Below are 72,089 nucleotides of genomic sequence, written 5' to 3'. Positions count from 1 at the left end.
GAAGATATGTACTTTTCTTTACAGCATTCATTAAGTCTCCTGTTTCAGACCTCACTCCATCCTTCGTGAGTTAGCGCGTGCATCTTGGCCGCCTATTTCAATTAGTGTACGTAGTGTTGGCAAGTCTGCCGACACAACAGCGAGAATGATTTCGAAGTTCGAAGCCACGGGTTGTTTAGACGATAGACCCCGTAGTGGCCGACAGAGCACAAGGCGTAATGCTGCTGAGACAGTTCAGGAAGAAATGGAGACTGTAGCGGGTTCGTCTATGCACGGGGAAGTCAGCGCTCGTGCAGTCGCACGTCGCACTGGCATTCCATACACTACTGTTTGGTTGGCACTTAGACGTACCCTCAGATGCTATTCGTACAAAATCCATCGGCATCATGAACTGTTACCTGGCGATTTAATGAAGCGGAGGGCATTTGCGGTGTGGGCGTTTCAAAAGATGGTGGAAGGTGACGATTGGTTGAGTAACGTGTTGTGGACCGACGAAGCTCATTTCACGCTCCGAGGGTCTGTCAACGCCCACAACTGCAGAATTTGGGCTATCGAAAATCCTAGAACTGTAGTGGAAACTCCATTGCACTACGAGAAAGTCACGGTATGTGTTGGATTTACCACATCTACCGTTATCGGGCCTTTTTTCTTCGAGGAAATGCGTGATTCTCGTATTGTAACTGCTACCGTGACGGGTGAGAGGTACGCCGATATGTTACAGAATCGCATCATCCCCCAGCCTGGCTGATAAACACCTGATGGAACGTACGATGTTTATGTGGGATGGCGCTCCACCCCATATTGCTAGACGTGTGAAAGATCTCTTGCGCGCGTCGTTTGGTGATGATCGTGTGCTCAGCCGCCACTTTCGTCATGCTTGGCCTCACAGGTCCCCAGACCTCAGTCCGTGCGATTATTGGCTTTGGGGCTACCTGAAGTCGCAAGTGTATCGTGATCGACCGACATCTCTAGGGACGCTGAAAGACAACATCCGACGCCAATGCCTCACCATAACTCCGAACATGCTTTACAGTGCTGTTCACAACATTATTCCTCGACTACACCTATTGTTGAGGAATGGTGGTGGACATATTGCTCATTTCCTCTAAAGAACATCATCTTTGCTTTGTCTTACTTTGTTATGCTAATTATTGCTATTCTGCTCAGATGAAGCGCCATCTGTCTGACATTTTTTGAACTTTTGTATTTTCTTGGTTCTAGTAAAACCCCATGTCATTCCAAGCATGTGTGTCAATTTGTACCTCTCTATCTACATTATTCCGTGATTTATCCAGTTTTCAAATTTATACTAACTTTTTGATCACCCGGTATTTCTCGAGATTAAGTATTGCCATTGGTTCATCTCGTAATAAAACTCTAATAAGATTTGCTTGAATTGTTGTCTAGCGATCCGAGAAGTGGATTTCCTAGACACCCCATCTCTGACAACTAGGCAGGATACAGCAGGAATGAACATGGACAGACAAGCAAATTATTACTACTTCAAAAAAATTAAATGATTTATTCAAGAGGAAGAGCTTCACAAATTGAACAAGTAAACAACGTGTGGGTCCATACCTGGTCCTTATGCAAGCAGTTCATCGGTTTAGCACTGATTGGTTGTTGGATGTCACCCTGAGGGATTTCGCGTCTTGGCTGATTTTACAGGACCAGGATATATGACATGAGGTTTGCTGTTTCTCATCGACGCGTCTCCGTGTATTCAGACGACGAATTCTGTTTCCAAGTATTTAGGTAATAAAATTCATTTTGAACATTTCTTATCAATTTTTATCCTACTATATTTGTTTTAATAATAATTTGTTAATACTATATTTGTTTGCCGTTGTACAGCAACCATTGCCTCACCTTTGCTATTTTATGACTGGGTGTACAGCCAGCTGATAGAAACATTTATCGTCTCCGAATTGCTCCTCTACTGTACGAAGTACACAGTGCTATAAATTGTGTTGAAACAGATCTTAGAATTAAATTTCCCTGAGACGTATAAGTCTCATCTTTATCTACGATAATCTTTATCTGCGATAATGATGGAAGCAGAGGAAACGAATGAAAATGTGTGACATGGCTGGAGCTCAAACCAGTGTCTTCTTGCTGAATAGGCAGAAACGCTAACCACTACGCCAGCGCCGTACTACTGTCTACATTGCTGCACAAAGTACCCAAGTCTAGTGCCCTCCCCAACAAGAACTTCATATCTTCAGCTTATTTCCCCTACAGTGTCACTATTGCCAGGGCTCTCCGTCCCGTTGGACGTAATGGGGAAGTCCTGTACTATAGCTGATCTTATAGATCTTATAACTAAATTTTCCCTGAAGCATTTGTCTCATCTTTATCTACGATAATGATGGAAGCAGAAGAAATGAATCCAAATTTGCGTCTGAATAGTGGCAATAGTGACAATGTAGCGGGAAAATAAGTTGAAGATATGAACTGAAGTTTGTGTTTGGGAGGGCACTCGAATAGTTCGTGCAGCAATGTTGACCATAGTGCTGCGATGGTGTAATGGTTAGCATTTCTGCTTAGTAAGCACCGGCATGGTTACTCAGCGTGTTCTGTCAGAGGTTAGCTGCATTCTGCAATAAAAAATCTCAGTTAATGTACCAACGTTGAACTTTAACAAGTGTCCTAAGACTTCCGTCCCGAAGAAATACAACGCTCAATTACGAACAAAATGGTTTAAAAAAAAAAAAAAAAAAAAGGAAGCAAGAAGATCCAGGTACGAGTCCCGGCCGCAGCACATTTATTGATTCATTTCTTCTGTTTCCATCATTATCACAGATGTGTTGATGTACTTAATTATTTAGCACAATAAAGGGACCACAACCGCACCGTGAAAATCCCCTCCAGTCTGTATTTCTAGCTTCTTTGTAGTTCACTGTTGGCATTACACATGATGACAGTTAACGTCCTCCAGGTGTCTACTAAACCCAAACCCACACACTGAACTGCCACATGCTATATAGCTTGATTCGTCAGTCTAAATCACTCTTTTCCAGTCATCCACTGTCCAGCGGCGCTAAGCACTGACTACCGATATGTGGGTCTTCTGAGGAGCTGCTCCATCACTGCAGCTCATTCTTTTCAACTTTCTACGCAATGTCATTTTCCTTGCTGGATCGTTGGTAACATTTTGGGACCCGGGAGTTACTCCGTCAATTGATGTCATGCGATTTTTTAGAACGTTCGTAATGCACGACAGTCAGTATCAGTCAGTAAGTGAAATCTGCTTGGTTTAGACGTGATTGTCCCTTCTCGTTCCTATTTCACAATTATACCAGAATCAGTCGCCTTGGGCAGCTTTGGTAGAGGAGAAATGTTCCTGATGGTTTTGTTACTAAAGTGACATCCAGTGACTAGGCCACATTCGTAGTTGCAGTGCTATCTTGACCGACTCTTTCTCACAGCCTCCCTACAGGTTTCACAATACTCCCCGCCTCCTTTCATGCAGGTGGGTCCACCTTTCGTGCTATGTAGTGGTCTATTCCACGGGTCTGCGATTATTTCTGATCAGGTAGCGTATGCCCTTGAAGTTCACTTTGCAGAGTTCTGATTGGCCCTCACCTCGAAGCTTCATGCGACGTTCCCTCGGCAGTGCGCGATACATTGTCACTGGTTCTTGGATCTCTGCTCTTTGAGTCCGCAGTTCATGGTCTAGCGGCTAGCGTTGCTGCCTCTAGATCACGGGGTCGAGTTTGATTCCCGACCGGGTTGAGGATTTTCTCTAAAAAATGGTTCAAATGGCTCTGAGCACTATGGGACTTAACTACTGAGGTCATCAGTCCCCTAGAACGTAGAACTACTTAAACCTAACTAACCTAAGGACATCACACACATCCATGCCCGAGGCAGGATTCGAACCTGCGACCGTAGCGGTCACGCGGTTCCAAACTGAAGCGCTTAGAACCGCACGGCCACACCGGCCGGTGAGGATTTTCTCTGCCCGGGAACTTGGTTTTTGTGTTGTCCTCATCATTCGTGAAACTGACTAGATTGGACTGAGTAAAGTTTGGGACTTTGTACGGGCGCTGATGACCGCGCATATGAACGCCCCAGCAACCAAACATAATCATCTTCTCTTTGACACTAAGTTAATAGTTGCGAAAAACATGCTATATGACAGCAGCAGTGTTTCTATGCCAGTCACTAATACATCATACCACCGAGAGTTACAGTGGTTCACAATACCATACCGAGATAGAAAATAAGGCAGTTGATTTCTGGTGTTAGTACGGAGCACACCTAGCAGAATGCAGCAAGTATGTGTTTCCCCTCCAGCTGTAAATACATAGTAACTATTTTCAACGTAAATATATTTCGACTTTTGTTGGTGACAGAGAATTTGGTCAGAACACACACACAGAGATATATATATATATATATATATATATATATATATATATATATATATATATATATATATATATATATATATATATTGACACCGGTGTGTCAGACCCACTATACTTGCTCCGGACACTGCGAGAGGGCTGTACAAGCAATGATCACACGCACGGCACAGCGGACCCACCAGGAACCGCGGTGTTGGCCGTCGAATGGCGCTAGCTGCGCAGGATTTGTGCACCGCCGCCGTCAGTGTCAGCCAGTTTGCCGTGGCATACGGAGCTCCATCGCAGTCTTTAACACTGGTAGCATGCCGCGACAGCGTGGACGTGAACCGTATGTGCAGTTGACGGACTTTGAGCGAGGGCGTATAGTGGGCATGCGGGAGGCCGGGTGGACGTACCGCCGAATTGCTCAACACGTGGGGCGTGAGGTCTCCACAGTACATCGATGTTGTCGCCAGTGGTCGGCGGAAGGTGCACGTGCCCGTCGACCTGGGACCGGACCGCAGCGACGCACGGATGCACGCCAAGACCGTAGGATCCTACGCAGTGCCGTAGGGGACCGCACCGCCACTTCCCAGCAAATTAGGGACACTGTTGCTCCTGGGGTATCGGCGAGGACCATTCGCAACCGTCTCCATGAAGCTGGGCTACGGTCCCGCACACCGTTAGGCCGTCTTCCGCTCACGCCCCAACATCGTGCAGCCCGCCTCCAGTGGTGTCGCGACAGGCGTGAATGGAGGGACGAATGGAGACGTGTCGTCTTCAGCGATGAGAGTCGCTTCTGCCTTGGTGCCAATGATGGTCGTATGCGTGTTTGGCGCCGTGCAGGTGAGCGCCACAATCAGGACTGCATACGACCGAGGCACACAGGGCCAACACCCGGCATCATGGTGTGGGGAGCGATCTCCTACACTGGCCGTACACCACTGGTGATCGTCGAGGGGACACTGAATAGTGCACGGTACATCCAAACCGTCATCGAACCCATCGTCCTACCATTCCTAGACCGGCAAGGGAACTTGCTGTTCCAACAGGACAATGCACGTCCGCATGTATCCCGTGCCACCCAACGTGCTCTAGTAAGTCAACTACCCTGGCCAGCAAGTTCTCCGGATCTGTCCCCCATTGAGCATGTTTGGGACTGGATGAAGCGTCGTCTCACGCGGTCTGCACGTCCAGCACGAACGCTGGTCCAACTGAGGCGCCAGGTGGAAATGGCATGGCAAGCCGTTCCACAGGACTACATCCAGCATCTCTACGATCGTCTCCATGGGAGAATAGCAGCCTGCATTGCTGCGAAAGGTGGATATACACTGTACTAGTGCCGACATTGTGCATGCTCTGTTGCCTGTGTCTATGTGCCTGTGGTTCTGTCAGTGTGATCATGTGATGTATCTGACCACAGGAATGTGTCAATAAAGTTTCCCCTTCCTGGGACAATGAATTCACGGTGTTCTTATTTCAATTTCCAGGAGTATATATATATATATATATATATATATATATATATATATATATATATATATATATATATATATACTGGGTGTCCCAGCTGTCTTGTCCACCCAAAATATCTCTGGAACAATAACAGCTATTGGAAAACGACTTTCACCATTATCGATGTAGGGCTGGGGCCCATGAATGTACATATTTGGAAACATTCTAAAACGAAAGTATGTGTGTTTTTTAACACAAACTTATGTTTTTTTAAATGGACCTCCTATATTTTTTCTTCAGAAATCCATAGCATGACAAAGCACATACACAATGGCGTTGATTGCATCGCAATATTCCCATTACATCCCGAGATATTGAGACGCGAAGTTGACGCTTGAAACACCCGACATGAGCTGCTAGCGCACATCCTGAGGCTCAGGCGTGAACCCCATGCTGCCCGTAATCGCGATGTGATTGACATGTGTAATCACACCTCCGTACTTATCAAGACGTCCGAAACGAATAATACGGTCTGCTGCTATCAACTCTCACAAGCACATAATGGTTTCCCTATTGCACGTTTTACGTATCTACGTACACAATATGAACCAGTACCGATCGGTGTACACCCGTCAGGTTGTCTTATTTATCCTGCACACCCAAAATAAGGTTTATATAATGCGTTATATGACCCATTGTGCCTGTCGCGCAGGGCCTGGCTCTACCTAGTCAAGTGACCAACGTAGTTCGCATGAGGCATCACCACTTCGCCTTGTTTATGATTTGCGACCCATGCAAACACCTGTACTCCACCACCCTCCGAGCATCCCATTTGTTGTTGCTTTGGCGTGCAGTACATCGCTTGCCAGTGTAGTCGTGCATCAGAGTAATCTAGTGACGGCACGGAGGTAGTACACATTGTGAATAAACGTTGTGTTGTGGAACTTATTCTGTACAGTATAATGTACACACATGAAGATGTGGTAGAAATGCTGCTGATCTATGGAGAATGTACGTTGACGGGAAATACGTTATGAGATTGATTGTTTGTTGATAGTACTGTTAGCGAACATTATGATTATTAAGTTAATATGTCTGTTTTCTACCCTACTCTACATACCTGTACTGTACCCTGTTGTAGGTGGACGAAATGCTGTTTAGGCAGAACGACTGTACAGAAGACGATTCCCTGACAAGCCATCGCCTTCGCGCCGCATGTTTGGTAGTCTCACATCTCGTCTACGTGAAACGGGAAGCTTAAATCCAAGACCTCGACAACGTCCTAGAACACGCACAGATGAACGTGCTGAAGTTGCTGCGCTCGCTACCATAGCTTTGAATCCTCAAATCAGCACACGTCAAATTGAACGTGAAGTTGGTGTGTCGAAATCAAGTGCACAGCGTATTCTTAAACGTCATAAATTTCATCCTTACCATGTTCATTTACACCAGGATCTTTATGGAAATGACTTCCGCAATAGGGTAACATTTTGTCGGTGGGCTCAGCAAAAACTTCTGACTAGTCCAAATTTTTTTTGCAGATGTTCTCTATACCGACGAGGCATCATTCTCCAACAAAGGAATTGTCAATATGAGGAATATGCATTATTGGTCCGCAGACAATCCAAAATGGCTCCGTCAGGTAGAGCATCAACGTCCGTGGAAAGTTAATGTTTGGTGTGGGATTATTGGAGATATCATTATCGGACCTTTCTTTATAAATTGCATCCAAAATGGCAGACAATACTCCAGATTTATACGACATAATCTTCCTGTTCTCTTGGACACCATACCTCTGAACCGGAGAATGGTCATGTGGTATCAGCATGACGGATGCCCTGCACATAACGCCTTACGAGCACGACGACTTCTGAACAGTAAGTTCCCTGGTAGGTGGATTGGACGAGGTGGCCCAGTTAGGTGGCCTGTCCGATCTCCGGACCTTACACCGCTGGATTATTTTCTTTGGGGAGCAGTGAAGGATGCTGTTTATCAACATGAACCAACAACACCAGAGGACATGAAGCAACGCATTATTGATGCTTGTATAGCCATCAAAGAGGAAACAGTAGCACGAAGTAGGGCATCCTTCATCCGCAGAGTGACCCTATGTATGCAAGCGAATGGGCATCACTTTGAGCATGAGATGTGAATGCTATGTTTAGTATGTAGTGCTGGTATCACAGTGGAAGTTTCTACAAAGGGCCATTTTACCCAGTGATGTTAAGAAACATTTGTTTGCAAAAATTTGTCATTTAACGCATTAGATAAACATAACATTGATAATTATGTGATAATAAAACTAACTGGTTAAACATGTTTACATTCATCTTCTATGTCCTACCTGAACGTCCCAAATCAAAACATTTTTACCTAAACAACGGTAAAACTTTTAGTCGACTTGCTCGTTTCACTAAAAGCATCAACATGAATTTTACTATTACGAGTAAATGATTAACTGTCACTTGCGATAGATCTAAAGAAAAGTTTTAACGTTGAACGGCATTACTTTATTAGTAACGGATTAACTATAAGCGAAGTTAACTTTGTGACTAACGTTGCGGTACACATATATGTTACAGAACCGCATCACCCCTAGCCTATGGGATAAATACCTGCTGGAATGTACGACGTTAATGCAGGATGGCAGCAGACCGTATTATTCGTTTCGGACCTCTTGATAAGTATGGAAGTGTGATTACGCACGTCAATCACATCGCGATTACGGGCAGCATGGGGTTCACGCCTGAGCCTCAGGACGTGTGCTAGCAGCGCATGTCGGGTGTTTCAAGCGTCAACTTCGCGTCTTAATATCTCGGCATGTAATGAGAATATTGCGATGCAATCAACGCCATTGTGTATGTGCTTTGTCATGCTATGGATTTCTGAAGAAAAAATACAGGAGATCCATTTAAAAAAACATAAGTTTGTGTTAAAAAACACATATGCTTTCGTTTTAGAATGTTTCCAAATATGTACATTCATGGGCCCCAGCCCTACATTGATACCGGTGAAAGTCGTTTTCCAATAGCTGTTATTGTTCCAGAGATATTTTGGGTGGACAAGATAGCTGGGACACCCTGTATATATATGGTCTGTTGCTGTAAAACGGGGCCTGCCCTCTTCACTGATGTAGCTGACTAATTTTCCACTGAAGATGCGGTGTGAACACCTGAAACACATACAGGCATAATAAATAAGTGACTGCGCACAAAACTGGTTTTTCCTTTTTTTGTGAGGAATGCACATGTATTCAGTGATGTCAAACTTCTGAAGCTTCAGTTGAACTTACGAATGTTTTCTCAATTTCGAAACCACATAAGATGAATAACTCGTTTCTCGTCTGAAAATGGAATAATAAGAGGCGAACTAAATCCGGATTTGGATAGTCATATCAACGATTGTTTAAGTGTTCAATGTAGGAAGTTTTAAAATTCTAAATTGAGGAATAGGTACAATAATGAAGAACTAAGTATTCACAATCTTCAAAAGCAGAAGTATTATCAATAAAACAAATCGTGGCACACATCTTGTTGCTTACACTTTATTGTAATATTTAGTACATGAGTGCAGCCAATAAAACTCAACAACAATAAGAGAAAAATAACAAACAGTTTTTTATCATTAATTATGTTTCTCCGTTGCACCGTTACGTGCAGACTAGCTTCGGATAACAGTATCAGTCGAATATTGCATTCTGAGTATGCAGCGCCTTATCACAACACGTGAGCAGGCGTTTAAGTACATATTTCAAAATTTAGTTGACGGGAAAACGTATGAAATTATGTTAACGTAATATGCTTCACTACTAGTACGGTATGAGATTTGGGATATGTGTGGAAGGTGATGAAATTTTATCATTCTCGACGAAACATGTTTCTCAAGTTCACACCAAAAAGCTCTACAAGGAAATGGTGTATATACGATTTAGATCTCTACAACAATTATCATAAACTTGAAATATTTCAATAACTATCTAGTACAATAGAAAACAAGTGGGGTTCGCACTGAAAAAGAAATAATATTCAAATACCAGCTAGTTTGCAGTCTTCATTTTATATCTTTTCATCAATTTCTTATTATAAATGTCTCTTTCGATGTTCAAAACATTCTAGTACTTACTAATCCCGTTACAATATAAAGCAACAACAATTTTTCTGATCGAATGGAATGAATACAGAAGGAAGTGCGTAACAATCGGTTTCACATATGACAACAACATGGAATTGCAATGTTTAGAAAGTGACATGAAATTTACTATTTCGACAAATAGTAAGGTTAGGGCTGTACATAAATAAAATTCGTTGCTTATTTCATCATTTTCTGGGCCTGTCTTTCAGCGTCACCAACAGATTGTTCACAGTTCGTCGCATGAACTGGCTGTGCCGAAGCTATTGCTGTTCTCACACTGAACACCAGTATCCACGTATATTATTTATTGCACCCACATAATAGACTTCAGCCATTAACGGCACACTTGAGTCTTTGTGTTCATGTGTAAAGCAACAACGGCCACATGTATGACTATTTTCATTCCCACGTGTATATGACGTTTTTGAAGAGTCACTTACATCTTACGGTTGTCGGTTTTTTACGTGTATTTCACTGTTCTCCAAAAAGACAATTACTTACTTAGCAATCATTAAATGAGTTAATGAACTTGCGGTATAGTTCACAGCTTGCATAAAAAATCCGTAACTCACTGGAGCGAAATAAAATCGTCGATATTGTTCAACTGATCGCTCGAAACTCAAGCTTCAGATATGTTTGTGTTGAGTTGATCGCTAGTTGTGTTGTCTCTTACGACACCGAGTACACCACACGTGATGGTAGGAATTTCTCTTGCTTTAAGAACGCAGACATGACTTAACACAACCGAATGCTGATGCAATTGCTGGCAGCAGTATTAATTGGAGCAACGTAGTGAACAGACAGCTGGACTGTAAAATACCAATGCCAATACAGTCTGGCATGGCATACAGTGCAGTGGTCACCTGTGACGTGTGAAAACTTTACCTCATGAGACGACGAATCCCGAGATCTGCGAAGCGGTCTTCCACCTGTGAGCACCAAATATTGGTCGCCAATAGAAAAGTACCTCAGCTACGTAAAAAGCCCTGGGAGTCATACAATTCAGTCGACCAATCCTCGTTCAGTCATCAGTTCGGTTCGATTGCAAGTGGAGGGAACGTGACTAGCTGTTTTCTCCGCGATTTTTGAAGCTATACTCTCAAATTCTCCTTCAGGCATCTCCTCTTTTTGAATAAAATCGTTTTGTGTGTAGGAGTGCGTCATCATAAAACATAAAACATCAGTGTAGCCGCCCTGAGAAGAACCGCTTCAAGAAGGGTTGAAACGTCTTCTGTAGTTGTTTCGCGTTTCAGCAGTAACCCTCTCAGACCTCCCACCGAATTTTTAAAGAATCGAACTGCCTTGTATAAAACAGCTTCAAGCGTCAAAGTCACAGCATCATACCGCTTGAACTATCTGTGGTACTGACATAATTTTGCAAGTACATTTCAGTAGTATATGAGGATTTTATCAGCATAAAGCGTCGAGAACAAAATCAATAGTAAGGAAATAATAAATTAAAACGTCAAGCTTGATGACGAAATTTTACTTTATGAGCGAAAAAATAGTAAGCAATAAACATTTTTTCCTTTCATTATTTTGTGGGAGGTGTCGGCGAGAAAACGTTTGTAATATGGTGTGAAGTTTGCTGGAAGTACTAAGTGCTCTTACTCTCAAATTCTGGAGCGAATATAGTCCAGGCAATTTGCACGCCATGATTTACACGGCCTAAAGACATATATGTATGTAGTTTTTAACTTTTACTCCTGAGTTATTGTATGAAACGTTTATTGAGTAGATTGTGCCAGCACCTTCAGATTTAAAATTCGATCAATTTATCTTCAATACAGAAAACCAAATTTTTGTTGCCTCTAGAAGCGACTAATATGCAACCAACAACTGGGAGTGACCGTTTTTATAATCAGTGACATGGTCTAACACCCAAAATGATAGTATTCACGTTGATGGTAATCGTGGAAGCCTACGAACCTATAATAGTAGCTCTTCTGTGCCTACAATGGTGAGCTGGTTTTGTTCTAATCAAGGAAAATTCTTGGCAATACGGCATATCGAACACGATTTCTTCACGTTGAAGTCAGTTACGTGGCTACACTACGAACACATCCCCACGTAACATCATTCAAGCTCCTGAGAGACTCTTCTGCAGCAGGTGCCAGGTTCGATTTCTGGTCCGGTAAAGCGTCTTAACTTGTCTCTTCTATTCGAAAGTGTCGAACAGTCATCAGCTTTCGAGCTACACAGGAGAAGCACAACATTTTTTTTTTATCGATAGCACGCCTTCACGACAATGAGAAGAGGCGATTCTCTGTAACAGGTATGTTTGGAATACGACAATCTTCCGAACATTTGACTAGTGTTTCAGATCGGGTTTCACTCGGAAGGCAACTTTATGCACGCTTGTGGTCTGTGATAAAATTGACGAAGAAAGCATTTATTGCGTGAGACTCGAGGAAAATGAGTGCAAGTGGTCCACGTGGAACGAGAGCTTCCCGGCAGGAGGCGGCGAGACCTCCGCGTCACGGACGGCTGTGGTTCACAGGTGCCGGCGGGCAGTGGACGTTCACCGCAGAGGCCGGCCGGCGAGCTAGAGCAGCCACGGTCTGAAGGCGTCACCGACGCCGGCCGACGCTCACAGGGAGTCCGTCTGCTGCGGCTCCAGTTTGGGGGTGGCGGTGGCGACTACGGCGGCGCTACTGTCGGCGGGGGCGGCGGCGGTGGCCGCGGGGGAGGAGGTGCGCGACCCGCCGCCTCCGGACCCGGCCGGCGCGGGGGCGGGGCCGTCGTCGCCCCCGCGGCGCCGTCCGCCGTGCTCGTGCTTCACGTAGTCGACCACCAGCTCGAGCCCGATGAGCGCGCGCAGGTCCTTGCAGGAGGCCTTGCCGCCCCCGCTGCCGCCCCCGGAGCTGGACTCCTCCGAGTCGCCGCCGGTGCTGCCGGTGTCGCCGCCGCCGCCGTCACAGCCCACCCCCGCGCCGGAGGCGGTGCAGGCCGAGGCCGACGCCGACGCCGACGTCGAAGACGACAGCGGGGAAGCGGCCTCCCGCATCGGCGACGAGCACGCCGCCGCCTGGCCGCGCACGTCCTGCAAAAGTGCGGTTCCTCTCTGAATCACGCTCCCACACGGCACACTACGATGTACCGGGTGATCAAAAAGTCAGTATAAATTTGAAAACTTAATAAACCACGGAATAATGTAGACAGAGAGGTAAAAATTGACACACATGCTTGGAATGACATGGTCTTTTACTAGAACAAAAAAAAAAACCATATTGCTAGACGCGTGAAAGATCTCTTGCGCGCGTCGTTTGGTGATGATCGTGTGCTCAGCCGCCACTTTCGTCATGCTTGGCCTCCCAGGTCCCCAGACCTCAGTCCGTGCGATTACTGGCTTCGGGGTTACCTGAAGTCGAAAGTATATTGTGATCGACCGACATCTCTAGGGATGCTGAAAGATAATGTCCGACGCCAATGGCTCACCATATCTCCGGACAGGCTTTACAGTGCTGTTCACAACATTATTCCTCGACTACAGCTATTGTTGAGTTATGATGGTGGACATATTGAGCATTTCCTCTAAAGAACATCATCTTTGCATTGTCTTACTTTGTTATGCTAATTATTGCTATTCTGATCAGATGAAGCGCCATCTGTCGGATATTTTTTGAACGTTTGTATTTTTTTGGTTCTAATAAAACCCCATGTCATTCCAAGTATGTGTGTCAATTTGTACCTCTCTATCTACATTATGCCGTGATTTATTCAGTTTTCAAATTTATACTGACTTTTTGAACACCCGCTATTTTTACTAGAATTACCCAACAACTGCAGACTTCATTTAACACTGTATTGGAGACAAGCGTTTTGCCCGCGGCTTCTCCCGCATGCGCATATGTCACCTACAGGGTATTTAACAGAAGCAAAAATGAATCAGTCAAAGGTCCAAACCTAAGACGTGCAACATTAGGTGCCGATCAACAGCCGTAAAGTGGCATCGCGGCCACAGTGTCGGACTGCGAATGGAGAGATCCGGGTTCAAATCTCCCTCGCGACCCCGCGTATATTTGCTTTTCCTCACAAAAATCTGAATTTTCCGTCCGGCCACTGACTTGTCTGTTCGCTGTATTCAAATTCGTGTCTCTGTCTGATGCAAAGTCCGTTTTCAACGACGGGGTGTAAGGAAGGAACATCCGCCCGTTCTTACCTCCTATTTGTTCTACATAAGTAACAATATTATGATATGACTCTTGCGTTCCGTTTTGGAAGTTTCGACTGTTGAATTTCTTTGTTGTAACATAGCTGACACCCGTTTATTTGTTGTTTTCATTTCTTTGAGGGGTCTATGCGGCGTCTTACCTGCTCTGAGTATTCATTACATTTACTTGCGACAATAATACACTACTGGCCATTAAAATTGCTACACCACGAAGATGGCCTGCTACAGACGCGAAATTTAACCGACAGGAAGAAGATACTGTGAGATGCAAATGATTAGCTTTTTAGAGCATTCACACAAGGTTGGCGCCGGTGACCGCACCTACAACGTGCTGACTTGAGGAAAGTTTCCAAACGATTTCTCATACACAAACAGCAGCTGATCAACATTGCCTGGTGAAACGTTGTTGTGATACCTCATGTAAGGAGGAGAAAAGCGTACCATCACGTTTCCGACTTGGATAAAGGTCGGATTGTAGCCTATCGCGATTGCGGTTTGTCGTATCGCGACATTGTTGCTCGTGCTGGTCGAGGTCCAATGACTGTTAGCAGAATATGGAATCGTAGGGTTCAGGAGGGTAATGCGGAACGCCGTGCTGGATCCCAACGGTCTCGTATCACTAGCAGTCGAGATGACAGGCATCTTATCCGCATGGCTGTAACGGATCGTGCAGCCACGTCTCGATCCCTGAGTCAACAGATGGGGACGTTTGCAAGACAACAACCATCTGCACGAACAGTTCGACGACGTTTGCAGCAGCGTGGACTATCGGCTCGGAGACCATGGCTGCCGTTACCCTTGACGCTTCATCACAGACAGGAGCGCCTGCGATGGTGTACTCAACGACGAACCTGTGTGCACCGATGGCAAAACGTCATTTTTTCGGATGAGTCCAGGTTCTTTTTACAGCATCATGATGGTCGCATCCGTGTTTGGCGACATCGCGGTGAACGCACGTTGGAAGCGTGTATTCGTCATCGCCATACTGGCGTATCACCCGGCGTGATGGTATGGGGTGCCATTGGTTACACGTATCGGTCACTTCTTGTTCTCATTGACAGCACTTTGAACAGTGAACGTTACATTTCAGATGAGTTACGACCCTTGGCTCTACCCTTCATTTGACCCCTGCGAAATCCTACATTTCAGCAGCATAGGGCGAAACGATGATTTGAACGCGGGTCTCCAGCTTTACATGTTGCAGGTCCTGTACGGGCCTTTCTGGATACAGAAAATGTTCGACTGCTGCCCTCTCACCAATTGAAAACGTCTGGTCAATGGTGGCCGAGCAACTGGCCGTCACAATACGCCAGTCATTACTCTTGATGAACTGTGGTATCGTGTTGAAGCTGCATGGGCAGCTGTAACTGTACACCATCCAAGCTCTGTTTGACTCAACGCCCAGGCGTATCAAGGCCGTTATTATGGCCAGAGGTGGTTGTTCTGGGTACTGATACTGATTTCTCAGAATCTATGCACCCAATTGGGTGAAAATGTATTCACATCTCAGTGCTAGTATAATATATTTGTCCAAAGAGTACCTGTTTATCATCTGCATTTCTTCTTGGTGTAGCAATTTTAGTGGACAGTAGTGTATATTCTTAAGACATGACTCACATTCTGTAACCTATGTACAGTATGAAAACTGCCAAGACTACAGAAAGAGAACAGAACACGTCAATGATCGGAAGGAAAGTATATAAAACTGAGGAAAAAATAGGGCGAAACGATGATTTGAACGCGGATCTCCAGCTTTACAGTACTACACCGTGACCACGCAACCACGACTCCTTCCTTCTAGCACTTTGCACAGTGTTACACATCCAGCTACGCTACAGAGACTGAAAGTTATAGGCGCCGGCGCCTGTAAATGTAGAGTGAGGTGACTAAAGTCATAGAATACCTGCTAATATCGCGTCGGACCTCCTTTAGCCCGACGTAGTGCAGCAGTAACTCGACTTATGGACTCAAACACTCGTTGGAATTCCCCTGCGGAAATACTGAGCTATGTTGCCTTCATAGCCGTCCAAAATGCAAAATTGTTGCCAGTGCAGGATTTTCTGCACGAACTGACCTCTCCATTATCTCCTAGAAATTTTCAATGGAATACATATCGGGGGATCATTAGCCAAATCATTCGCTCGAACTGTCCAGAATGTTCTTTAAACTAACGGCGAACTCTCCAAGTAGCCGAAAATAACAAGAGGACCCAGTCAATTCATTGTAAACGCAGCCCACGTCATTATGGAACCATCATCTTGTTCACAACATTGATCTGCCCCACAGTCAACTCTACCATCAGCTCTCACCGCCTGAAATCAAATGTGTTTGAATACCTAGAGAGCAAACAGCTGAGGTCATCGGTCCCTAGACTTACACACTACTTAAATCAACCTAACTTAAGCTGAGAACAACACACACACACCCATGCCCGAGGGAGGGCTCGAACCTCCGGCGGGAAGGGCAGCGCAATCCATGACATGGCGCCTTGAGCCGCACGGCCGCTCCTCTCTGCTGAGACGTAAAAGCTGGCGTTAGAGTTTCTTCGCCCACGTTAAGGGATAGGTAGAATTTGGAGAGGTCACGCACTTGCTTCGTGGACTTCGTTTGGTGTGGACAAATCGCTGACGCTGTGCAGGCTGCCCTCTGCATGTTGAATGTCGTAAAGAGTATGGACGCTTTTGTAAATGTCGCCACCTCTAATATTTTGTAATATGATCAGGTCACAGTAATAATGTAACGAGTCATACATTTGATATTCATAATTAGAAAATTATTGGTTTGATAGCCGCTTCACGGTATCCATGTAGACCTTGGCATTTGGTTGGGGAAATCCACTTCGGCCTGTAGCTCGATTTCGTACGAGAGCTTATCGTGATAATTATTTCGTACGGTAAGTTTTTCATTCTAAGTATCCACTGACGTGATTTGGTCTGTTCAAATATCAGTCGTGTTTTGTGGACTTAGCGTAATCAATTTAACGGATGGTCAGTAAGTTTTAGCCACACATATGCTAAGGAAGTAAATGTCTCCTCCCCATTCCTTAGAGAATGTAAATATATTTCATGCAGAAATCTTTTGACAGATATGTGTGATGTCATATTACCATGGTTTCCGTACTCCATGCTTGCCTCTACGTGGTCATGACTGTCAGGTTTGTCTACAGAGGCATACGCTTGAAACCTAGGGTGTAAATAGAGCCCTTTCTCCTTATAAAAGTGATAGGTAGATTTTTGATTCACATTACCTTAGGATTCCACACTTTCATTTTACTGTTGGGAAACCTCCTTATACAAATAAGCGAAATCTAAAGACACAGCAGCGTGATTTATTACAGTCGCAGACTATTACGCTGAAGCGCAGAAGAAAATGGTATAGGTATGCGTATTCAAATACAGAGATATGTAAACAGGCAGAATGCGGCGCTGCGGTCGGCAACAGGTGATACATGATGATATGCAAATATTTTGATATGTTATTCTAAACTAAAGAAAAAAGTTCATGTAAACATAGGTCCTCAAATGTTTAGTTACGGAGTTACGGCTAATAAAACATCTTGCCTGAAATTTAGCAACTTCGCTAATATGAAGCCATCGCAAAACTGTACGAGGTTAAGCTAAAGCACGATTTCCATTTATTTTGTTGTTATTGATCTGGTGAATCTAATAATACATGTCCCAGACGTGTATCTGCAGTAGGTTTCCAAAACACCCAGAGAAGCAAAGAAGTAATTCGCAAAATGTTCAATTTATCAACTACTTGACCCAATTTGTTTTTTAAATTCCAGACAACTGCACAAAGTTTTCAGCAGAAGTTGTAGAGAATTGGACTTTGGAAAAATGATGGTAATAACTTTAACTGAAACTGTACGAATGTGTCAGATAATCTGATTTTATTAATACCATAGCACACGTGAATTCATGTTAAACCGGAAAAAAAACAAAGTTCAGTGTTAAGCAAGTTGAGCAGTGTACATACAGTGTCACAATACATTCACAATAAATGTTCTAAAATGTCTCCACCGATTTCAATGCATTTAGCTGCACGTATATGAACAGTTTCACAGGGTTATTCTTAATTCTTCTATTGTATTCATAATGCGAGCAAGTAATCTCTCACGTGTATTGACTTTGTCCTCATAAACTATGTCTTTCATCCATCCCCACACACAAACATCAATTGGTGTTAAATCGAGCTATCTGGGTGGCCACAGACGCGTAGCACCATCACCAATCCATTTCTGGGGAAAATGTTCATTTAAATGTGTAGTAACGGCGTTAGTGAAATGTGGAGGCGCACCGTTATGTTGAAAACACGGCGTATATATCTAACGTGCCATTGATATGTAAACACCATTCGACAGTTTCACAGTACAGCACTAATAACAAGAATGTTTTTAACATTTCTCATTTCAAATTTTACCCCACTTTTGCGAGCCAAAGTCTCCAGTGTAGAAACACTTGTGTAACATTCCCCGATAAGGGTAAGGTGAGATTTTAAACGTTCACCCGTAACAGCTTGTAGAAGATGTGAAAAGGTAGGAACTTGGATATGAGAAATAACCGAAAACAATAATACCATAAAGAAGACGTAACACAAACTTGTACTCGGGAGGCACCAGATAATAGATTATAACGACAGACGGCACAAAAATTAACAACAGCGAAGACTTCGTTAACTTTTGTGTAGTTCAAGAAGTGAACCAGAAACACAAATCGTTGATGCTGAAAACAACGACATTCCGGATGTGCAGGTCGATGGGGTGTATAAAGCCATCCGCCACACAATGACAGAAAAGTCACCTAGATATGATGGTGTTTCAATAGAAATATTTAAAACTGTGTAAAGGGGGAATAATTAATACAACAGGAACTTCGAAAACTGTCTACAGAACATTCGTTGTGGACGACAAAATCTGGAAAAATGCTGTAACTTTTCTAGTTCGCACTAAAAGAGACAGGCAATTGAAAAGCTACAGAACCATCAATCTTCTCTCTGGAACGTACAAGACACCCATTAAAATTATTAGCAATCGCTTATCATTGGATATAAGTGAGGCAGGGGAACAAGCTGGTTTTAGAAGTGTATATAGCACAATGCACATAGTTGTGACCGGAATTTTACAATAGAGCAATGAGTATCAATTAGCGCTTTGTCGGGGATTCGTACATATTGAAAAAAATACATTTCACTCTGTTTCAAAAAAAGTTGTGCTGAAAGTCCTAAAGTCCTAGAGAGAGAAGTTATACATTCGACGTATGTGGAGAGCGAAAAACCTGTAATTCTAAGACTAACCACTCAGTGGCGCTCCACATAAAAAAACCTATTCTCGAGATCGTGATGAACATTTTCAGATCCTTGAACTGGAAAATGAATATGGTGTATGCGTTAATGGAATATATCTGCTCTACGTTTGTTAGGCTGATGGCACTGAAGCAATGCCTCTACTGCAGATCAACTACAACAAGGCTTGGAGGAATTTAGGTGCGAAAGATTGTAAGTAGTCTTGAAATGCCATTAAAAACAGTTGCGAATAATATGAAGCTGACATACTGGTAAGCAAACTGGTTGAATTTGAAGATTCATCCTGGAACGAGCTGACGACTTTACATTTTTGAGGCTGTTAAAGACATCGATTGAGTGGGCAGCGTAAGAAACGAACAGAAGACAGAAATGCACTGTTCTGTTTCTGGTAACCTACATAATATTTTAAAAACAAGCTTGCGATGCGTCTAAAAAAGTAAAGGTTGTAATCAGTGTGTACCCCCAGTTTTGGTTATGGTTATGAAAGATGGGGAATTTCAATACGAAAATAATGCGACGACCTTTACAAAAGAAATGTTTTTCAATGAGAAAGGGAGAGACGTACCGGGTGATAAAAAAGTCAGTATAAATTTGAAAACTGAATAAATCACGGAATAATGTAGATAGAGAGGTACAAATTGACACACATGCTTGGAATGACATGGGGTTTTATTAGAACCAAAAAAATACAAAAGTTCAAAAAATATCCGACAGATGGCGCTTCACCTGAGCAGAATAGCAATAATTAGTATAACAAAGTAAGACAAAGCAAAGGTGATGTTCTTTAGAGGAAATGCTCAATATGTCCACCATCATCTCTCAACAATAGCTGTAGTCGATGAATAATATTGTGAACTGCACTGTAAAGCATGTCCGGAGTTATGGTGAGGCATTGGCGTCGGATGTTGTCTTTCAGCATCCCTAGAGATGTCGGTCGATCACGATACACTTGCGACTTCAAGTAACCCCAAAGCCAATAATCGCACGGACTGAGGTCTGGGGACCTGGGAGGCCAAGCATGACGAAAGTGGTGGCTGAGCACACAATCATCACCAAACGACACGAGCAAGAGATCTTTCACGCGTCTAGCAATATGGGGGGGAGCGCCATCCTGCATAAACATCGTACGTTCCAGCAGGTGGTTATCAGCCAGGCTGGGGATGATGCGATTCTGTAACATATCGGCGTACCTCTCACCCTTCACGGTAGCTGTTTTTCTGTCCAGCGCCATCTGTCGAACATTTTGTGGACTTTGTTTTTCTTTGGTTCTAATGAAATCCCATGTCATTCCAAGAATGTGTGTCAGTGTTTACCTCTCTATCTGCATTATTCCGTGGTTTATTAAGTTTTCAAATTTATACTGACTTTTTGTTCACCCGGTATGTTAGGCATTACTAGCAGATACCAGGAATAAAGAATTGGACCAGGGATTATAATGTAATCGAAGAGACGTTCTGCAGAGCTTCGTTTCTAATTTTGTAATCTGAAATTATCGGGTTCTTTCTCTTTGTTATAGACATTCTCTCGCATCAATTCCCATTTAATGAGAGCTTCCACTCATTTTGACAAAATCTTTTTGCTTATCCCAACGGCGGTGCTCTCCCGTAGGAACGTTTCCGAACAGTCTGATAGCGCTGCTGAACCTATCTGTTAATTCTTCTCGGTATATTGATAACATTGGCGGATCTATTATGCTTGCTTGGGGCACGCATGTGAGCGGGCCCACGTGTTCCCAAGTTATTTCGACTCTTCTCCAGAAGTTTCGCTGGACAGCTCTTACACATCCTCCATACAGTCCCGAGTCCTCCCCAAGCGATTTCCATATTTTTGGTGACCTGAAGAAAGACATTCAAGGCCGTCTATTTGCTTCGGACAAAAAAGTGAACGGGGTGGATACAACAAATTTTCCGTGGGCAACAGCAAACATTTTTCCGTGACGGCATCGATTGTATTGTCTCAGTAGGTTAAATGTATTACAGTAATAGTTATGGAGATTAGTTTTGAAATAATAGTTTACTTACTTTTTTCATCTGCCTCGTTTTCATTTGACTGCCACGAATACTTTCATTTCTGTACAACATTCGCAGTCCAGTTTAGCGGTACTGGATTCTATTAGTCAAATTTTCATGGAGCCTATTTCCTGCTCATGTCGTATCCCGGTATTTTCGAAGTAAGACTGAGTACTGATAATATATTTACTGAGCCCCTAAATGATATACTGTGCTACTGCTGGAAAAACTTCCATTTCTTCAAATTCTTTAATGTCGTACTGTATATACTTCCATATGTGGAACACTGAAAAAAATTGTAGAATAAAATCAGGATAGGAATCCAGTTGAACTTTTACATAAGCATAGCAGTAAAATTTCTTACTTGCAGAAGTGAAGCGTGGGTGAGAACAAGACACTAAGAAAGAAGAACGCAGGTTCAAGAAATGAGATTTCTGCCAAAAGTAGAAATATGTAGAAGAGAAAATCGTAAAATAAATTGTGATAAAAGGGAAGATTTATGAACATATAAACCAAACAAACAATGTAAAAGAAAACATAAGAAAATGGAAGGAACATGTAGACTTTATGGGTGGCGAAAGATTTCCGGTAAAGGTGTTCAGTTACACGAGGACCATTGAATAATTGAGGACGGAAATATATGTAGAGATGAAACACTTAGTAAGAGCAGTTTGTACTTTTATGAAATTAGGTTGGCATCACTGGGATGAGCGGTGAACAGCTGACGAACAAAAACTGTTTCCTTTATAACCTCAATATTGCATTTAACCTTGTTGTGTCTACCTGAAGTTTCCACATTTGATTTAAGAAGGTGAAAAACCTGCTTCAATCTTTTCTCGAAACATTTTCCACTATGGTGAAAGTATTACGACCTGGGAAAATTTTTATAAGTTCGTACACCAGTTCAAAACCTATCGAACCTCAATGACTGATGAGCAACTTCCTAGCCGGTCGGCTATAATGTCAGCTCCGTTTGAGATCCGCACTGGCGACATTATTCGTAGAAACCAACGTATTATAGTTCAACATATAGAAAAGTAAAGCCAGCAGTGAGGGAAAAACGTCGCGGATCTCAAAGAAAAAGGGGTGATATTGATACACGACAGTCTCGCTCTCCACTGCCCAGCTGACCAAAGAAACCATTCAGAAATGGGTTGGAAGATAAGAAGATACTACCTTATCTTCCCTTCAGTCCAGACTGGGCTCATTTGAATTTTCATTTGTGTGGTCCCCTAAAGGCGGCATTCAGCAAAATAAAGTTCGGCAACTGCAAGAAAGTCAAAAAAGATGTGGAAAATGGCTTAAACAATAAGAATGACGTCTCTGCATCAGGTATACAGGTATTAAAAAAAACTAGTTGGTCCCTAGCACAAGTGCATTAATGTTGGTGGGGATTGTGTTGAGAACTACACTGGAGCCAAAGAAACTGGTACCCCTGCCTAATATCGTGTAGGATCCACGCGAACACGCAGAACTGCTGCAACACGACGTGGCATGGACTAGTATAATTCTGAAGTAGTGCTGGAGGGAAATGACACCATGAATCCTGCAGGACAGTTCATAAATCGGTACGAGCACGAGGCGGTGGAGATCTCTTCTGAACAGCACATTGCAAGACATGCCAGATATGCTCAACAATGCTCATGTCTGGGGAGTTTGGTGGCCAGCGGAAGTGTTTAAACTCAGAAGAATGTTCCTGGAGCCACCCTGTAGAAAGTCTGGACGTGTGGGGCGTCGAATTGTCCTGCTGGAATTGCCCAAGTACGTCGGAATACACAATCGATGAAAGGATGAAAGTGATCAGACAGGATGCTTACGTACGTGCCACCCGTCAGAGTCGTATTTAGACGTATCAAGGGTCTCATATCACACCAAATGCACACGCCCATTACAGAGCCCTCCACCAGCTTCAACAGTCCCCTGCCGGCTTGCAAGATCCATGGATTCATGAGGTTGTCTCCATACCCGTAAACGTCCATCCGCTCGATACAATTTGAAACGAGAGTCGTCCGACCAGGAAACATGTTTCCAGTCATCAACAGTCCAAAACGGTGTTGACGGGCGCAGGCGAGGCGTAAAACTTTCTGTCGTGCAGTCATCAAAGGTACACGAGTGGGCCTTCGACTCCGAAAGTCCATATTGATGGTATTTCGTTCAATGGTTCGCACGCTGACACTTGTTGATGGCCCATCATTGAAATCTGCAGCAATTTGCGGAAGAGTTGCATTCTGTGACGCTGTACGATTCTCCTCAGTCGTCGTTCGTCCCTTTCTTGCAGGATCTTTTTCCGGCCACAGTGATGTCAGATTTGATGTTTTGCCGGGTTCCTGATGCTCACGGTACACTCGTGAAATGGTCGTACGGGAAAATTCCCACTTCTGCTGTGTTCCATCGCACCACGTTCAGACTCACTTAAATCTTGTAGCAGCAGTGACCGATCTAATAACTGTGCCAGACACTTGTTGTCTTATATAAGCGCCGTATTCTGCCTGTTTACGTATATCTGTATCTGAATACGTATGCCTATACGAGTTTCTTTGGCGCTTCAGTGTAATCAAATTCTCAATTTGTAAAAGTGTATAGTTTATTTTTCCTACATCAGATTGTCTCGGTAATTATTAAATGTCCCTGGTAAATACACTGGAAGAAGAACGTAACACCGTAGGTGAGTTGGAGTACCGCAGCAGCTAACTAATGCTTGTAATGAAGAAGAAGAAGATTTATGAAGCCCCTTAGGCTCTCTTGGTAAAATCGATAGTAGTCGCTGTATAGAAGACAACTAGAGCATTTGCACAAAAATGGGGTAAGAAAAGCGATGATTCGGCTGCAAATCCGGAAAGCTACACTACGGGTCATTAAAATTGCTACACCACGAAGATGACGTGCTACAGACGCGAAATTTAACCGACATGAAGAAGATGCTGTGATATGCTAATGATTAGCTTTTCCAGAGCATTCACACAAGGTTGGCGCCGGTGGCGACATCTACAACGTGCTGACATGAGGAAAGTTTCCAACCGATTTCTCATACACAAACAGCAGTTGACCGGCGTTGCCTGGTGAAACGTTGTTGTGATGCCTCGTGTAAGGAGGAGAAATGCCTACCATCACGTTTCCGACTTTGATAAAGGTCGGATTGTAGCCTATCGCTATTGCGGCTTATCGTATCGCGACATTGCTGCTCGCGTTGGTCGAGATCCAATGACTGTTAGCAAAATATGGAATCGGTGGGTTCAGGAGGGTAATACGGAACGCCGTGCTGGATCCCAACGGCCTCGTATCGAGATGACAGGCATCTTATCCGCATGGCTGTAACGGATCTTGCAGCCACGTCTCGATCCCTGAGTCAACAGATGGGGACGTTTGCAAGACAACAACCATCTGCACGAACAGTTCGACGACGTTTGCAGCAGCGTGGGCTATCAGCACGGGGACCATGGCAGCGGTTACCCTTGACGCTGCATCACAGCCAGGAGCGTCTGCGATGGTGTACTCAACGCCGAACCTGAGTGCACGAATGGCAAAACGTCATTTTTTCGGACAAATCCAGGTTCTGTTTTCAGCATCATGATTGTCCCATCCGTGTTTGGCGACATAGCGGTGAACGCACATTGGAAGCGTGTATTCGTCATCGCCATACTGGCGTATCACTCGGCGTGATGGTATGGGGTGCCATTGGTTACACGTCTCGGTCATCTCTTTTTCGGATTGAGGCACTTTGAACAGTGGACGTTACATTTCAGATGTGTTACGGCCCGTGGCTCTATCCTTCATTCGATCCCTGCGAAACCCTACAATTCAACAGTATAATGCACGACCGCATGTTGCAGGTCCTATACGGGCCTTTCTGGATACAGAGAATGGTCGACTGCTGCCCTGGCCAGCATATTTTCCAGATCTCTCACCAATTTAAAACGTCTGGTCAATGGTGGCCGAGCAACTGGCTCGTCACAATACGCCAATCACTACTCTTGATGAACTGTGGTATCGTGTTGAAGCTGCATGGGCAGCTGTACTTGTACACACCATCAAAGCTCTGTTTGACAATGCCCAGGCGTATCAAGGCCGTTATTACGGCCAGAGGTGGTTGTTCTGGGTACTGATTTCTCAGGATCTATGCACCCAAATTGCGTGAAAATGTAATCACAAGTCAGTTCTAGTATAATATATTTGTCGAATGAATACCCGTTTATCATCTGCATTTCTTCTGGTGTAGCAATTTTAATGGCCGGTAGTGTATAAACCACTTGTGGAGCCAGTCGCATACCTGTGACGATACTTCACATGTTGTCAGTTTGGTTATTAGTAGAAGATGTAGTGCAGTGTCAAATGCTCTTCGCAAACCGCCTATTCAGCCAAATCTCCCGGAAAATATTGAGCGTAAATACAGCAGGCAGTGGTCTGTGACCTAGTTCGGTGCGTTACTGCAGCAAGTGTGAGCGGGGCGGCACGCACCTTGTAGATGCGCGCCAGGTTGTGCAGCAGGTAGTGCGGCCCGCGCCGCGAGTGCCTGGCGGGGCAGGGCGGCGACGCCCTCTGCAGCTGGGCCTGCGGCTGCGGCTGCGGCACGCTGAAGGCCGAGCAGTGCTTTGTGTGCTTGACCAGCCCCACGGAGGCGGGCCGCTGCTGCGCCGCCCCCAGCGCGCCGGCGCCCGGCACCGCCCCCGCCGCCGCCCCCGCGCCCGCCCCCGCCGCGGCCGACGCCACGCCCGCCGCCTTGTCGTCGCCGCCGCACAGCGCTTCCTCCTTGGCGCCGGCAGAGCCCTGGCCGCCTGCCTGCGCACCACCACCACCACCACCGTCAGCGTCCGTCTCGCAGCTGAACATACAACCAGCACCAACACAACGTTCTCTCTTACAGCTGTAAAACTACCGTAGACCGTCGTAAGTAAGAGTAGACTACGGTACATTTCCTAGTAGCTCGGTCAGTGAAGAGCGCTACTTGTACGTAAGGTGTGTTGCATACCTACTAGGCGTTATGTTATTTGGATCGCTTTTTTCGTATGGGTGAACAGTGTCTTAACTAAATCCCTGTAAATATCGGAAGCAGTGAACCTCCCAGAAAGTGAGGAAATATCAAGGGTCAAGGTACAGAACATTTTTTTTCTACATGGTTATCCTCCTGTCTCTCATTTAAAAGTTATTTATGGCAAAATTGAAATTGTTAAAATTACATTCATATTTTTTTCCAAAACTGTTAATTTGTAATGTGAAAAAGATGGACGTTGTAGTAAACATAAAAAACGATACAGATTTTAACATGTAGCGCTAGATGACGCAATTTCCTCGAGAAAAAGATAAAGTAAAAAAAATGGAAAATAGAAACATAGAATTTAGACTTTCTTGGCGGAGCTTGATGATGAAGTCTTCTTGGGTTATCAACCGAGTGAAGGCATCGTTCTGCGACAACGTTTCAACAAGTTTTGCTTGTCATCTTCAGGCGAAGAGGAAATCTTCGACTGAACACATGCAGGAAGCTTGTTGATGTGTTGCCGCATAACGACGCCTTGACTCGGCTGACAACCAGAGAAAACTTCATTATCATATAACAATACTTCAATACTTCTTCGAGCTTATATAAAACACGTTTCTGTTATTCATAAACAAATTTCGCACTATGAATAATGAGAAACAGGAAACACTTACCTTTGCTCAAAACGGAGAATGTTCTATTGAGTACAAAATAACAACAATAATTATATAGATCTAGTTATGTTTGTGAGTGAAAATCATGTAACCTACGCTCTGTTTGTGTGTCGTACTATCTGAGGGAACAATCTGAGACCAGCCCAATAATCGCTTAAACGAGGATATGATCAGGCATTTTTTACGTTATCATTATGCCTAGGATATCCTTCTTTCGTTGCAGCCGTCAGTTAACATAAGGGAAATAAGCGGCGTACGTCGTCTGTGAATCATGTAACCTATGCTCTGTTTGTGTTTCGATATGAGACCACCCCAATAATCGCTTAAAGCAGCGGTATGTGCATCATCGACACCCACCCCTGACTCTTTAAGGAATCGGACTCCTATTCATAAATGAGCATCTTACTTTACAAATGAGTTAATATTTTAAATGTAGAGGTACTGTCTGCAAAACGTGTTGCGAATGCACATGGTAGTGAAGAAGTAAAAAATTAAAAAGCCTTACCTGCTGCTGAAGTTTTACTGCATGAACAACGAAGACGTACTAAGAGAGAAACTTTTTTCTGTTATGGTTCTGTAGGGTGTATAGGCGAGAGAAAGTCTCGAAAAGGTTTGAAATTCTGTGGTTTGTTTCTCATGTATTGGATGAACGTAGCTTGGATAATGTGCTGCCTCAAGACATACACACAGTTTGTAAGTTTAATACTTGTCTTAATTTGTTAAACATTTAACGTAAGATAATAGCCCTTCTGAGTAGATTATTGCAGCATATTACATTTTTAAACTCGCTCAATTTCACGTGAAATACTGAAACTCATTTTCCTTGCCCCCGTAAAACATTAGATAGGCTACATGTTAATGGTACTGTGTGACCGTTTTATCCGTTTAGTGATACAGGTAACGAAGTAGTGTCGAAAAAAGATGGACAAATAATCTCCAAATATTGATAAGATTTCAAACTGGTGCAAAGACTGGCAACTAGCTTTGAGTGTACAGAAATATCAAATTGTGCACTTCACAAAACTAAGTGAAGCCCTATACCACACTGAGGTGAAGAAAGTCACGTGATACCTTCTAATAGCGTGTCGGATCTCCTTTTGCTAGGCGAGAGCAGCAGTTCGACATGGTATAGATTCAACAAGTCAGTATAAGTCCCCTGCAGAAATACTGAGCCACGCTGCGTCTACAGCTGTTCATAACAGCGCAAGTCTTACCGGTGCTCGATGTTGCGCACTAACCGACCTCTCGAGAATATTCCACAGATGTTACATGGGATTCAAGTTGGGCGATCTGGGTGGCCAAATCACTTCCTCGAACTGTCCAGAACGTTCTTTAAACCAAACGCTTACAACAGCGGCCCGGTGACACGGCTCCCTGTCATCCATAAAATCCCGTCTTTGTTTTGAAACATGACGTCCGTGAATGGCTGCAAATGGTCTCCAAGTAGCCGAAAATTCAGAGGAAACAGTCCATTCCATGTATACACAACCCTCGCCATTATGAAGCCACCACCAGCTTGCAAAGTGTTTGCCGGCCGGCGTGGCCGAGCGGTTCTAGGCGCTACAGTCTGGAACCGCGTGACGCTACGGTCGCAGGTTCGAATCCTGCCTCGGGAATGGATGTGTGTGATGTCCTTAGGTTAGTTAGGTTTAAGTAGTTCTAAGGGACAGATGACCTCAGATAGTCCCATAGTGCTCAGAGCCATTTGAACCTTTTTTTTTTTTTTTTTTTTTTTTGCAACGTCTTTTGTTGACAACTGAAATCGGGCTAATCTGACCAGGCTATCGTGCTGTTAATTAAAGGCATTGCCATCACTCGTCTGCTGCCATACCTCTTTAAATCCAAATTTCACCACAGTGTCCTAACGGACACGTTCGTCATACTTCCCAAGTTGAATTCCACGGTAAGTTCACGTTCTGTTATTTGTCTGTTAGCACTGACAACTCTACGCAAACGCCGCTGCTTTCGGTCATTAAGTGAAGGCTGTCGGTCACTGCCTTGTCCGTGGTGACAGGTTAACACCTGAAGTTTCTTATTCGCGACACACTCTTGGCACTATGGATCTCGTAATATTGAATTTCCCTAACGATTTCCGAAATGGAACGTCCCATGTGTATAGTTCCAACTACCATTCCGCGTTTAAAGTCTGTTAGTTCCCATCGTCCGGGCACAACCACGTCGGAAACCTTTTCACATGTGTCACCTGGGTACAAATGACAGCTGCGCCAATGCACTACCTGCTTATACAGGGTGTTTCAAAAATGACCGGTATATTTGAAACGGCAATAAAAACTAAACGAGCAGCGATAGAAATACACCGTTTGTTGCAATATGCTTGGGACAACAGTACATTTTCAGGCGGACAAACTTTCGAAATTACAGTAGTTACAATTTTCAACAACAGATGGCGCTGCAAGTGATATGAACGATATAGAAGACAACGCAGTCTGTGGGTGCGCCATTCTGTACGTCGTCTTTCTGCTGTAAGCGTGTGCTGTTCACAACGTGCAAGTGTGCTGTAGACAACATGGTTTATTCCTTAGAACAGAGGATTTTTCTGGTGTTGGAATTCCACCGCCTAGAACACAGTGTTGTTGCAACAAGACGAAGTTTTCAACGGAGGTTTAGTGTAACCAAAGGACCGAAAAGCGATACAATAAAGGATCTGTTTGAAAAATTTCAACGGACTGGGAACGTGACGGATGAACGTGCTGGAAAGGTAGGGCGACCGCGTACGGCAACCACAGAGGGCAACGCGCAGCTAGTGCAGCAGGTGATCCAACAGCGGCCTCGGGTTTCCGTTCGCCGTGTTGCAGCTGTGGTCCAAATGACGCCAACGTCCACGTATCGTCTCATGCGCCAGAGTTTACACCTCTATCCATACAAAATTCAAACGCGGCAACCCCTCAGCGCCGCTACCATTGCTGCACGAGAGACATTCGCTAACGATATAGTGCGCAGGATCGATGACGGCGATATGCATGTGGGCAGCATTTGGTTTACTGACGAAGCTTATTTTTCCTGGACGGCTTCGTCAATAAACAGAACTGGCGCATATGGGGAACCAAAAAGCCCCATGTTGCAGTCCCATCGTCCCTGCATCCTCAAAAAGTACTGGTCTGGGCCGCCATGTCTTCCAAAGGAATCATTGGCCCATTTTTCAGATCCGAAACGATTACTGCATCACGCTATCTGGACATTCTTCGTGAATTTGTGGCGGTACAAACTGCCTTAGACGACACTGCGAACACCTCGTGGTTTATGCAAGACGGTGCCCAGCCACATCGCACGGCCGACGTCTTTAATTTCCTGAATGAATATTTCGATGATCGTGTGATTGCTTTGGGCTATCCGAAACATACAGGAGGCGGCGTGGATTGGCCTCCCTATTCGCCAGACATGAACCCCTGTGACTTCTTTCTGTGGGGACACTTGAAAGACCAGGTGTACCGCCAGAATCCAGAAACAATTGAACAGATGAAGCAGTACATCTCATCTGCATGTGAAGCCATTCCGCCAGACACGTTGTCAAAGGTTTCGGGTAATTTCATTCAGAGACTACGCCATATTATTGCTACGCATGGTGGATATGTGGAAAATATCGTACTATAGAGTTTCCCAGATCGCAGCGCCATCTGTTGTTGAAAATTGTAACTACTGTAATTTCGAAAGTTTGTCTGCCTGAAAATGTACTGTTGTCCCAAGCATATTGCAACAAACGGTGTATTTCTATCGCCGCTCGTTTAGTTTTTATTGCCGTTTCAAATATACCGGTCATTTTTGAAACACCTTGTACCTTGCGTACGCGATACTGCCACCATCTGTATATGTGCAAATCGCTATCCCATGACTTTTGTCACCTCAGTTTATGACTACAGCATCCATCAGCCACAATTGACATTAGTCATACAAATACCTGAGTCTAACAATTTGTATGGATATGAAATTTAACGATCACTTACGTTGAGTCGTAGCTACAGCATGCGGCAGACTTCGTTACTTTCTCAGGATACGGGGAAAACGTAGTCAGTCTACGAAGGAGGCTGCTTACAATTCACTTTTACGCCTCATCGTAGAAGACTGCTCAAGTGTGTGGTACCTGTTCCAAATAGCACTACCAGGGAATATTCAATGGGTGCAAAGAAGGGCAGTGCGAAGGTTGATTTTTCAACAGAGTGGTACTCTACTGCACTTACACAATGATATTAGTTAGTTCTTGGATACGCAGCTATCAGGATGGCCCACACCTTCTCTGGACCTGACATTGTGTGATTTTTACCTGTGGTGTTCCATCAGAGACACTGTTTTCACCCCTCCTCTGGGACATCCCTGACTTGCGAGGACATGTCAGGGCAGCTAGGCGATTGTGCGATTTGTTGGACTATGCAATGGACCTCTGAGGTATCACCAAAGGTTCACGCATCGAACATTTATTGTCTTTTTTCACTGAATGGACCACATTATATCGTTGTGAAGCTATGTTATTCAGTTGTGCTCAATAATTCTGACACTTTAGGCGATTGTGCGATTAGTTGGACAATGCAATGGACCTCTGAGGTATCACCAAAGGTTCACACATCGAACATTTATTAACATGGGACAAAACAGCTCTTTAGTTGCTGTTTCCGAACATGTAATTGTATAAAAAAATTTACCAGTCTGTATCATTTTGAATAACCCTGTAATAATTGGAGGCAAGGAAAGCGTTTCTGAAGAAGAGAAATTTGTTAACATCGAGTATAGATTTAAGTGTCAGGAAGTCACTTCTGAAAGTATTTGTATGGAGTGCAGCCATGTATGGAAGTGAAACATGGACGGTAAATAGTTTGGACAAGAAGAGAATAGAAGCTTTCGAAATGTGGTGCTACAGAAGAATGCTGAAGATTAGATGGGTAGATCACATACCTAATGAGGAGGTACTGAATAGGATTGGGGAGAAGAGAGTATTGGAGGGCAGCGTGGAGGGTAAAAATCGTAGAGGGAGACCAAGAGATGAATACACTAAGCAGATTCAGAAGGATGTAGGTTGCAGTAGGTACTGGGAGATTAAGAAGCTTGCACAGGATAGAGTAGCATGGAGAGCTGCATCAAACCAGTCTCAGGACTGAAGACCACAACAACAACAATTGGAGGCTCTAGCAATATTCTTGAATCCCTTGTGTATTGCTCCCGTAGAGACCGTTGAGATAAGAAGCATTTAAGCTGTCAGTCTTCAGCAATCCTTTCGCTATTGCAATGCGAAGAAACTCTAGCATGTAGTACAATGCTAAGTACCCCCTGCCATGCACTTAGCAGTGGTTTGCAGAGTATGTATGTAGCTGTAGGATGGGATTCAGGAAGTAAGATACACATTATAATGGCAGACCAAGTAACTTCTACTGAATGCTGCATTACACTTGAAAGTGTCACAGATACGAGACTATCGTCAAGTCTATAAATAACTGCCAGAATGATCTACGAATCGTTCAACTCGTCGACCAAAGAAATATGCTCCTTGGCTACTGAGCAATACGAGAACAGCTGTGTGGGCGATCTCATCTTTGCAAAATCTCTTCGCCACGTATGTGCGGCCTTGGTCAAAATCATTCAGAATGCGTGTCACAGCACTGTGTTCTAAATTCGTATTTATTCCAATAGGTTTCGGTCTTTAACCATCATTAAGGAAGAAAGATTGTCTTTTTTCACTGAATGGACCACGTTATATCGTTGTGAAGCTATGTTATTCCGTTGTGCTCAGTAATTCTGACTGTAACAAGAATACTAATTTCATATTGCATGAGGTATGACAAGTGAAAGATTCTTCCTGGATTATGTTTAGCGACAGGAACCAGTCGTAATAAATACGAATTTACAATACAGCACTGCGTCATGCATTTCCTATATTTCTGCTGCTGATTGTCGCCTAAAAGGTACTTGGCCAAACAGTTGGAACTTTTTCACTAAGGTTGGACGCAGCTTTGCATTTTGACCACACACCAGCAGAATTTTACGGTGAAACGCAGATGACGCCGGCGATATAGTTTAGTTCAGTCAAATATGTGCCTAGGGCACCATCTTACCATTTTATAACGTTATCTCTCACCTGCTTACACAGCAGCAGCTCGAAAATGGGAGGAAGGAAGGTTACAGATCAGCCACGAGATAAGTATGGAAGGAGCAGTAGGGACACTGGACAGGGTGGGATCGTTCAAACAAAAAATGCTTTTCCTGAAGTCATCTAAGAAATCCTAGATCAAGACGACTTGATGGGGTATGGAACCCTGCCGATCAGGGTTTCAGTTCCTCACTGTCTATCCCCCCCCTCCCCCTTCCCTCCCCCCCCCCCAGCAACGAATAATAAATTACTTGCGATCCCCCATTCTGTTAACTTGCTAATATCTACAATAGTAATAATTGTTTTAATATTTTAGTATTATCAAAGTAATTTGTCTACATTAATACTCAGTACATCACTTTCGTATAAAATCCAAGAAATTTCATTCATCCGATGATTTGAGAACGTGAAGCGTTATACAATTAATGAAAGAACTATTATAATAACAAAGTCTCACAACTTTAAGAACATCTGAATTTGCACGACGTAAAGTCGAAGAGTGTATTCACCATTATCAATATTTCACTTAGCAGGAAGTCCGTGAACAGAGGTTTGAAGATTATGGTTGTGTGTGCGTGTACCTGAGAGAAAGATTGCTTTAAACGTTACCACCTTATCACCTGCGTTCAGGTGTTGTTCGTTCTACCGAGGACTTACGAACAGCGGCGGATTTGTTGTTTATAAAAGATACGGTCAGCCTCAGAATCTGTCGACTTTACGTGGCTAGCACGTTAATGGCAGAGGTGTATAAATTCTCCTTCAGCCTGCATGGGTCCCATCACCGACGCAGCCACTAAAGCAGCTCAAGTTGCCACAACGGAGACAACAGAGTACATGTGTACTGAAGCATTGTGGGTAAAGCAGGTCAGCTTGGGTTTCCGCAAGCCTGGAACCTTCACGGGACCCGTTCAGCCTGCTGCACCTGGCAACAGGTTGCCCTATCAGTTCGCGTTCAAAAAATGGTTCAAATGGCTCTGAGCACTATGGGACTTGACATCTGAGGTCATCAGTCCCCTAGAACTTAGAACTACTTAAACCTAACTAACCTAAGGACATCACAAACATCCATGCCCGAGGCAGGATTCGAACCTGCAACAGTAGCGGTCGCGCGGTTCCAGACGGTAGCGTCTAGAACCCCTCGGCCACCCCGGCCGGCTCAGTTCGCGTTATTAGCAAGATATATGTTTGCTTAGGTTGTTTCACTGTAGATGATTCATCATAACGGTGGGAGCAGTAAAATGAACGAACCAAACTCAAAGGATATTAAAGAGAAATTAAGAATTGGGGAATACACAGGATGATTTTTTCCACTTTCTATATATACTCTAGGGGAGAATATGGAACAATAAAGGTCTAACGATCTTATCTCCGGAAATACAGGGTTATTACAAATGATTGAAGCGATTTCACAGCTCTACAATAACTTTATTATTTGAGATATTTTCACAATGCTTTGCACACACATACAAAAACTCAAAAAGTTTTTTTAGGCATTCACAAATGTTCGATATGTGCCCCTTTAGTGATTCGGCAGACATCAAGCCGATAATCAAGTTCCTCCCACAGTCGGCGCAGCATGTCCCCATCAATGAGTTCGAAAGCATCGTTGATGCGAGCTCGCAGTTCTGGTACGTTTCTTGGCAGAGGAGGTTTAAACACTGAATCTTTCAAATAACCCCACAGAAAGAAATCGCATGGGGTTAAGTCGGGAGAGCGTGGAGGCCATGACATGAACTGCTGATCATGATCTCCACCACGACCGATCCATCGGTTTTCCAATCTCCTGTTTAACAAATGCCGAACATCATGATGGAAGTGCGGTGGAGCACCATCCTGTGGTACGTTTAGCTCCCTGCTTGCTTTATTCTTCGACTTCCGCGGGCTACGCGTGAAACTTGCCCGCACGCGTTCAACCGTTTCTTCGCTCACTGCAGGCCGACCCGTTGATTTCCCCTTACAGAGGCATCCAGAAGCTTTAAACTGCGCATACCATCGCCGAATGGAGTTATCAGTTGGTGGATCTTTGTTGAACTTCGTCCTGAAGTGTCGTTGCACTGTTATGACTGACTGATGCGAGTGCATTTCAAGCACGACATACGCTTTCTCGGCTCCTGTCGCCATTTTGTCTCACTGCGCTCTCGAGCGCTCTGGCGGCAGAAACCTGAAGTGCGGCTTCAGCCGAACAAAACTTTATGAGTTTTTCTACGTATCTGTAGTGTGTCGTGACCATATGCCAATGAATGGAGCTACAGTGAATTTATGAAATCGCTTCAATCATTTGTAATAGCACTGTACATTGTTTCCATGCTAGTGACCATTTCTTTAATCATATACTGTTACAGAGACTAATGCGCGCTGTACCATGCAGGTATAGTTACAGTATGTATTGAAAATGGTTTCCATGCACCTCAACGCAAGCGTGTACTCGCCGTAGTCTCACACGTTAAAATTGGCCGGGCTGCAATCCAGACAGTGTCAAAGGCAGAATAAATACGATGCTCCAGTGTCTCCATATCTGGAAGGGACTCTGCATACACGATGCTCTTGCGATGACCCCACAACCAGACATTGCACGGGTTGAGACCCAGTGAACGAGCAGGCCCTGCAGCCTGTCGCCTCGTCCGATCCGTCGACCAGAGAAGACACGATTGGAATGCGTCCGGACGTTAACGGCGAAGTGGGCTGAAGCACCATCATGTAGCAGCAACAAAACCCTTGGAATCGTCAGTGGCACTCTCGTCCAGCAGGGGAGACAAAGTCACCCGCGAGAAACGCCGATAGTTCCGGCCTGTTAGGCGACGTGGAACACATTCCAGCTGCACCGACGCTCATGATTCGCTGTCACTGTGCCATGGGGGTGCTGCATACTACTCCACACGTGACTGCTATGAAAGATGAAGATGCCACTTCGCGTAAGGGTGGCCTCATATGTGAATAGGATGGATGACACAAATCCTGGAATCGAGGTTGCCTGGTGAAGAAGCTATTGACAAAATTGCTCCCGATGTGGAAAGTATGTCGCTAGTAAGCCATGCACACGCTGTAAGTGATAAGGATAATAATAACTGTTATGGAGAATATTCCACGCGGCCGTCTGGCTTACCCTGTACTGCCGGACCAACTGCCTGGTACTGACACGGTGGTCTCCTTCCACAGCGTTCATCACATTTTTCTCCAAATTTGGACTCCAAAGATTTCTGGTACGTCGTTCATGATTTCCTGCTTCCTGAAACGACACTGTCTGAGACAAACGGTGGAGCATTGTTTCAAACACTGAATGCTGTGGTTGTTGTCGGCAGGGATACGTCCCCAACATTCACGCACGCCGCCCGTTGCCATTTGCCTTTCCGTACGTAAACACCATGTCGGGAAGCTCCCGATTCGAATACGGAACCTAATGTGTCGGCAGAAGTGCCAACACCGTGTTGTTTGAGGAAGCCGAAATGCACGCTATAAGCTCACGCAGGATGGCGTAAGGTCTGAAACAGGATACTTAAAGAAAAGTACGTAGCTGCTGGAATACTTAACTTTAATCCACAATTGGTGAACATTGGTCTTGTTACTGTACATGCTTCATTAGATACATAGCAAAGGAGAAATGGCGCCTTGCTAGGTCGTAGCAATTGACTTAGATGAAGGCTATGCTAACTATCGTCTCGGCAAATGAGAGCGTAATTCTCAGTGAACCTTTCCTAGCAACGTCGGCTGTACAACTGGGGCGAGTGCTAGTAAGTCTCTCTAGACCTGCCGTGTGGCGGCGCTCGGTTTGCAATTACTGACAGTGGCGACACGCGGGTCCGTCGTATACTAGCGGACCGCGGCCGATTTAAAAGCTACCACCTAGCAAGTGTGGTGTCTGGCGGTGACACCACAGAACCCTTGTGTACAACGCTGTACCACATCCTCTACAAGGTGAGTCAGCAAGAGAAGTGAATCGGACACAACATTGCCGATTACTATGGCAAGAGAGGGCGCTAGGGCATGACGCATGAGGAACAGTTCCACCCTCTAGGAGGAAACCATGCATACTGTTGCATACTGGCGCAGCGCTTATTAGACTCTGTAACAAAGTATGATTGAATAAATGATCTCTAGCATGGAAGCCATGTATTTTTGGACATAAGTTCATTAGACCTTTTTTATTCCGTATCCTCTCATCGGTAAATCCCTAGAATTTGTACATGGTGTTAAAAAAATCACCCTGTATAACAATCACGTAACACAGCAAGAGAAAACATTTCGTGTGCTTATGAGGCAGCTCAAGTAAAGTCTCACAACGCAAACTGCATGAAAAGTTACTAAGCATTTACTCGGGAACCTCGATTACGTTAGGACATGTTTCTGAATCGGACAAGCATTTTCATCATTACATAAATATTTTGAAAGAGGACAAGGACTTAGTGGCTGACAAGTGTATGCAATTGAATGCTGAGGACTTCAGGTTATTTATCAGTAAACTGGCTTTCCAAATTTAAGGCAAACATTGATCCAAATAGGAAAAAAAAATATGGCTCAGTGTATATTAAAAACCACTACTAGTGGTATGCAAGATAGTGCGAAAAAAAGCTTAGTGTGGAAGAAAAACTTATTCTTTCAGAAATGTAGTTCCAGATTAACTTAGTGTTTGCTTAAATGCATTTTTGGAATTTAGAATGAACTATTTTGAATTCAATGAATCCGCAATACACATTTTTGAAAAAGTAATTATAATTTATATAACAGGGGTTGTGTTTGGCTGGAACACACTAAGATTACACAAACTAGACTTCCAAAACCTTAGTTTAGTTGGCGTTGCAGTATAATAGACATCTTCAGGTTCTGAGATGCAAAGGTTCTCCTACTACAGAAAACACATATTAGAGGTCACCTCATAATGGTTCGAAGTGAGAATAGCCATCACTAGTCGAAATAGGGTGCAGTTGCAGAGAAAGCCATTCATATCGCATTACGTAGGCCTGAAATAAGCATAAAATGAAAAAAGAACAAGTGAAATCCACCATTTTCTGGCCTAGAATGATGAAAAATGAGTACATATTTCATTGAGCCTCGTCTTGTGATACACTTGTGTTTTCATCAACTTCTAAATTCCATTAAAAACATTATAGTGGAGGTGCACAGAATAAACTTCTACGTAGGGCTGCACAGCGGGAAGACAGCAGGCAAGCACGATTCCTTTAGCCTGCTTCGGTTGGGCACAGCTTGGCTTGGATGGAAGTAAAGCAGCCTACCCGTTCTGCTGATGACGAGCGACAGCTTGCTGGCTGGTTAACTAGCAAGCATGGGCAGGCTAAAAGCCGAAAGTGTACACTTCTTGTTAACGGTCAAGTCGTAAGACCGTCCACTTGGTCAGGCTCTCAAGTGACTGGAAAGTATACTGTGAAAAATTCGTCATGTTATTTAAAGAATTCCTTGCCATTTTTGAGATATTTCGTTTTAATGCTTCTTTAAAGTTACCTGCAAAATTTAAAAATTTATGTATGTAAAAATTTAACCACTTCGACTGAAATGAGGTTGGGGAGGAGTCATTGTTGGCCAGGTCCATTGATAGTTTATGCCCCTGGCCCACCAGGCGCACCGACGATTCTGAAAAAAGAGTTTTGAGGATGTCTGCATGCGTGGAGATGACCGCCAGAGGCTAAAAAAATTCCGTTATTTCCTTATAGTTATTTATTTCTTTTCAGCGAATTTATTTTTATGGGAAGTGTATGTAGAAGTGATACCAATTCGCAATTGCGAATCACCACGAGCACTTGGAAGAAGCCGTCGCGCTTTACGAGGCAGAATTAAAAAAAAAGACAAACGTGAGCCGTACCTTTCTGTCCCATATGTGTCCGGAGACGCGCAGGTCGATGAAGAAGTGCAGAGGGTCGATTCCGTATGGCGGCGGCGGAGCGTGGTGATGCTGCGGTGGCGCCAGCGGGTACAACGGCGGGTACCTGAACCAACAACACACCAATACGCTCAGGCAATTGTGCGGTACGTAGCTCTGCCAATAGAGATACTCATTTTGCATCGCACAGGTGTAACACGCAAAGCATACTTTACGACTGTAGTTTATAGTAACACTAAAACAGTACTTACTCATTGGGCAATGTGCTACAAAAGTAATTCAAAAATTTGTTTATTTATTAACCCTTTTAACTTGTTAACTTTTACATATAACGGCATGTTATGAAAGGTCTCACGTTTCATATACAGGGCGTTCCACTATTATACGTACCATCGAAAGCGGTGAGTAGAGGACAATGAAACCAGCAATAATCCTAGTAAACATAGGTCCAGACACCAACGGTTTCTCCGATACGACGTATAACGACTGAGTACATGAACACCTTGTAACAGAGTCCCCGAGGATCCGAACTGTAGATAAGCACTAGAGGACCAACACACTACAATACACCCACTGCTCATGTGAAGAGAGGGCTCAGCTCGTTTCTTCATTAATTCCCGTACAAACTCAAAAATCCCAGGCGTGTTCCGAGTGCTTGACAACCGACAAGTACAAAGCACACATTCTGACGGATCTGCTTCAAAAAGCACAACACTTACCTATGACAAAGACCACACGTACATCGAAACAAAAGATCTCCAGGTCCACTGAGTTAGCAAGACTAAGGAAAGACGCTAGAATTAAAAGGAAACAATACCAAAAACCAAACCCGGACAGGAGAGGGAAGCAAGACTGTAACTATACTGTGATGCAAAGCAAAAATATAAAAATGAACTACACAAGATCAGACGGGATCACTGGGACAATTTTGCCAAAACTCAGCTACAAAATAATATATATGGGGTGTGGGGGGAGAGATCATTCAATAGCACAGTCAAATACTAGGCGCACGGAGGGCACTGTTAAAAGGGTCTGGAGATGTCCAGCAGAGTACTTGCTGAACAACTCTCTGATGACGAAAAGACTAATGACCAGTAACATTATACAGGTTACGAAGGTAAATGGATGAGTCTAACACAAATGACCCCGTTACTGTTCTATTTTCCAAAGAAGAGTTATCATTAGCAATTAAACAATTAAAAATAAGAAGACTCCCGTTCCAAATGGCATACATTAAGAACCATTCAAAAATACAGTTGCAAACAGAATTGCTGAATGAAGCATTGCTGCAAAGTATGGTCCTTGCGTCGCCGAAAACCGCGAAGATCGGGAACCAACACACCTAAACACTTTCAGGCCCATCTGCCCCTTGAACACTTTGGCTAAAGTGCAAGAGAAGCTCCTGTGTGATCGACTAGTCACACAGGAGGCTCATCGCCCTTAGTTCGCATCAATACGGCTTAAGACCCAAAAGCCCAATACATGGTGCAGTCAACCGCGCGCTGGAAATAATACAAGCCGCACAAGAAAAATACGCAGTGGTAATAGTAACAGAGACAGCCGGCGCCTTCGCCGAGCTCCAATGGGCACTTTTGTTCGCAAGGCTACAACTGACGCAAACACCAACAATCTTATACAATAACTTACTCAATTTCTGCAAAGAAAGGATGGCTCAGTGGCAAGCAGGGACATTGTTATATAAAAAAAAAAAAAAACTTTGAATGCCCACGCGGTTCAATTCTCTGTGTAATTTTCTGGAATAGTAATACAGACTGTATCATCTATCTACATCTACATCTAATCTACATCTACATCCATACTCTGCAAGCCATCTGACGGTGTGTGGCGGAAGGTACTTTGAGTACCTCTATCGGTGGTTCTCCCTTCTATTCCAGTCTCGTATTGTTCGTGCATAGAAAGATTGTCCGTATGCCTCTGTGTGGGCTCTAATCTCTCTGACTATCCTCATGGTCTCTTCGCGAGATATACGTAGGAAGGAGCATTATACTGCTTGAGTCCTCGGTGAAGGTATGTTCTCGAAACTTCAACAAAAGCCCGTACCGAGCTACTGAGCGTCTCTCTTGCAGAGTCTTCCACTGGAGTTTGTTATCTCCGTAACGCTTTCGCGAATACTAAATGATCCTGTAACGAAGCGCGCTGCTCTCCGTTGGAACAACTCTATCTCTTCTATCACCCTTATCTGGTACGGATCCCAGTATTCAAGCAGTGGGCGAACAAGTGTACTGTAACCTACTTCCTTTGTTTTCGGATTGCATTTCCTTAGGATTCCTCCAATGAATCTCAGTCTGGCATCTGCTTTACCGACGATTAATTTTATATTGTCATTCCATTTTAAATCACTCCTAATGCCTACTCCCAGATAATTTATGGAATTAACTGCTTCCAGTTGCTGACCTACTATATTGTAGCTAAATGATAAAAAATCTTTCGTTCTATGTATTCGCAGCACATTACACTTGTCTACATTGCGATTCAATTGCCATTCCCTCCACCATGCGTCAATTCGTTGTAGATCCTCCTGCATTTCAGTACAATTTTCCATTGTTACAACCTCACGATATACTAAAGCATCATCCGCAAAAAGCCTCATTGAACATCCGATGTTATCCACAAGGTCATTTATATATATATATATATATATATATATATATATATATATATATATATTGTGAACAGCAACGGTCCTACGACACTCCCCTGCGGCACACCTGAAATCACTCTTATTTCGGAAGACTTCTCTCCATTGAGAATGACATGCGGCGTTCTGTTATCCAGGAACTCTTCAACCCAATCACAGAATCTATGTGGTGTTTCAGTACCTGCCCGCCCTATTGACCAGATCTAATATGATTTTTATCTTACAATCCAACCACCTTCGCAAGTATTCTGTCTTCCATTCACTTTTGAAGAACTACATAGTATCCGCTAGTTGCTGTTTTACCCTTAGAAATGCAATCCATGTAAAGAATTCCTTCTAAAAATCGCGTTCATTTGATCGGACACCTTTCAACGGCGCATAGTGGAATCGTACAATATTTAAAGAGAGTACTTCGTGTCTTCTTCTTCTCCTTCTTTGAGGTAAATACCAGAATATAATTTCTGTCGGCGTCGTTCGACCACTTCCTTTATTTGCTCACTACAACTTCCCCAATTTTAACATCACGCGAGAGTTTCTTCATGTCTTCCCTCAGTACTGCACCTTCGATAACGAGGTTAAAATAAAATTTAAAACAGGACCAAAGGGCAAAAGGACTGTAAAAACAAAACTGTAGAAGTGTCGCCAAGAGTACAATTACTGCTGCTTCAAAAAGAAAGGATTTTTATTCAGTTTGAATCTTTGTACATCAACGACTTTGTTGCTGTACAAAAATGTTTTAACTGTTGGGGATTCGGTCAGCCATGGAAGCGTTGCGACAAAGATCCAGTATGTGGAAGATGTGCAAAACCGGGACACAAAAAGTGAGACTGCAGGCAGGAGAATCCTGTAGGCTGTATACCATGCAAACACAGAAACAGAACATGAGATAAGGCAAGGAGGCCGGACTGTCCTACATATAAACAGCTCTACGAAAGACAAATAGAGCGCACAGAATACGATGTCCTGTACAACGTCCATAATTGTCAACCCCCCCCCCCCTAACGCGCAGGAACAGACGCAACTAATAACACAAACAGGCAAAGGTACAAATCGCCGCCGACTAGGATGAGAGGCTGGCGTAGAGCCCTTGCCTGGCGGCAACACATGGGGATATTACAACCACCAAATGCAGATACCGACACTAATGTAATCCCTCAGTTCCTGGAGACAATACAGTGTAGGTCTTCAGCATTACCGACTATATACGAGGTGTGGCTAGAAAAAAACCGGACTAGTACTGGTGAAACAATAAAACGAATGCAATAAGGCTGAAAGTCGCGTGGCCTGTCACGTGACTCTCGCTCCGCCTACTGCTCGAGTTTCATCTGCCTCCTGCACTCAGTCTGCCCGTGGCGTCTGTTTTAAGTAGTTGACGTTTTGTCTGTGCGTCGGAAAATGTTGAGTGTACAGAAAGAACAGCGTGTTAACATCAAATTTTGTTTCAAACTAGGAAAATCTGCAAGTGAAACGTTTGTAATGTTACAACAAGTGTACGGCGATGATTGTCTATCGCGAACACAAGTGTTTGAGTGGTTTAAACGATTTAAAGATGGCCGCGAAGACACCAGTGATGACACTCGCACTGGCAGACCATTGTCAGCAAAAACTGATGCAAACATTGAAAAAATCGGTAAACTTGTTCGACAAGATCGCCGTTTAACAATCAGAGCAGTGTCTACATTAGCGTCCTGGCTACCCTACGTGAGCGAGTACGGAGAAAACGGAACGATTTGTGGAGAAAAAAGTCATGGATCCTTCACCAAGACAATGCCCCAGCTCACAGTGCGTTGTCAGTGAAGACGTTTTTGGCAAAACACAACATTCCCATCTTAGATCATCCACCCTACTCACCTGATTTGGCCCCCTGTGACTTTTTTCTTTTCCCTAAAGTCAAGTCAGCTTTGAAAGGAACTATATTTGAGACTGTTGAAGCAGTAAAAGAAAAAGCGACGGAAGTAATGTATGGACTTACCGAAAATGATCTGCAGCATTGCTATGAACAGTGGAAAATTCGTATGGAGCGGTGTAGAGACCGAGGAGGAGAGTACATTGAAGGAGATAACATGAAATTGTAAATAATTGTAAATAAATGTTTTTTCCAGCATCAGTCCGGTTTTTTTCTAGCCGCACCTCGTAGACGAAATGTGCATGCAGGGTGCAATTGAATACGAGGTTGCCAGGCACCTGAAACATCACATGTTTGATTGGGCCATCTTCCACGCTGGTCTCCTTTTACGAGTAGACAAACTGGAAGACGAACTACTGCGAGATAGTACAGAGAAATATAGCGACGTCCTTGAACATCCTCAGAATGAAGATGTCACTGAATTAACAAGAAATCCAACACCACGGGCAAACACAAATAAAGACAACTGCACACTACCCGCGCAACAAGTAGAATATGATACAACAAAACGTAGACCCTATATTACACCAGTTCGTTTTGTCTACTGGGGTAGCGCACACAGTCACTGTGAAAAACAATTTAACTGAACAGAAAGACACATCCTGCACCGGCACACTAGATACAAACAGCCCAGAAACGGACGTACAACAGTCACATTTTACGAACAAGTCCCCGGTAGAGATAAAAAACAACAAGTCTCTATCAGGGAAAATGCTCAACGAAAACACATCAAAATCCATACTACCAGCAACCATAAAGCAGGAAAGACGTGCTGCACTACAAAATTAGTCGAAATAGGAGCAACAAACGAACAGTCAAGAACACCCAAGCTGAATACGGTTAATTACGTAAACTACGAAAACTTAGAAGCTAACCTACGGCTTAGCAAACTAGAAAACAAGGATACATTTCAAACAACTCTTCGCTATGTAATACGAACTAAGCATGAAAACGGGGTTAAACTCTGATTTCCAACTACAGAACAAACTGACAGGGTGATCTTAAGAGTTGAACATCTGCCGACGAACCCCAAAGACCTATGTAAGCTTTTAGGGGAGGCATGTGCGCGAAGGGGAAGTGCCTAAACCTAGAGAAAGTATACAAGGACTTCGTGAGAGCACATGGACGTGTGTTTCTGGATTTTAAAGAAACCACCACACCCAAGTGTTTTTCCTTCACTAGATATCCCTTCTGAAGGTAATACAACTAAATTGCCATTGCAGTACCCCAGTAAACATGGAATTAGGTAGACTCTTAGAAGAAACAAAAGCAGACATCGCCTGCGTTCAGGAACATTTTCTGCGAGGCGGGAAAATTTCAGGGCTCCCCTCACATTACATCACAATATCAGGAACACCAAACGCGAAAGCCGCGATAATAGTAGTTAATAAAAACCTCATAGTAACACAGATCACCCAGTTTTGCTCTGAACACATTGCCACAGCAGAAACAACAGACGGACAGGGTGTATGGCCCATGTCGTCTATTTACGCTCAGTTCTCGTATGATACAGAACGTTTCTTAGATAAAAAAAAAAAGAAAATGCACGACACTCAGAAAGAAAAATGCTGCTCATTCTGATATCAACGCAAAATCCCCCTTGTGGAACTCAGATAGAACTGACGACAGAGGGAAACTAGTGCTTGACGTAGTAAATGAATGCAACCGCTTCATACTGAATAGAGAGGGTCAGTCACCTACCTACCGCGGAGACGCCAGTGGTGTAAGTAACATAGAACCTTCTCTAGGGAACGCAAAATCTCTTCCACTATTAGATAGAGCCACACACAGCGACCACAGCGCAATCGTCATAACCACGGACAGATATATCAATACACATAACATGGATCACGAACAGCAGCATTTACTCATAGGAAGAGGTGACTGGCAAAAAGTTCGAGATATTGTTGAGGCGTCGTCACTACACACTGTTCAAGGCAGTATAGATTATAGAACGCATGTATTGACAGGGGTCCTACAAAGAGCACAGGAAGCAGCTGTACCACACGCAAAAACTGGGTGGGGACAGAAACAACCGTGGTCGACAGAACTGGCAAAACGAAGGAAGGATTCACGGGACAAAAGAAAGTACTGCCAACAAGCAAAGACAGCTCCTGAAAGACACATAAGAATTCATCTGTATCGTGACGCTAAACAGAAATACCAAAAACAATTAAAGACAACAAGACAAGACTACTGGACCAATTTTGTAAACACCCAGCTACAGAACGACAGTTCTGTCAACACCAAAACACAATGACCAGAGGATAGAGAAGCACAGCAGAATATCTTCTGAACAGGCTCCTCGCAGATGACGGCCCCACAAAAGATGAGCGACACCACGCTGACCTAAGAGAGAGCATGAGGCAACCATACATCAGTGACGATGTAACCATGCCATTCGCGTAAGAACAAGTCGTGACGGCAATCAGCAGGCTTAAAAACCGAAAAGCACCCGGCCCAGACAAAATACTTTCAGAAACATTGAAACAAACAGTAACACAAATCACATCTTTTCTTACTAACATGCTCAACGAGGCACTACTAACAGGCAGAATTCCAGACCTATGGATAAATGCTAATGTAGTAATAATCAGGAAATCACAAGACAAAGAGCCAACAGACCCTAGAACGTACCGACCGATCTGCCTCAAACACTCTCGGCAAGATACAGGAAAGGCTCCTATGTGACCGTTTACAATCGCCCCATCAGGGAAGGTAGATCAATGGAAGATGCCGTCAACGAAGCACTGACAGTTACAAATAGCATCAGCGACAAATACGGGGCCGCCATTCTAATCGACATAGCCGGGGCTTTTGACAACTTTTGGTGGCCGTCCCTCTTCGCAGGGTTAAGGGAAATGAGGCTATCAGCTTCCCTCTACAATAGCCTCCGCGAATACTGCAGAGACAGAGTGGCGGAGTGGAGGGCTGGTACACGGAAGGTTGTCAAGAGAATAACAAAGGGATCTCCACAGGGCTCGATCTGCGGACCAATATTCTGGGATATCGCAATCGAGCCCTTGCTGAACACCCTGGACAGTGACGACAGGGTAAGAGGTGTAGCGGCTTACGCAGATGACCTGCTCGTAGTGGTGTCAGCCAATTCGAGAGGAGCACTAGAGACAAAAGTCACGCAACTGCTTCAGAAAATTAACAGTTGGTGCAAAGAAAATAAATTAAAAATAGTTCCCAACAAAACTGTATATTTACTGCTCAGAGGGACACTACAGAGGAATCCAATTCTAAAATTATACAATAGAAGCATACAGAGGAAGCAAGTCTCACGTTATCTCGGACTGCATCTAGAACAAAAACAGACTGTCAATTTTATATGATGATGCAAAAACTAGCAAGATGAAACACAACTCAGTACAAATTACCTATTAAGACGACAAGGACCTACCGCACTGCGATATTTGAATCCACCGCATGCTTCGCCGCAAGTGCTTGGGCTCACAGACTGAACATACAGACTAACAAGACAACTGCAAGACGCGGTCAACATAGTGTGCTGCTGAGAACGAGCGGAGCCTTCAACACCACGTCAGTACAGGCACTTTGCGTTGTGAAGGGGACCTGCCCTATAGACACAACAATACGTTATAGAGCTGCACATTACTGGCTTAAGAGGGACAGGCTCGATAAAGTCACCGAAAATACGGGAACCAACATTATGAAAGAAACACAAATGAAACAATGGCGCATTCAAACATGGCTGAGAGAGTGGGACGCATCCGACAAGGGTCGCCGAGTACACTCTTTCTTTCCTGATGTACACGAAAGACTACAACTGAAACATGTTATCCAAGCCGGGGGATGGTCAATTTCCTGATACGCCACGGGCCGTATCTGGTACACAGAAACCGTACGGGACTGGTTCAAATGGCTCTAAGCACTATGGGACAACAGCTGAGGTCATCAGTCCCCTAGAACTTAGAACTACTTCAACCTAACTAACCTAAGGACATCACACACATCCATGCCCGAGGCAGGATTCGAACCTGCGACCGTAGAGGTCGCACGGTTCCAGACTGAAGCGCCTAGAACCGCTCGGCCACACCGGCCGGCCAGTACGGGACTAACCAACCATGAAGTATGCGTATGCGGAGAAAGTGGGACACCAAACATATCACACTGATGTGCAACACGATAGCACAAGTGAGACCTATACAGAACGACGATGGTTCAAATGGTTCAAATGGCTCTAAGCACTATGGGACTTAAGATCTGAGGTCATCAGTCCCCTAGACTTGGAACTACTTAAACCCAACTAACGTAAGGACATCACATACTTCCATGCCCAAGGCAGGATTCGAACCTGCGAGCGTAGCAGCAGCGCGGTTCCGGACTGAAGTGCCTAGAACCGCTCGGTCACAGCGGCCGGCTAGAACTACAATGACATCGCCAGAATAATACGTAATCCCGGTGACTGGAGCACAATAAATAGCGTAGCCGATATTGTATCGAACACTGCACGAAGAATACAAGCGCCAAAACCCATATGGAAGGAGGCGCAGACAAGCACAAACAACACAACAAACCACATCGGCGGACACAAACACTACCACAGATGCCGAAACCGAGGAAGGAACACTAAGTGAATATGACTCAGAAGGGATCAACATGTAAGGGACCAAAACCAACATTACATGGCACAGCATGCCACAACACAGTCACAAACAACAATCATAAAACAAACAAACACCGGCACTACGTACTAAGACTGTAGTAATAAAGTAATGTCGCTTGGGAGGAGAAGACTCGAAGAACTTTTTATTCCGATGCTCCTCCCCCCCCCCCCCTCCCCACCAAGTGATATCCTGCATAAAGTATACTGCACACAAGCAGTAATGTATTGCTCGTCTTATTGTGTGCAGACAGAAGTATATTCTCTTCTCTATTCAAAGATACAAACAATGAATTTTATATATCAGAAATGTATTAAGTTATTTAAGGAATAATGCATTCAAGTAGCAATGAAGTATCTTCTACTTCTACTAACAAGTTACAAACATAAGTGTATTTCTCATGTAAAGCTAAAATTCATATATTCCATGAATGAAGTGCTCAATCAGCACTTAATCTGTATAATCTGTGTAAACATACATTAGCACAAACTATTGCAGATGAGAATACCTCGAGGTTGTACTGAGACCTTCTCATCTGAAATAGGTAGAAATAGGCCATTATTAACCAACATGCTACTTAGACTGTATTACACATCCAAATACAGCATATCACTTCCCTCTACATACTACAAATTATTTTCACCACGCTCACGGTGTTACATTTTCTTTTTTCTTTTTTTTCTTTAACATTTGCGTTATATAAACTCATTCTCATCAACTAGGCAGTAACAAATTATATGGAACCAATTTAACAATTGTTAAGCATTCATTTTTCTGTAACCTGAGAGAAATCTTTATATATTATGATCTTTATATTATTTAAAAACATCATTAACAACTGTATACCAATAAGGTTGTAAAAATGAGACGTCTTTGCTATTAGATTCAGAAGCATCCGACCCACCTTACATTTCCAGGTGGTGGGTTACTCTGTACTGTTAATGAATATATAAATAATACTGCCGCTCTTTGATCCTTGTCGTCACAACAAGTCCACTGCGTTTCCAGCAAGCCGTCATATCTGTGTGTAAAGACGTTAGTATATGCCGTAGCTGCCTACACCTTCACCCTGAACTGAAACCAGGCTATAGCTCTTCATATGACGAAGTAGTTCCTGTCAGGACTACAAGTAATTCTAATTACTTCCTTTTGTACCATGAATTCTATTTACCTAAATGAAGATATCTGCTGAATCAGTCAATCAAAATATGCAAATTGTATTAACTTACCTACAGTGTGACAATTATTGAACTATATGAAATAAAATGATAACTTCTGAACGGTTTGCATTAGGACGTTCGCCCGCATCTCTTGGTCGTGCGGTAGCGTTCTCGCTTCCCACGCCCGGGTTCCCGGGTTCGATTCCCGGCGGGGTCAGGGATTTTCTCTTCCTCGTGATGGCTGGGTGTTGTGTGCTGTCCTTAGGTTAGTTAGGTTTAAGTAGTTCTAAGTTCTAGGGGACTTATGACCACAGCAGTTGAGTCCCATAGTGCTCAGAGCCATTTGAACCATTTGAACCATTAGGACGTTCAAGTCGGCCGTTGTGGCCGAGAGGTTCTAGGCACTTCAGTCCAGAACCGCGCGACCGCTACGGTCCCAGGTTCGAATCCTGCCTGGGACGTGGGTGTGTGTGCTGTCCTTAGGTTAGTTGGGTTTAAGTAGTTCTAAGTTCTAGGGGACTGATGACCTCAGATGTTAAGTCCCATAGTGGTCAGAGCCATTTAGGACGTTCAGACTACTCTGTTGTCCGCGGGGCATGACGGGAATTAGTATGCGGATGCGTAGTTTTGGTTTCATTTGGATGGGTTCGTCAAGGAGGAAACCTGATGCATTTGGGAGACTCAGAATCCGCATTTCGCGATCGAAAAGTCTCTTCACCCTCAACGGGTGACTGTGTGGTGTGCCGTGTCCAGTCACTGAAAATCGGTGCGATATTCCTTGATGGCACGGTGACTACCGAACGGTACGTGAAGGTTTTGAAAGATAATTTCATCCCCATTATAGAAAGTGACACTGCTTTCGACAGGATGCGAAGATGAAGACAGACCCCATCGAAGCAGGAAAGTGTCTGATGTCCTGGGGACCGTATCCTGGCTCTGGGGTACCCAGAGGCCACTGCCACGGACCTAGATTAGCTGCCATATTCTCCTGATCTGAACACATGTGACTCCTTTTTGTGGGGTTATATTAAAGACAAGATGTACAAAAATAGCCCCAAAACAATTGTTGAGCTGACAACAGCCATTCAGGAGCTTATCCATAGTATCGATGTTGCGACACTTCAGCTAGTCATGAAAATTTCGCTATTTGTCTGCGCCATATCATCGCCAAGGATGCAGGCATATCGAACATGTCATAACCTAAAACTGAAGATCTGTAGTGAACATTAGACGTTGAATAAGGTGTCTGCACGCCATGGTTTGTAACTAATTTACGTTTTTTTCATATAGTTCAATAATTGTCACCCTGTACTGCTACATCCCCAATGATCACAATTTTTTTCTTACAACAAAAATAGCCGAAAATAAACGTTTTAGCAAGTCTACTATGCTGTTTTTCCAATTTAGGTTTTCATCATTATGCACACATAAGAAATTAGAACTTCCCACCTTGTTTACTATTTCTTCAAATGGCTCTGAGCACTATGGAACTTCTGAGGTCATCAGTCCCCTAGAACTTAGAACTACTTAAACCTAACTAACCTAAGGACATCACACACATCCGTGCCCGAGGCAGGATTCGAACCTGCGACCGTAGCGGTCGCGCGGTTCCAGACTGTAGCGCCTAGAACCGCTCGGCCACCCCTGCCGGCTATTATTTCTTCCTGCTGTACAAGGTTTGATAGTACAAAACTGAATGGGCTGTGTATCCTCAAGTTCCCGCTAGCACATTTTTGGAAAACCAGTCAGTAACTTTCATAAAAATATTTATTTACTACTTTCTCTGTAAATCCTTCTTATCCAAGCTTTAGAATACTGCTTTCTAATGCTTGCCTTACCGTTGATAATAATTACACTGAATGATCAAAAAATGAGGCTCCCAGAAGGGGAGGAGGAAACAAATTGGAACATCATAAGTTAAAAAGGTTGTGATGTTATTTCAGTGATTAAAGTCATTTTTACAAATATCCTGGCAATATGAACTCACTCACTATTATGACGTTGCACCTCCTGTGGCCTGCATGGACGCATTGGTTCGGCTGGAAAGGATGTCATAAAGCCATTGTATCCCCTCTTGTGGCACTGTGGCCCACTACTTTTGTAACTACTGTGAGAAAATGAAACGCCTACAGCCGACCATATGATTTTATTTATTTTGTATCTACCAGTTTCGGCGCTTCAATGCGCCATCTTCAGACTGCAGTTGATGCTGAAGGGGTTGACACGATCCCTACACATACTGCATCAGTAGCCAACATAACTGGTTACGCAGACTATCTAAAAAGTTTCATGTCTGTAGTACAAGCATCGGTTGCCAACTGACTGGAGAAACATTCAAAATACGACATCCAAAGATATGTGTCAGCGAATACAGTAAACAGTGTGCCTGTTCTCACATTCCCATTCACCGGGCCAATGTCGCATTCAAATGCTCCACGCATCTGGATACTGTACGATTCGACCAGCCAACCAAATAAGGGTCCACAGTGAGGTCCCTTTCAAACTCTGTCAGCAGCTGAAAGTCTCACATGACTACGCCGCATTTCCGTGTCCTTCAAGGCAATTACTCAACATGTTCACGCCCCTTATATAGAGTAATTCAAAAGCAGCTGTACAAACTTAGTGGGCGTAATGTATGCGTCAAAGTAAAGGTAAATTGCTTTATCTCAGAGTATGCATTGGAGTAGGGATCACCAGTGCAACACAAAAATGATTCGTCTCAGAAAGAAACGACACGAAGGGACCCGAAATTCAGCTCAATATGTAGTGTACGTACAGGACCTGTTCAGATGATGTCAATCTACACGAGGACAGTGACGTACTCGGCCTCTCCCGAAATGTTGCAAGATCCGTTCATCTCATTCTGCGTAGTCTTACAGTTATTTTCAATTCGCTGTTGTAGCTGCGCTACGTTCTCAACTGCAATACCATACACGAGCTCCTTGGGATGGCCCCAAATGGAGAATTCCAGAGGTTAAGATCCAGTGATCTGGTGGGTCAAGCAATTGGACCTGCACGATTTGATCACTTTTCCAGATAAGCAACGCTGAGATACCCTCCTGCCTCCGACTAAAGTGTGCAGAGGTATCGTCGACAAAGCAACGTCAGTCGATGTGCAGGCCAAGACGTGCCAAAAGCCTTTACTAGACCATGGTACAATGCCTACCACAAATGACATTATGCACCATAACTTGGAAATAAGCCAGGGTCATGTTGTTGTTGTTGTTGTTGTTGTGGTCTTCAGTCCTGAGACTGGTTTGATGCAGCTCTCCATGCTACTCTATCCTGTGCAAGTATACTTCATCTCCCAGTACCTACTGCAGCCTACATCCTTCTGAATCTGCTTAGTGTATTCATCCCTTGGTCTCCCTCTACGATTTTTACCCTCCACGCTGCCCTCCAGTACTAAATTGGTGATCCCTTGACGCCTCAAAAACATGTCCTACCAACCGATCCCTTCTTCTAGTCAAGCTGTGCCACAAGCTCCTCTCCTTCCCAATTTCATTCAAAACCTCCTCATTAGTTACGTGATCTACCCATCGAATCTTCAGCATTCTTCTGTAGCACCACATTTCGAAAGGTTCTATTCTCTTCTTGTCCAAACTATCGTCCATGTTTCACTTCCATACAATGCTACACTCCATACAAATACTTTCAGAAACGACTTTCTGACACTTAAATCTATACTCGATGTTAACAAATTTCTCTTCTTCAGAAACGCTTTCCTCGCCACTGCCAGTCTACATTTTATATCCTCTCTACTTCGACCATTATCAGTTATTTTGCTCCCCAAATAGCAAAACTCCTTTACTACTTTAAGTGTCTCATTTCCGTATCTAATTCCCGCAGCATCACCCGACTTAATTCGACTACATTCCATTATCCTCGTTTTGCTTTTGTTGATGTTCATCTTATACCCTCCTTTCAAGACACCATTCCGTTCAACTGCTCTTCCAAGTCCTTTGCTGTCTCTGACAGAATTACAATGTCATCGGCGAACCTCAAAGTTTTTATTTCTTCTACATGGATTTTAATACCTACTCCGAACTTTACTTTCGTTTGCTTTACTGCTTGCACAATATACAGATTGAATAACATCGGGGAGAGGCTACAACTCTGTCTCACTCCCTTCCCAACCACTGCTTCCCTTTCATGTCCCTCGACTCTTATAACTGCCATCTGGTTTCTGTACAAATTGTAAATAGTCTTTCTCTCCATGTATTTTACTCCTGCCACCTTCAGAATTTGAAAGAGATTATTCTAGTCAACATTGTCAAAAGCTTTCTCTAAGTCTACAAATGCTAGAAACGTATGTTTGCCTTTCCTTAATCTTTCTTCTAAGATAAGTCTTAGGGTCAGTATTGCCTCACGTGTTCCAACATTTCTACGGAATCCAAACTGATCTTCCCCGAGGTCGGCTTCTACCAGTTTTTCCATTCGTCTGTAAAGAATTCGCGTTAGTATTTTGCAGCTGTGACTTATTAAACTGATAATTCGGTAATTTTCACATCGGTCAACACCTGCTTCCTTCGGGATTGCTATTATTATATTCTTCTTGAAGTCTGAGGGAATTTCGCCTGTCTCATACATCTTGCTCACCAAATGGTAGAGTTTTGTCATGACTGGCTCTGCCAATTCTGTCAGTAATTCTAATGGAATGTTGTCTGCTCCCGGGTCCTTGTTTCGACTGAGGTCTTTCAGTGCTCTGTCAAACTCTTCACGCAGTATCATATCTCCCATTTCATTTTCATCTACATCCTCTTCCATTTCCATAATATTGTCCTCAAGCACATCGCCCTTGTATAGACCCTCTATATACTTCTTCCACCTTTCTGCTTTCCCTTCTTTGCTTAAAACTGGGTTTCCATCTGTTCTCTTGATATTCATACAAGTGGTTCTCTTTTCTCCAAAGGTCATAGAAACCTTTATTTAACATTTTACCTTTATTATTATTCACACATCACACCCACGAAGTGTGTGCAGTTACTTCTGAATCGCACTGTATAGCCTACTAGGACTAGTAACCACACTAAACACCAATGATACATTTTGGTGGACGTTCACAGAGAACTGGAAGCCTGACATTTCCTGGCAGATTAAAACTGTGTGCTGGACTGAGACTCGAACTCGGGACCTTTGCCTTTCGCGGGAAAGTGCTCTGCCATCTGAGCTAGCCAAGCAAGGCTTACGTCTCGTCCTCACAGCTTTACTTCGGCCAGTAGCTCGTCTCCTACCTTCCAAACTTCACAGAAGCTCTCCTGCGGACCTTGCAGAACTAGCACTCCTGAAAGAAAGGATATTGCGGAGACATGGCTTAGCCACAGCCTGGGGGAACTGAAAATCTACGCACCCGCCGTTTTACCTCCGATCATGTCTTGTCACAGAGATGTCCCACCTTAAGTTTATCTTCTTAATTTTCCGAATCTTTCTCTATCATTCCTGCTAGTTTATATCTGGATTACAAAAGCGTCCAGTAGAGACACAAATGAATTACCAGATAGGAGGTGGCGGAGGCAGCAGCATGTCGGGCGGCGGAGGCAGCGTGGGCGAGGAGTCGTGCGAGGACGGTGGGGGCGGCAGCAGCGGCGGCGGTAGCATCAGCTGCGGGGGCGGCGGGGGCGGCAGCGCGGGCGACAGAGACGGCGGTGGCGGCTTCTCGTCGCGCGGCGAGCAGGCGCCGTGCGCGGGCGGCGGCCGCGACGTCGTCGTCAGCTCCAGCGGCTTATCCAGCGGCGGCGCCGGGGGCGGCGGGGGCGGCACCGACAGCATCTTGCTCTCCCGCCACGACCGCTTGCGACTGCGCCGGCTGGGCGCCTGACAACAGGTGGCAGGCGTTCGGTCCGGGCTCTCCACGTGCCAGACACACACACTAACGAGTCGAAATACGCGATTAATCAAAATGAATAGTGCCAGCAAGTCGTAACTGAAATGATGTATGCGATTCACCACTGCGTGTGTTGATATACAGCAAGGTGTTTATGGTGTGGGAACACCATAAACACAACACATTATTATGCCAAATACGGTGCTCAAAAACCGTTGACTTTCAAAACAGCTTCCAGTCGTCTCGGAATGGTTAAATACAGAACCTCTATGGGTTTGAAGGAAATCTTATTATTCCTACAAAATACTGGCAGGTTGAAGCAACGGTGACTGAGGTATATAGCGATCTCGCTAGAGATGGGAAAAGTCGTTCATCTTTGGGAACTAGTTTACTGGTGATCGCTCTTTTTTGGGAACCGTTCATTTTAACTCGTTCACGGTTCATTGTGCTTGGTATATGGTTCTTATGAAAAACTGTCCGCCCCCGGTAGCTGCGTGGTCAGCGCGACAGACTGTCAATCCAAAGGGCCCGGGTTCGATTCCCGGCTGGGTCGGAGATTTTCTCCGCTCAGGGACTGGGTGTTGTGTTGTCCTAATCATCATCATTTCATCCCCATCGACGCGCAAGTCGCCCAAGTGGCGTCAAATCGAAAGATTTGCACCAGGCGAGCGGTCTACCCGACGGGAGGCCCTCGTCACACGCCATTTTTTTTATGAAAAACTGAAAATTAGTACCATGGGTGACTGAAGATGGATGGCGCCAAAAGGGAGCAATTGCCTACCCCCTGGAGTACTCACTCCGTCTTCAGGCGATGAGTGGCCTACCGGGACCATCCGACCGCCGTGTCATCCTCAGTGGGGGATGCGGATAGGAGGGGCGTGGGGTCAGCACACCGCTCTCCCGGTCATTATGATGGTATTCTTGACCGAAGCCGCTAGTTTTCGGTCGAGTAGCTCCTCAATTGGCATCACGAGGCTGTGTGCACCCCGAAAAATGGCAACAGCGCATGGCGGCCTGGATGGTTACCCATCCAAGTGCCGACCACGCCCGACAGCGCTTAACTTCGGTGATATCACGGGAACCGGTGTATCCACTGCAGCAAGGCCGTTGCCTACCCCCTGGAGTACAGAGTTTTTATTCATAACAGAATTCTCATACACTTGTAATTTTCGTGATTCTGCAAAACATCTCGTTTAGCCAACTGTAGCGTTACGTGACTGAACGCTGTGAAAAATATAAGGCGGCGCACGAAAAACCCGGTCCCTAGTACAGACTGCTCGCCAATTACGCACGATTTGTTGACCGCTACGAGCAGAATAGATAAACATGTAATAATTAGGCAGTGAAGAAATAACAAATAATAACAAATAAGCTAATGCAAACAACTTCTAAACAATAGATGATTGATAAGCGACAATGAGCAGTGTAGTAGCAGGGGCCGATTTTTCTTGCGCCACCCTGTACGACTGAAATAATATTGTAGGAGTTATCTCTTTACAAAATGTGACACCATACACTCCATTACGAAGAGCGGGCTTCGGCGGTTGTGAGTCGGTCTCCCTTACATAACAATACTCTTGTACCTTGGATCAGAAAAAGACGGAAAATGGCCACTCCTGTGTGTCGTGCCGACGTCCTTTGCGTGTGTAATATCAAAAAATCTTGCCTTTTCTTCTGCTGGTTATCGAAATAGTGAAGTAAGCTGATACGCCGTTTTATTACCTGAAAAGATGTATTACATACCATGTAATTTTTATGCAATTTACGTGATCATAAAATAAATTTTAATTACCGGTCGTGGACGCTGAATAGAATACGAAAAGAACAAGAAGTTCCGAGTTCTGAAAAGATTTGAAACGTATCTAGAATGGGCGTCGAAGCGAACGAATAACAATAACTCGATACTGAACTATGAGCAGTCGGCAGTGGAACTGCGACGAGTGGCCTCGCGAAGAAGGACGAGTCCGGCCGAGCGATACCGAGACCGAGACAGACGGGAACGAGACCGAGGCTGGAACGAGACCGGCCGACGTGCCGTTGCGCGAACGAGACCGACCGTTTCCCGTTCCCGGGAACTATAAGTAGAAAGCCGAGAACGAAGTCAACTATGAACGACCGTTGCTTAGAATTCGTTCCTCGCTCGTTCCGCTCATCTTGGTGGACCGTACCTTCGTACCCGTTAGTTCGCGAACGACCCATCTCTAGATCACGCACCCTTTCCTGCGACGTATACCACAAGGGCTCAATAACACAGACATGCGAAAATTAATCCTCGTGTTCACAAAACCAGTCCCGGGCGATTCTCTCTTTTTGAACAAGAGAACAAATATTGTACCACTGGATGAACCTCATCCGCCAAAACTGTCGCATAATCCTTGGCAGTAGTGTTAACCCTGATAACCGAATCCCCGCCATATTTTATCATAGGAAAATAAATTCGGCCAGAAGTTAGAAACAGTGTCAAAAAAACTCATCTGACCAAATGTCACTCTTCCGTTCCTCCATAGTTCAGGTGTTACACCAACAGCTCTACGTTTTCCTCTGTTACGGGCGTATTTGCATCACACCTGAGTAGTTTTTGGAGTTCCGCCTCGCCCTGGACTTCCCTCTTGACGGAGCTCCCTCCATTTCCATTTTTCTTTTTCTTCCCGTGCTGACAGGGTTCGCGAGTGCGATATTCACTTCTCCAGTGACTTTTGCAGCTGTTCCCCTTGAATTTTCATTACAATCTTGTTCAATGAACGTTCGTGACTGTCACTCAGCACACACTTTCGTCCGCGTTGTGACTCAGCGGATGACGTTTTTCCGCTTTCCCTATGTGTAATGTAAATGTTCGATATGACGCCTCTTGAAACACAAACCATTTTAGACTACCTTGTTTACGAAAGCACCCACCATTGGAGGATCAACGATTTTGCCACGTTCGAGTTCACTTGGCTCCAACATAAGGCACTCATAACTACGCGGAACACTCTTCCGAACACGACTGAGGATGAAGTGTTACATGCCGTTTATGCAAACATTTCACACTCCTTATGTACTACAAGGAAAGATGACCGTGACAGAATAACAGCCGGCCGGTGTTGCCGTGCGGTTAAAGGCGCTTCAGTCTGGAACCGCGTGACCGCTACGTTCGCAGGTTCGAATCCTGCCTCGGGCATGGATGTGTGTGATGTCCTTAGGTTAGTTAGGTTTAATTAGTTCTAAGTTCTAGGCGACTGATGACCTCAGAAGTTAAGTCGCATAGTGCTCAGAGCCATTTGAACCATTTTTTTAACAGAATAACATTAAGTAGGGAGTAGGTCGCGGAACATATACTGCGCGCGGATATTTGTTTTCGTATGTGCAGACATTAGACGGGAGTTGTGGAGTACGAGAAAACGGCAAGGTGTGACCATAAATGAACGGCTTCACCTGCTGTGTGCGGGGAATTTAACGTTCTGGCGTCGCGGCTTGGTGGTGGCTTGACCGTCGAGGAGTAACCACTCTCTCCAACAATGAAAACAAAAGGCAAGATGATTTTGTGATAAATAAAAGCCGGCCGGTGTGGCCGAGCGGTTCTAGGCGCTTCAGTCTGGAACCGCGCGACTCCTACGGTCGCAGGTTCGAATCCTGCCTCGGGCATGGATGTGTGTGATGTTCTTAGGTTAGTTAGGTTTAAGTAGTTCTAAGTTCTAGGGGACTGATAACCTCAGATGTTAAGCCCCATAGTGCTCAGAGCCATTTGAACCTTTTAATTTTTTTTTTATAAATAAAATACAGGGGTTGACTGAAAAGTAATGCCTCCACCTTCGTAACTCTTCAGCAATTGGCAGCAATGGTGTGCGGGAGGTTTTGGCTTGTGCCGTAGCCTCTTCTCTACAGCTCCAGTTGGCAGGAAGCCTGAGCATTGAACGATTGTGTTTTTACAGTATAAAGTATGGTATTCCGCGCAGACGGTCGGTCATTGCGGTTTAAGCAACGTGCAGTCATTGAATTCTTGACAGCAGAAGATGTGACCCTAAAGGAGATTCATCAGAGAATGAAAACAATTTATGGTGATTGTGTTGATGTGAGTACCGTGCGCCGCTGGGTGATTGAGTTTAAAGATGTTGAGGCGGGAACATCTGACCTGTGTGGATGTGCTGTGACAATAACCACCAAGTTTCACAAGCAAAATATTGACAGATTGATTCAGGACGATCGTCGTGTCACGCAGAGAAGAACTGCGAGCGCAATCGGTATTTCACAAGAATGTGTGGGTCGCATTATTTCTTTGGTTGGCTATCGGAAGATCTGTGCACGATGGTACCCCGGATGCTGACTCCTGAAATAAAAGCGCACAGACTTGAAATTTGCCTTGAACTCCTCTCTCGTTACGAGAATGAAGGTGACACCTTTCTCCATTCAATTGTGACAGGAGACGAAACATGGGTACACCATTACGACCCGGAGACGCAGCCCTCAGCTGGGAAAATCATGGCCACGGTGTTCAGGGACGCAGATGATGTTATCCATATTGATTTCCTTGATCATGGAACAACAATAAACTCAGAGCGTTTCATCACAACGCTGCGAACTCTGAAACGACAGCTAACAAGGGTCTGAAAGGAAAATGGAAATGTTCTCCTGCAGCATGACAATGCCAAACCACACACTTCACGTGCCACCACAGCAGAACTTCAGAGACTGAATCTCACCACCGTACGGCATCCTCCATACAGTCCAGATTTAGCACCGTCTGACTTCCATCTGTTTCCAATAATGAAAGACCATTTGCGGGGACATCATTATGCTTCCGATGAAGACGTTGAGAGAACTGTGAGACAGTGGTTGCGGAAACAGCCTGTCGACTTCTTCCGTGACGGCTTCAAAAAAGTTGTTCATCGTTGGCAGAAAAGTATCCAATTGGCTGGTGATTATGTGGAAAAGTTAATATTGGTAATTAAAGATCACATTCTAAGGATTATTTCTGCGTTTGATTTATTAAAATATTCCCATCCAAACTCAATTAACGAATGTGGAGGCATTACTTTTCATTCAACCCTCATACACTCCTGGAAATGGAAAAAAGAACACATTGACACCGGTGTGTCAGACCCACCATACTTGCTCCGGACACTGCGAGAGGGCTGTACAAGCAATGATCACACACGGCACAGCGGACACACCAGGAACCGCGGTGTTGGCCGTCGAATGGCGCTATCTGCGCAGCATTTGTGCACCGCCGCCGTCAGTGTCAGCCAGTTTGCCGTGGCATACGGAGCTCCATCGCAGTCTTTAACACTGGTAGCATGCCGCGACAGCGTGGACGTGAACCGTATGTGCAGTTGACGGACTTTGAGCGAGGGCGTATAGTGGGCATGCGGGAGGCCGGGTGGGCGTACCGCCGAATTGCTCAACACGTGGGACGTGAGGTCTCCACAGTACATCGATGTTGTCGCCAGTGGTCGGCGGAAGGTGCACGTGCCCGTCGACCTGGGACCGGACCGCAGCGACGCACGGATGCACGCCAAGACCGTAGGATCCTACGCAGTGCCGTAGGGGACCGCACCGCCACTTCCCAGCAAATTAGAGACACTGTTGCTCCTGGGGTATCGGCGAGGACCATTCGCAACCGTCTCCATGAAGCTGGGCTACGGTCCCGCACACCGTTAGGCCGTCTTCCGCTCACGCCCCAACATCGTGCAGCCCGCCTCCAGTGGTGTCGCGACAGGCGTGAATGGAGGGACGAATGGAGACGTGTCGTCTTCAGCGATGAGAGTCGCTTCTGCCTTGGTGCCAATGATGGTCGTATGCGTGTTTGGCGCCGTGCAGGTGAGCGCCACAATCAGGATTGCATACGACCGAGGCACACAGGGCCAACACCCGGCATCATGATGTGGGGAGCGATCTCCTACACTGGCCGTACACCACTGGTGATCGTCGAGGGGACACTGAATAGTGCACGGTACATCCAAACCGTCATCGAACCCATCGTTCTACCATTCCTAGACCGGCTAGGGAACGTGCTGTTCCAACAGGACAATGCACGTCCGCATGTATCCCGTGCCACCCAACGTGCTCTAGAAGGTGTAAGTCAACTACCCTGGCCAGCAAGATCTCCGGATCTGTCCCCCATTGAGCATGTTTGGGACTGGATGAAGCGTCGTCTCACGCGGTCTGCACGTCCAGCACGAACGCTGGTCCAACTGAGGCGCCAGGTGGAAATGGCATGGCAAGCCGTTCCACAGGACTACATCCAGCATCTCTACGATCGTCTCCATGGGAGAATAGCAGCCTGCATTGCTGCGAAAGGTGGATATACACTGTACTAGTGCCGACATTGTGCATGCTCTATTGCCTGTGTCTATGTGCCTGTGGTTCTGTCAGTGTGATCATGTGATGTATCTGACCCCAGGAATGTGTCAATAAAGTTTCCCCTTCCTGGGACAATGAATTCACGGTGTTCTTATTTCAATTTCCAGGAGTGTATATTGTAATCTTGAATGTCATGTTGAACCTTCGAGGCGTATCTGGTATGTAACGTTGCGTTCTACTCAAATTCATGAGTCACTCCAATGATCTGTGCGCCTATTCAAGTAAGCATATGTTTGTAAAGGGAAAGTGGTGGACGTGCCTCTTCGCGATATCAGTAGGTCTTCTTTTGCTCCAGTAACAGCTACCAAAGGATTCTGGAGGCACTGATCAGCAGGACTTTAACTTCAAGAGAATCAACTACGGTGACCGGATTAAAATAAAAAGGTAAATACGTCAGATGTTACGTCGGTTGACAGATCTCATGAAGTGTCCCAACTCAGCTTTACCTACAATGAGTGAGGCAGCAGCTATAGAAAACCCTAAAGCAACAAGAAAAACCCTTCAACTAGATTGCGCGGGTGCCGTTCGTGGTCAAATAGAACAGTGCAGTCTGCAGGCTTAGCCAGCATCCTCATTTATGTTCAAGCATGCATGTCTCGCGGTGTTCCCATATTTTTGTCCAACACCTGTACGACGACGCTAACGTGAAGCTCAATGTCTTATGATCCCACACTGTGTAGCCATTTCACATAGAAAATAATATTTGCTTGTAAATTATAGATTACAGCTAGGAGCCGTCATTTTTAAACTTTATTGTGCAGATCTAGATTTCCGCTAGACCTAGCCATTCTCAGAGCGCTATTATTTTCGCTCAATGCACTGAGTATTCAATGAACTGTGGATGACGTCCGACCAACAGGGAATTACATGCATTGAGCGAAAACAATAGTGCATTGAGAATGGCTAGGTTATAACCGAAATCTAGATCTGCACAATAAAATTTAAAAAGGACGACTGATCGCTTCAATCTATAATTTTCAGATCAATATAACAGTCGCTGAGTTAAACAGCTTTGTGAATGAAAGGTAACCTGATGAAAATAGTATTGTTCATCTTGAGCTCAACGGTTGATCCTTGTTAACATTTATAAGAAACCACCACAGCTATATAGAAACACTTGTATTGTATCACTGCCAATTTCGTTCAAAAGAACATGATTAGAACACGGTATCAGCAGTCTTCATAAAAAATTATCTTGGTGTTGTGCAGTAGTAAACCGACTCCTAAGACTCTACGAGGGTACTGGCTGGCTTTATTAGTATGACAAGGAGAGATACCGCACAATAAACTTAGTTTCGATGAGGGAAACAGTGGGCTAGGTCCTTTGTTGTTTTGTCTGCCGAATACCTCCTTTCAGTATCTACCAGTTCACGAAATATAAGCTGCGTGAGGTTTTGGTGATTCACGCTGTATGTTGAGGGCTGTCGGTGTTTTTAGCGTTCCGTACCTCAATTGGTGAAATCTGAATCCTTACAGGATCGCTTTCTTGTATGTCTGTCTGCCTGTCTGTCTCTATCTGTCTATCTGACTGTTAAGAAACTTTCTTCTCAGGAACAGGTGAGGTATCAGGTAGAAACTTGTGTCAGATACTAAGGCCTACGACCCTCTGGGCTGTAAAACAGTTAAACTTCTAAGTCACTGCAGTTAACAGGTATATTTGCAATCTCACTCATGAAAACCTATACATGAACAATCTATGCACATGTCGGGCATGGTACGCTAGTGCTAAAGCTTGTGCCTGGAAACTGGGAAGTCGCGGAATCGAATCCCACTCAGACACGGATTTTTAGAGACCGTCTTTTAACTTAGCCCTTACTTCTCAACGATGTGAGGAGTCGCCAGAAAGGACACATGGTTCGAATTCGACGTTCAACTGCAAGCCCCCTTTCCCTGGTCCGATAACTGGGGTAGCATAGGGACACGAAAGTCACTTAAGTGGCGTCCAAAAGATAAACTTGCACCAAGTCACTGAGCAACAGGAAATTTTTATTTTTATCTGTTGCAAGGCGCCAAGACTTTACCACCATGCATTGCATATTCCTTTCGATTTATATTTATACTAGATCATTGTTTACGGTGCACAATCGGATTGTTAGTCATATAATTGGCTGATACTGTCTAGCACCATGTACTAACAATTTCCGTAGTACTACATGCATGGGAGTTAATCAGAGCTGAGCACTCACAGGAAACGCGAATGGCCACGCATTTCTATTCCTCAGAAGCCTCTATCGGCTAATGAGGGACTGGGAAGAGACTTCCATTATGTAGGGGCAGACATTTACCGCCCTGAGAGAGAGCAGAGCGAGGAGGAGGGGTTCACAATGCTGGAGAACACAAAACCCCTGCAGTGTGGGCAGGAGAATGCATTCTGATGAAATGGAAAACATTTCAGAATAGAGTTACTGGACAAGGAGGGTTAGCGGTGGTCGAAGGCGAAACGTCATCCTTTTAGTGTGTAGAAACATAAGGGGCACAAACAATGGTCATGAATTGACCTCCGAGGAATCTCCTCACGGGTGATGCTGGGGAACACTTCCTACCGAAAAGCAGAGACACGTTTTTGATTGGCAGAGTGCTACGGAAGTAGGCAGGACCGAGCGAGGTGGTGCAGTGGTTAGCACACTGGACTCGCATTCGGAGGACGACGGTTCAATCCCGTCTCCGGCCACCCTGATTTAGGTTTTCCGTGATTTCCCTAAATCGTTTCAGGCAAATGCCGGGATGATTCTTTAGCTTTCTGGAGAGTCTGACACACAGTGAAGTGCTTCTTTACGGGAGAATACTTGAGTCGGAACTCTGTTCCTGGCAAGTGAGAAAACAGAAATCTTGACTCGTGTTCTGTCTTGTACTGGGGTAATTTTAGCCATAGGAGTTTGAGGACAGCATATTGCGTCCACTCTGTAGGCAGAAATGAAATGAAATGATCCTGTGGCATTGTTGGCCGGACGCCCCGCCCAGGGAAGTTAGGCTGTCGGGTGCAAGTCTTACTTCATGTAACGCCACATTAGGCCACCTGCGCGTCGGTGCTGGTGAGGACAACACAACACCCAGTCCACGGGCGGAGAAGATCTCCAACACGGCCGGGAATCGAACACGGACTCGCTGCATGGCAGGCAAGCACGTTATCATTCAACTACGCAGGTGGACCGCGTAAGTGGAGAATTGCAGGAATATCTCAAACTGTATATTGACCACACAGGCGAACGTTCCAACTCCCTACCCGCCTCCGGGTAGAATGCACTGTAAAACGGTGATGATGTCTAACAAGGGAACCTCCCCATCGCACCCCCCTCAGATTTAGTTATACGTTGGCACAGTGGATAGGGCTTGAAAAACTGAACACAGATCAATGGAGAAAACAGGAAGAAGTTGTGTGGAACTATGAAAAAAAATAAGCAAAATATACAAATTGAGTAGTCCATGGGCAAGATAAGTAACATCAAGGATGGTGCGAGTTCAGAAGCGCCGTGGTCGCGTGGTTAGCGTGAGCAGCTGCGGAACGAGAGGTCCTTGGTTCAAGTCTTCCCTCGAGTGAAAAGTTTAATTTCTTTATTTTCGCATAGTTATGACTTGTCCGTCCGTTTACTGACGTCTCTGTTCACTGTAATAAGTTTAGTGTCTGTGTTTTGCGACCGCACCCCAAAACCGTGCGATTAGTAGACGAAAGGACGTGCCTCTCCAATGGGAACCGAAAACATTTGATCGCAAGGTCATAGGTCAACCGATTCCTCCACAGGAAAACACGTCTGATATATTCCATACGATACTGGTGACGGCATGTGCGTCACATGACAGGAATATGTTGTCGATCCACCTAACTTGTACACTTGGCGAATGGGTAAAAAGATTCTCCTACCTAGCCCAATTTAGGTTTCCTTGTGGATGTGATAATCACTCCCAAAAAAGTGTTGAAAACATAAGAGTTTGTCACATAAACTGAAAATAAAAAAGTCAGACTTTTAACTCGAGGGAAGACGTGAACCAAGGACCTCGCGTTCCGCATCTGCTCACGCTAACCACGGAACCACGGCGCTCCCGAGCTCACACTGTCCTTGATGTTGCTTATCTTGCGCATAGACTAGTCAGTTTGTATATTTTGCTTATTTTTTTCATAGTTCCACACAACTTCTTCCTGTTTTCTCGATTGATCTGTGTTCAGTTTTTCAAGGCCTATCCACTGTGCCAACTAAATCTGAGGGGCGTGCGATGGGGAGGTTCCCTTGTAATAATGAAGTTTGTGCGGAGTTCCCCCCACACTTGTCCGGTTCTTTTTCTGTAGTACGGTGTATCGGCTGCGTTCAGCTCGGCTCACCTGTTGGTGCTGAGGCGACATGGCAGCTGCGGCCGCGGCAGCAGCGGCGGCGGCAGCGGCGGCCGACCGCGACCCCGCGCCCGGTCCGGCGCCCATGCCACCGCCACCGCCCCCGCCGCCGCCACCCCCGCCGCCGCCCACGTCGGCCGCCTTGGCCTGCACGAAGCTGCGCAGCATCTCGCTGAAGAAGAAGGAGTGCGGAACGAGCGGCATGTTGTAGAGGTAGGGCGGTGTGGCGGCCAGCAGGCGCGACACCAGGTCGCCGTTGCGGAAGTCGAGCGGCAGGCGGCCCGCGCCGCCCACGCCCAGGCCCGCCCCCGCCGCCCCCAGGCCGGCGCCCGGCGGCATGGCCGGGGGCGGCACCGCCGTCTTGTGCGCCGCGGGGGGCGGGTCCACGTCCCCGCCCGAGCTCATGCCGGCGCTGCGCTGCCGCCGACCGGGGGCTGCAAACACCACGGTGTGGGTCTCAGTAACTCAGAAAAAGCAGATGAAAAATGCATTCGGCAAAGCAAAAACGTATTGGTAAATAAAGGCGCGATATATCTTCGCACAACAAAATTACAAACCAAATTCACATTAAGGGGGGTAGGACGTCAAACGGGCCGTCTTGAAGCAGGAGAGGCGCCACAGGCATTTTAATTTCCACTCTCTACACTTTTACGAATAAATTCATAAAACTTTGTCAGAATGACCAGGAAGCATTCGGCATTCACAATCACGGCAGTGGAAATTCAAAAAAATAACAAAATAAATTTTTTTTACATGTGAAAGTTCATCATTTTTTCACTTCTATTGGCTGCGTTTGTTGCTATAGGTACACGTTTCTTCATAAGTAAGAGAGATTCTGCGATGAATTTTGCACAGCATACAAACGATACTTACAGGTGTATGAAACTCTAGAAATTATTTAATTTATGAAAAAATGAATGTGCTGTTACATTTTAAACTTCACGTTTAGAAAAAACTCAAATTTTATAGTTAATTATCTCAATTTTTACTACAGTTTTAATAGATTTGGAAAATTCTAGAGTTTCGTACACCTGTGCAAAATTCATTGAAGAATTTCCCTTCCTCGTGAAGAAAAGTGTACCTTTAGCAACAAATGCAGCCAATGGTAAGTGAAAAAAAGGTGAAATACAAATGTAAAAAAATAATTATTTTCTCATATTTTTCAACTTCCACCACTATAAGTGTAAATCCTGAATCCTTTCTGGTCAGTTTTATGAATTTATTTTTAAAAGTATAGACTGTGGAAATTAAAAATTCCTGTGGTGTCTCTCCTGCTCCAAGGCGTCCCGTTTGACGTCCTACCCCCCTTAACGTCATTCAGTTAACAGATGACAAGCTACCAGTGACTTAACAATGTACAGATGTGAATGTATGCTTTCCCGGCGTATACAGCTGGCGAAGATTTCTCGGGCTTCCAGCCGGGTGGCGGTGTCTTCAAACTGCGACATTTCGATGAGTGACATACTCGTCATCTTCTGAAGATGACAAGTATGTCACTAGTCGAAACGTCGCAGTTTGAAGGCACCGCCACCCTGCTGGAACCCCGAGAACTCTTCGCCAATGTACAGATCGCTTTGCAGAGCCCAGCCCTGTAGTGCAAAAATAAGGTAATGACAACAGCAAGCAAAAACTTAATTTCCGTAGATTACAGCTGCAATGGATTACAAATAACTGCCAAAAGATTACAGCTGCAATGGATTAGAAATAACTGCCAAACAGTTGCAAAACACAGGTTTATTAAAACTTGACCGTGGTTTCGACGGTTTTAAAACCATCTTCTTCAGCATATATTGTAGCTTTTAACAATATTACGACATTGACTGTGGAATGAAGATAGTAAAATTGTTGTTGTTGTTGTTGTGGTCTTCAGTCCTGAGACTTGTTTGATGCAGCTCTCCATCCTACTCTATCCTGCGCAAGCTTCTTCATCTCCCAGTACCTACTGCAACCTACATCCTTCTGAATCTGCTTGGTGTATTCATCTCTTCGTCTCCCTCTACGATTTTTACCCTCCACGCTGCCCTACAATTCTACATTGGTGTTCCCTTGATGACTCAGAACATGTCCTACCAATCGATCCCTTGTTCTAGTCAAGTTGTGCCACAAACTTTTCTTCTCCTCAATCCTATTCAATACCTCCTGATTAGTTATGTGATCTACCCATCTAATCTTCAGCATTCTTCTGTAGCACCATATTTCAAAAGCTTCTATTCTCTTCTTGTCCAAACTATTTATCGTCCATGTTTCACTTCCATACATGGCCACACTCCATACAAACACTTTCAGAAATGACTTCCTGACACTTAAATCTATACTCGATGTTAACAAATTTCTCTTCTTCAGAAACGCTTTCCTTGCCATTGCCAGTCTACATTTTATATCCTCTCTACTTCGACCATTATCAGTTACGTATTTTGCTCCCCAAATAGCAAAACTCCTTTACTACTTTAAGTGTCTCATTTCCTAATCTAATTCCCGCAGCATCTCCTGACTTAATTCGACTACATTCCATTATCCTCGTTTTGCTTTTGTATAGTAAAATTACAATAAACAAAATTACGGGAAACTTTTCCGTTCTACAGGATCCGATGCCACGTTTTATATTTTAATGCCGCTTTTATACAAATAATTCAAGTGGTATATTATATATTGCTTTATCCAAATATGTGGAATTTTCACAGGTTTCAAGGCAAAGCCCTACAACTGACCGCTACTACTTTAATATAATGTATTTTAAATGGAGATTAAATCGATGACAGCCGGATGGGGTGGCCGAGCGGTTCTAGGCGCTACAGTCTGGAACCACGTGACCGCTACGGTCGCAGGTTCGAATCCTGCCGCGGGCATGGATGTGTGTGTTGTCCTTAGGTTAGTTAGGTTTAAGTAGTTCTAAGCCCTAGGGGACTGATGACCTTAGAAGTTAAGTCCCATACTGCTCAGAGCCATTTGAACCATTTTTGAAATCGATGAATTGTACTAGACAGAGTCAACGACTCCCACATCGGGTATAGGTATGTGGTTCTACGTGAGTATGCTACACTAATTTTTTTGTAAACATTTCCTGCAGTTTTACTTATTGTAAGGTTCTATCCTTATTCCACACACAATGTCGTAATTTTGTTAACACGTACAATGTCTTCTGAAGAAGACGTTTCTAAAAGGTTCAATAAACCTGTATTTTGCAGCTGCTGGTTGTAACTCCCAACGCATTGAAGCTCTTGCATGCACAGTTACTGAAGCGCAGCCAAGTTCAAAATCTTGAAAAGAAAATTCCATATATCAGTTATCACTTAAAACGTGTTCACATTCCACGGATTCCACTAGAAGGACTTACTCAGGAACATATCTGAGTGTATATAAAACTGTTATGCATAACAGGCGGCCCTTATATTCAATAAAAACACAGTTCTCATGTCTGCTGCTACGAGCACAGCACAAGGCAAGTACACAAACGCCAGGCAACTTTTCCAGATTACCAAAATATTCTGGTAATTTTTTAGAGAACGACGTTTCAGTCATACTGGAGACGTCTGTCGTCGTTAAAATACTCTATTGAAAATAAATTATTTTCAGACATAAGTGTGACAGTTTCAGTAAGCAGTTATCGGTTTCGGCCGACACTGACATTCTTCGCAGCACGGTATATGCAGCAGTTCATTCCAACCACTAAGAAACCACATTGCTGGTGTCAGCCGAAACCGCTAATTTCTTAGTGAAATTGTGTGTGCATGTGCCTGAAAATAAACTGTTTTCAAAAATAAACGTGTGCTAATGTCAACTGGAACTCATTCTTTGAAATACTGAAATTTTAATGGGTAAAACACAGGGAGCGAAAGATGCTCTACAAGATTTTTGGTTGCACTGGGATCCACAGCCATGAGTGATATCAGTTTACAGCATTGTCTCTTACTATTAGCATTGAACCACCCTTTTATTCTATGTTGTTGATCACCAATCAGTTACAGCAGTGTATGTTATAACATACACTGCTTATATATCTTATAAGATAAATCTTATATATCTTACAAGATAGAACATAAAATAATGAATGATGAGGCTCTCAGTGGAGTCGGCGAAGAAAATAACATATGGAACACACTGACAACAAGGACGGACAGGATAAGAGGACATCCGAGAACTACTGTGTGGCACCAGAGGGTTGCTGTAGAGGGTAAAAACTGTATGGGAAAACAAAGATTGTATACGCATCAAAATATAATTGAGGACGCAGGATGCAAAAGTTGCTCCTCTGGGACGAAGCGGTTGGCACAAGAGAGGATTTCGTGGTGAGCCTTGTCAGACCACTCAGAAAACGGATGACCTAAAAAATAAATAAAAAAAGCGTTTAGTAAAGTATAAATCATGAAACTCACCTACCTGGGTTATAGTCAACATATTTTTATACTTCTGCGTAGTAGTTGTGTGACGCAGACAAGTAGGGGACGGGATAGCGGGCCACTATGGGAAATTGCTCTTTTCTAGGCTACACAGTACTGCAGCCTGTTGTATGGGCATGTAACTATTTCTCCGAATGGAAGGGAAGTTAGGGCAGAAATTTTTATTTAGTTTGAAGTGCGAGATTTAAGTGAATTGTTGTCCGTCACGTTGCCGCTTGAGTTGTTCTAAGGTTTGATGAATTTCAACGCCAGGTAAGCTGTTAATTGTTAACTGTATACCCTAAAATGACACATTCCCTTAAAGTGTATGGCATTTGTTATACTTTAGTTATTTAATGCGTTTAAATACGTCAGTTATTACACTCCGTAAAAGTTGTTAATCTCAAAAGTTCTCTTGGGCCGGAACGGGACGGGGCAGAATGGGATAGTGTCCCGTTCTGCCCCGTCATATTTTGATGCAAGTAGAAAGCAAACTATTCTTTTTTCTTTCCCCCTTGCTGTTTCAGATGGTGCTAACGTACATGAAAAAGACTGATAGACAGCAATGGGACGTAAAAGCGATAGAAATGGCAGTTTCAGCCGTTTCATCTTCCCAAATGGTATTTTTAAAAGCATCTAAGCAGTTCAACGTACCGAAATCAGCATTTGAAAGATATTTGCCTAAAGCTACGAATAATCCTGACTACATAATTGACAAGTCAGATGGGAAATTTAAAAAGGTGTTCACTGCAGAACAAGAACATGAGCTGGTACCATATCTCAAGTCAAAGGAATGGCTTACCACACAGATTTGACAAACAAACTTGTCTAGCTGGACAATACTGGGTTAAAGGATTTATTACGAGGCATCCTACACTGTCCATTCGCAAGCCAAAAAATACTTCTGGTGCTCGAGCAATGGGATTCAACAAAGTAGCAGTTTCACAGTTTAACTCCCCCAACCAGCTATGTTCGCCGAACAACTCAGCTTTCCAGATATCGCTCGAGGCTGTCGTTTCAATCCCATTAATCTGTCAAGGCGGACTACAAGACGAAAAGGAAAAACAGTCGTATTAACAGATTCTCCTTATAAGAAGGAACTGCAGAATGCTGTCGCACGTAAAGTAGGCCTACAGAAAGGAGGAGGGTGCACAAATATGGACAATGTCAGGACAGAGACGTCAGGTGCAACGCAACTTAAGGCAAAAATATTAAACAGTACGCCCCCCCCCCAAAAAAAAGGACATCAAAGACCTTAAGAAAAATAAAAGGATGATGGAGAAGAGAGAATCAGAGAGAGAGAGAGAGGATGCTGAGTGTCTCTACTGTGGGGACTTCTACTCCGTTTCTAATGAGGTCTGGGTCGCATGACAGAGGTGTTTCAAGTGGGCACACAATTCGTGTGCTGGCATAGACAGTGAAGATGAAGAGGAAATACTGATTTGTGACTACAGTCGAATGGACTAGTAGTTAGTGGTTTGGTGGTTATTAAGCATTGTACATTTTTCAGAATGACATTAAAATATTCTCTTATTTTGAAGAATGACTTTTCAATTGTTTAAATTACACATTCCTTAGTCTGAAATGCCTTTTATACAACATTTTGTCATAGTTTAATACGATATTCGTAATTCAAATTCAACGTTTATGCTATAATTTAAGAAAAAATAGCCTTATCCCATTCTGCCCCTTGGGTGGGGGGAACGGGAAATATGCAAGACTTTCTTTGAAAAATTGTAAAAAATGCAAAATGTATTGTTTTAAGTCATTTTAAAATAAGGTACATTAGGTTACACTACAAGGTATTTTTTTATAACTTTAAGAAGTGTTTCCTTGTGTTCCCTTACTTTATACACATTGTTAAACATTATGTAT

The 72,089-nt window shown here is 44.3% G+C and overlaps 1 protein-coding gene across 1 annotated transcript; it reads right to left on the bottom strand.

The window, feature by feature from the left end:
* Positions 1 to 11,597: 11,597 nt before the first annotated feature.
* Positions 11,598 to 66,138, bottom strand: LOC126199457 (serine/arginine repetitive matrix protein 1-like; the record flags this gene model as incomplete). The annotated part of the gene is made up of 8 exons (XM_049936378.1): positions 11,598 to 11,606; positions 12,601 to 12,802; positions 12,899 to 12,981; positions 25,881 to 26,051; positions 26,142 to 26,201; positions 38,978 to 39,101; positions 54,846 to 55,165; positions 65,971 to 66,138. Coding segments are annotated over 8 exons (1,137 nt in total), but the record flags the coding sequence as incomplete, so codon positions are not given.
* Positions 66,139 to 72,089: the final 5,951 nt, after the last annotated feature.

This window comes from Schistocerca nitens, chromosome 8, assembly GCF_023898315.1.
Source record: "Schistocerca nitens isolate TAMUIC-IGC-003100 chromosome 8, iqSchNite1.1, whole genome shotgun sequence".
NCBI classification, from domain to species: Eukaryota; Metazoa; Arthropoda; class Insecta; order Orthoptera; family Acrididae; genus Schistocerca; species Schistocerca nitens.
Note: the sequence above shows the minus strand (reverse complement) of the source record. Positions and strands in the feature narration are given on the sequence as shown.